Below are 72,089 nucleotides of genomic sequence, written 5' to 3' on the forward strand. Positions count from 1 at the left end.
AGAAGTTCTTGGGCTTCGCTAACTTCTACCGCCGTTTTATTGCTAATTTTTCTAGCATTGTGAAACCTTTGACGGATATGACCAAGAAGGGCTCCGATGTAGCTAACTGGGCTCCTGCTGCCGTGGAGGCTTTCCAGGAGTTGAAACGCCGGTTTACTTCGGCGCCTGTTTTGTGCCAGCCTGACGTCTCACTTCCCTTTCAGGTTGAGGTGGATGCTTCGGAGATTGGGGCAGGGGCCGTTTTGTCGCAGAGAGGCCCTGGTTGCTCTGTTATGAAACCTTGTGCCTTTTTCTCTAGGAAGTTTTCGCCTGCCGAGCGAAATTATGATGTGGGCAATCGGGAGTTGTTGGCCATGAAATGGGCATTTGAGGAGTGGCGTCATTGGCTCGAGGGTGCTAAGCATCGTGTGGTGGTCTTGACTGATCACAAAAATCTGATGTATCTCGAGTCTGCTAAACGCCTTAATCCGAGACAGGCCCGCTGGTCATTGTTTTTCTCCCGCTTTGATTTTGTTGTCTCGTATTTACCAGGTTCAAAGAATGTGAAGGCCGATGCTCTTTCTAGGAGCTTTGTGCCTGATGCTCCTGGAGTCGCTGATCCTGTTGGTATTCTTAAAGATGGAGTTATCTTGTCAGCTATTTCTCTGGATCTGCGACGTGTGTTGCAGAGATTTCAGGCTGATAGGCCTGAGTCTTGTCCACCTGACAGACTGTTTGTCCCGGATAAGTGGACCAGCAGAGTCATTTCCGAGGTTCATTCCTCGGTGTTGGCAGGTCACCCGGGAATTTTTGGCACCAGAGATCTGGTGGCCAGGTCCTTTTGGTGGCCTTCCTTGTCAAGGGATGTGCAGTCATTTGTGCAGTCCTGTGGGACTTGTGCTCGAGCTAAGCCTTGCTGTTCTCGTGCCAGCGGTTTGCTCTTGCCCTTGCCTGTCCCGAAGAGACCTTGGACACATATCTCCATGGATTTCATTTCTGATCTTCCGCTATCTCAGGGCATGTCCGTTATCTGGGTGATATGTGATCGCTTCTCCAAGATGGTCCATTTGGTTCCTTTGCCTAAGCTGCCTTCCTCTTCCGATCTGGTTCCTGTGTTTTTCCAGAACGTGGTTCGTTTGCACGGCATCCCTGAGAATATTGTGTCAGACAGAGGATCCCAGTTCGTTTCCAGGTTCTGGCGATCCTTTTGTAGTAGGATGGGCATTGATTTGTCGTTTTCGTCTGCTTTCCATCCTCAGACTAATGGACAGACGGAGCGAACCAATCAGACTTTGGAGGCTTATTTGAGGTGTTTTGTCTCTGCTGATCAGGACGATTGGGTGACATTTTTGCCGTTGGCTGAGTTTGCCCTTAATAATCGGGCTAGTTCCGCCACCTTGGTTTCGCCTTTTTTCTGCAACTCTGGTTTCCATCCTCGCTTTTCTTCGGGTCATGTGGAGCCTTCTGACTGTCCTGGGGTGGATTCTGTGGTGGATAGGTTGCAGCAGATCTGGAATCATGTGGTGGACAACTTGAAGTTGTCACAGGAGAAGGCTCAGCGCTTTGCCAACCGCCGCCGCGGTGTGGGTCCCCGACTACGCGTTGGGGATTTGGTATGGCTTTCTTCCCGCTTTGTTCCTATGAAGGTCTCCTCTCCCAAATTTAAACCTCGTTTTATTGGGCCTTACAAGATATTGGAAATCCTTAATCCTGTATCTTTTCGTCTGGATCTTCCTGTGTCGTTTGCTATTCACAATGTATTTCATAGGTCCTTGTTGCGGCGGTACATTGTGCCTGTAGTTCCTTCTGCTGAGCCTCCTGCTCCGGTGTTGGTTGAGGGCGAGTTGGAGTACGTGGTGGAGAAGATCTTGGATTCTCGCCTCTCCAGGCGGAGGCTTCAGTACCTGGTCAAGTGGAAGGGCTATGGTCAGGAGGATAATTCCTGGGTGGTCGCCTCTGATGTTCATGCGGCCGATTTAGTTCGTGCCTTTCATGCCGCTCATCCTGATCGCCCTGGTGGTCGTGGTGAGGGTTCGGTGACCCCTCACTAAGGGGGGGGGTACTGTTGTGAATTTGCTTTTTGCTCCCTCTAGTGGTTACTAGTTTTTTGACTCTGGTTTTTCTGTCATTCCTTTTATCCGCACCTGGGTCGTTAGTTAGGGGTGTTGCTATATAAGCTCCCTGGACCTTCAGTTCAATGCCTGGCAACGTAGTTATCAGAGCTAGTCTTCTGTGCTCTTGTCTACTGATCCTGGTTCCAGTTATATCAGCTAAGTCTGCCTTTTGCTTTTTGCTATTTGTTTTGGTTTTTGTATTTTTGTCCAGCTTGTTCCAAATCTATATCCTGACCTTTGCTGGAAGCTCTAGGGGGCTGGTGTTCTCCCCCCGGACCGTTAGACGGTTCGGGGGTTCTTGAATTTCCAGTGTGGATTTTGATAGGGTTTTTGTTGACCATATAAGTTACCTTTCTTTATTCTGCTATCAGTAAGCGGGCCTCTCTGTGCTAAACCTGATTCATTTCTGTGTTTGTCATTTCCTCTTACCTCACCGTCATTATTTGTGGGGGGCTTCTATCCAGCTTTGGGGTCCCCTTCTCTGGAGGCAAGAAAGGTCTTTGTTTTCCTCTACTAGGGGTAGCTAGATTCTCCGGCTGGCGCGTGTCATCTAGAATCAACGTAGGAATGATCCCCGGCTACTTCTAGTGTTGGAGTTAGGAGTAGATATATGGTCAACCCAGTTACCACTGCCCTATGAGCTGGATTTTTGTATTCTGCAGACTTCCACGTTCCTCTGAGACCCTCGCCATTGGGGTCATAACAGAATAGCAAACGATGCTAGGAGATCCAAACGAAAAGACACCGGGTTAAGGATTTCCAAGATCTTATAAGGACCGATGAAGTGAGGCTTGAATTTAGGAGAGGAGACCTTCATAGGAACATACCGAGAAGACAGCCACACCAAATCCCCAACACGAAGTCGGGGACCCACACTGCAGCGGCTTTTAGCAAAGCGCTGAGCCTTCTCCTGTGACAACCTCAAATTGTCCACCACATGGTTCCAAATCTGCTGCAACCTATCCACCACAGAATCCACCCCAGGACAGTCAGACGGCTCAACCTGACCCGAGGAAAAATGAAGATGGAAACCAGAATTGCAGAAAAAAGGCGAAACCAAAGTAGCAGATTTTTAGCCCGATTATTAAGGGCAAACTCGGCCAAAGGCAAAAAAGTCACCCAATCATCCTGATCAGCAGAAACAAAACATCTCAAATAAGTTTCCAACGTCTGATTAGTTCGCTCGGTTTGGCCATTAGTCTGAGGATGGAAGGCCGACGAAAAAGACAAATCAATGCCCATCTTAGCACAAAAAGTCCGCCAAAACCTGGACACAAACTGGGATCCTCTATCAGACACAATATTTTCAGGAATGCCGTGCAAGCGAACCACATTCTGAAAAAACAGAGGAACCAAATCAGAGGAAGAAGGCAACTTAGGCAAGGGCACCAAATGGACCATCTTGGAAAAACGATCACACACCACCCAGATGACAGACATTTTCTGAGACACTGGAAGATCTGAAATAAAATCCATGGAAATGTGCGTCCAAGGCCTTTTCGGAACAGGCAAAGGCAAAAGCAAACCGCTGGCACGAGAACAGCAAGGCTTAGCCCGAGCACAAATCCCACAAGACCGCACAAAGGAACGCACATCCCGCGACAAGGAAGGCCACCAGAAGGACCTAGCCACCAAATCTCTGGTACCAAAAATCCCAGGATGACCCGCCAACACCGAAGAATGAACCTCGGAAATAACTCTGCTGGTCCATCTATCCGGGACAATCAGTCTCTCTGGTGGACAACGGTCAGGTCTATCCGCCTGAAATTTCTGCAGCACTCGTTGCAAATCTGGGGAAATGGCAGACAAAATCACTCCCTCTCTGAGAATACCAGCCGGCTCAGAAACTCCCGGAAAGTCAGGCACAAAACTCCTAGAAAGTGCATCAGCTTTAACGTTCTTCGAACCAGGCAGGTATGAGACCACGAAGTTGAAACGGGAGAAAAACAACGACCAACGAGCCTGTCTAGGATTCAGGCGCTTGGCAGATTCAAGGTAAATCAGATTTTTGTGATCAGTCAAGACCACCACACGATGTTTAGCTCCTTCGAGCCAATGTCGCCACTCCTCAAATGCCCACTTCATAGCCAACAACTCCCGATTACCAACATCATAATTCCGCTCGGCAGGCGAAAACTTTCTTGAAAAGAAAGCACATGGCTTCATCACAGAGCCCTCAGAGCTTCTCTGCGACAAAACAGCCCCTGCTCCAATCTCAGAAGCATCAACCTCGACCTGGAAGGGGAGAGAGACATCTGGCTGACATAAGACTGGAGCTGAAGAAAACCGGTGCTTCAGCTCCTGAAAGGCCTCCACGGCCGCAGGAGACCAATTAGTCACATCAGAACCCTTCTTGGTCAAATCCGTCAAAGGTTTAACCACGCTAGAAAAATTAGCGATGAAACGACGGTAAAAATTAGCAAAACCCAAGAACTTCTGAAGACTCTTAACAGACGTGGGCTGAGTCCAGTCATGAATAGCCTGGACCTTGACTGGGTCCATCTCCACAGTAGAAGGAGAAAAAATAAAACCCAAAAAGGAGACCTTCTGTACTCCGAAGAGGCATTTTGAGCCCTTCACAAATAAAGCATTAGCACGCAGGACCTGAAACACCATCCTGACCTGCTTCACATGGGACTCCCAATCATCAGAAAAGACCAAAATGTCATCCAGATAAACAATCATAAATTTATCCAGATATTCTCGGAAGATGTCATGCATGAAGGACTGAAACACAGAAGGAGCATTAGAGAGTCCAAAAGGCATCACTAAGTACTCAAAATGGCCTTCGGGCGTATTAAATGCTGTTTTCCATTCATCTCCCTGCTTAATGCGCACAAGGTTATACGCACCACGGAGATCTATCTTGGTGAACCAACTGGCACCCTTAATCCGAGCAAACAAATCAGACAATAGTGGCAAAGGATACTGAAATTTGACTGTGATTTTATTCAGAAGACGATAATCTATACAAGGTCTCAAAGAACCGTCCTTCTTGGCCACAAAAAAAAAATCCTGCACCAAGAGGGGACGAGGATGGGCGAATATGTCCCTTCTCCAAAGACTCCTTTATATAACTCCGCATCGCGGCATGCTCTGGTATAGACAAATTAAAAAGTCGTCCCTTAGGGAATTTACTACCAGGAATTAAATTTATAGCACAGTCACAATCCCTATGAGGGGGCAGGGCACTGGACCTGGGCTCATCAAATACATCCTGGTAGTCAGACAAAAACTCAGGGACCTCAGAAGGAGTGGAAGAAGCAATAGACACCAACGGAGCATCGCCATGAATTCCCTGACAACCCCAACTTGACACAGACATAGCTTTCCAATCCAAAACTGGATTATGAGCTTGCAGCCATGGCAGACCCAAAACGACAACATCATGTAAATTATGCAGAACAAGAAAGCGAATCACCTCCTGATGTACGGGAGTCATGCACATGGTCATTTGCGTCCAATACTGAGGCTTATTCTCAGCCAATGGCGTAGCATCAATTCCCCTCAGAGGAATAGGAAATTCCAAAGGCTCCAGGACAAAACCACAGCGCCTGGCAAACGACAAATCCATCAGATTCAGGGCAGCACCCGAATCCACAAAAGCCATAACCGGGTAGGACGACAAAGAACAAATCAAAGTAACAGACAAAATAAATTTAGGCTGTATAGTACCAATGGTGACAGGTTTAGCGATTTTTTTTAAGCGTTTAGAGCATGCTGAGATAACATGAGTAGAATCACCACAGTAAAAGCACAACCCATTTTGACGTCTATGACTTTGTCGCTCAATTCTGGTCAGAGTTCGGTCACATGGCATAGACTCAGGTCTCTGTCCAGAAAATACCGCCAAAGGATGAGCAGATTTGCGCTCCCGCAAACGCCGATCAACCTGAATGGCTAAAGCCATAGAATCACTCAGACTTGTAGGGGTGGGAAACCCCACCATAACATTCTTAATGGCCTCAGAAAGACCTTCTCTGAAATTTGCAGCCAGGGCACACTCATTCCATTGAGTAAGCACCGACCATTTCCGAAATTTTTGACAATACATCTCTGCTTCATCCTGACCTTGAGAGATAGCCAGCAATGCTTTTTCTGCCTGATTCTCAAGATTAGGCTCCTCATAAAGCAGTCCAAGAGCCAGAAAAAATGCATCTACATTAAGCAATGCAGGATCTCCTGGTGCCAGAGAGAAAGCCCAATCTTGAGGGTCGCCGCGCAACAAGGAGATAACAATTTTAACTTGCTGAGCGGAATCGCCAGAGGAACGAGGTCTCAGAGATGGAAATAACTTACAATTATTCTTAAAATTTAGAAACCTAGATCTATCTCCAGAAAACAACTCAGGAATGGGTATCTTTGGTTCTGACATAGGGCTATGAATAACAAAATCCTGAATACTTTGCACCCGTGCAGTAAGATGATCCACACTAGAAGTCAGAGTCTGAACATTCATGTCTGCAGCTGAGCTCAAAACCACCCAGAGTTCAAGGGGATGAAAGAAGCTAAACAGACTGCAGCAAAGGAAAAGCGGGAGGGAAAAAAAAAAAAATGTACTCAGGTCTTCTTTTTATCCCACTTCTGCGATGCATTAAACACTTTTTGGCCTGCTATACTGTTATGATCCTTAGTGGTTGAGGATCACAAATTACTCCAGCTAAGTAACAAACATAGGACAAGCTCTAGGGAGGTGGCAAACTGGACTGACCGCAAATCTGAACCTATCCAAACACACTAGAAGTAGCCGGTGAACGTGCCTAAAAATCCTAGACGTCTCGAGCCAGCCTGAGGAACTAACTACCCCTAGAGAGAAAGAAAGACCTCTCTTGCCTCCAGAGAAATAATCCCCAAAGATATATAAGAGAGACTGGGAGCAAGGTAGACACAAGGAATCTGAAGAGCACTGAATACATTGATAGCAGGAAAGGAACTGAGTATCCAGGTGAGCTAAATAGGAAACCAACCAGGATAACGAACCAGCTGATGCTGCAACCTGCAGAAAGACAACACTACACAGTACCGCTTGTGACCACTAGAGGGAGCCCAAAAATAGAGTTCACAACAGGAAGCTCTGTTAAAAAGTTGACTTGTACTTGCATTTTCAAAATTGTATGTCTTTTTGCTGACATGTATTGTTGTTTTCTTCCCAGTCCAGGAGTACTGGATTTAACCGGGGGGGAGTGCAGCGCCCCAGAGTCCTGGTCGTTGCAGTACTGTGGCTCCGCCGCTAAGGGGGGCTATGGTACGTCTGATGGCACTGAAGGAGTTCATCTGACCAGGTATCACATACACCAATACATTTCACAGTCTGGCCTCCTGGGGGAGCTAAGGGTACTATTCATTAGGCCACTCCTCACAGTCTGGTAAAACTGGGGGTTAGGCAGGAAGTTAGAAAGAAAGCTGACTGGGTTGGAACCAGGCAACACCTTGTGGCAGAGGGTGTTGTAGGGGAAGATTCGGTAGGGTCCCTGTCAGGGGTGGGATCCTGACAGAGGCCTGGCAATCAGAGAGAAAGCTACGGGACCGCGCCTGCACTTCATAGCGGCGGTGCCCTAAGAAAGGACAAGAAGCGAGATTTATTGTGCTGAGTGAGAAACGAGATCAACGCAACAGGGAGAAATACCAGTAGGAGTCGTGCTGTTTGACCGAGGCAACATCCTACTGAGGCGTAAATAACCGGTGGCCGGAACGCCGAGGAAGTATAGAGCTCTAAGCATTACTTCAAACCAATGGCAGGGCAGAGAGCTATAGGCTGGCTGCCTCACCTACATCACCTACGCAGACATAGGGGGCAACCTTTGGAGAGGGGCGACTCTAGGGTCCCGGAAGAGCTCCGAGCCTTCCCGTCATACGGGTGCGTCCTACCATAAGATCTGGGGGACGAGAATAAGAAGAACATCAGAATCGAGTTGTTGTGAGGGAACACGAGGAACAGACACAACAGTTGTGGGGACAATCCCGTAAGCACAGCAGGGGAGGACCACAACACACAAGCGCTAGAAGGAAGGCACAGATTTCCACCTGCAACGGGAACTCTGAAGGTGCCATCGGACCGGCCGGACTTGCGCAGCCCGGTTAACCGTATTCCGGACTGAGGACCCAGAAGCCTTCAGTAAAGAGGTAAAGAGACTGCAACCTGGTGTCCTTGTTATTTACTGCACCGCACCACTACCACCACTACCACCATCCACTCCTATTATTTGGGGCGCCCCTCAGCAGGGTCACGGACCGGACCTAGCCACCATGACAACCCCAGAGCAGAGACTAAGAGGCCCGGTACCGGGTACCCCTCGGCCCTGCGGCAGTGGGGGCGCTGCATTAACGATATCTATAACCCTATATGTAACCTGTCATGGTTCTCAATGGCAAGAGACCGTAGTAAAGCATACAAAAGGACTAGCTCTTGGAAGATGGGAACTCGAGCTGACTGTGAGCTAAACCTACCGCACAACTAACAGTGGCCGGGTAGCGTGCCTACGTTTTATCCCTAGACGCCCAGCGCCAGCCGGAGAACTGACTGACCCTAGCAGAGGAAAATACAGACCTGGCTTACCTCTAGAGAAATTTTCCCCAAAAGGCAGACAGTAGCCCCCACATATAATGTCGGTGATTTTAGAGGAAATTGACATACGAAGTATGAAGAAAGGTTTAGCAAATTGAGGTCCGCTTACTAGATAGTAGGAAGACAGAAAAGGGAACTACACAGTCAGCTGAAAACCCTTTCAAAACACCATCCTGAAATTACTTTAAGACTCTAATATCAACTCATGACACCAGAGTGGCAATTTCAGCTCACAAGAGCTTCCAGCCTCAGAAATATTCAAACACAGAGAACTGGAACAAAAATGCAAAACAAACTTAGGACTACAAGTCCAACTTAGCTGATAGTAATCTAGGAGCAGGAACATGCAACAGAAAGGCTTCTGGTAACATTGTTGGCCGGCATAGAAATGACTGAGGAGCAAGGCTAAATAGACAACTCCCACATCCTGATGGAAACAGGTGAACAGAGGCGATGAAGCACACAAGTTCAGTACCACCAGTGACCACCGGGGGAGCCCAGAAACCAAATTCACAACAGTACCCCCCCCTCAAGGAGGGGGCACCGAACCCTCATCAGAACCACCAGGGCGATCAGGATGAGCCCTATGAAAGGCACGGACCAAATCGGAGGCATGAACATCAGAGGCTGTCACCCAAGAATTATCCTCCTGACCGTAGCCCTTCCACTTGACCAGATACTGAAGTCTCCGTCTGGAAACACGGGAGTCCAAGATCTTCTCGACAACGTACTCCAACTCACCCTCAACCAACACCGGAGCAGGAGGCTCAACGGAAGGCACAACCGGTACCTCATACCTGCGCAACAATGACCGATGGAAGACATTATGAATAGAAAAAGATGCAGGGAGGTCCAAACGAAAGGACACAGGGTTAAGAATCTCCAATATCTTGTACGGGCCGATGAACCGAGGCTTAAACTTAGGAGAAGAAACCTTCATAGGGACAAAACGAGAAGATAACCACACCAAGTCCCCAACACAAAGACGAGGACCAACACGACGACGGCGGTTGGCAAAATGCTGAGTCTTCTCCTGGGACAACTTCAAATTGTCCACCACATGCCCCCAAATCTGATGCAACCTCTCCACCACAGCATCCACTCCAGGACAATCCGAAGACTCCACCTGACCGGAAGAGAAACGAGGATGAAACCCCGAATTACAGAAGAAAGGAGAAACCAAGGTGGCAGAACTAGCCCGATTATTGAGGGCAAACTCCGCCAAGGGCAAAAAGGCAACCCAATCATCCTGATCCGCAGACACAAAACACCTCAAATAAGTCTCCAAGGTCTGATTAGTTCGCTCGGTCTGGCCATTAGTCTGAGGATGGAAAGCAGACGAAAAAGACAAATCAATGCCCATCCTAGCACAGAACGCTCGCCAAAATCTAGACACGAATTGGGTTCCCCTGTCAGACACGATATTCTCCGGAGTACCATGCAAACGAACCACATTTTGGAAAAACAGAGGAACCAGCTCGGATGAGGAAGGCAATTTAGGCAAGGGGACCAAATGGACCATCTTAGAAAAACGGTCACACACCACCCAGATGACAGACATCTTCTGAGAAACAGGGAGATCAGAAATAAAATCCATGGAGATGTGAGTCCAAGGCCTCTTCGGAATAGGCAAAGATAACAATCCACTAGCCCGAGAACAACAAGGCTTGGCCCGAGCACAAACATCACAAGACTGCACAAAACCTCGCACATCTCGCGACAGGGAAGGCCACCAGAAGGACCTAGCCACCAAATCCCTGGTACCAAAGATTCCAGGATGACCAGCTAACGCAGAAGAATGGACCTCCGAGATGACTCTACTGGTCCAATCATCAGGAACAAACATTCTACCAGGCGGGCAACGATCAGGTCTATCCGCCTGAAACTCCTGCAAGACCCGTCGCAAGTCTGGGGAAACAGCAGATAATATCACTCCATCCTTAAGGATACCTGTCGGTTCAGAATTACCAGGGGAATCAGGCTCAAAACTCCTAGAAAGGGCATCCGCCTTCACATTTTTAGAACCCGGTAGGTAAGAAACCACAAAATTAAACCGAGAGAAAAATAACGACCAGCGCGCCTGTCTAGGATTCAGGCGCCTGGCAGACTCAAGATAAATCAAATTCTTGTGGTCGGTCAATACCACCACCTGATGTCTAGCCCCCTCAAGCCAATGACGCCACTCCTCAAAAGCCCACTTCATAGCCAAGAGCTCCCGATTACCAATATCATAATTTCGCTCAGCGGGCGAAAATTTACGAGAAAAGAACGCGCAAGGTCTCATCACGGAGCAGTCGGAACTTTTCTGCGACAAAACCGCCCCAGCTCCGATTTCTGAAGCGTCGACCTCAACCTGAAAAGGAAGAGTAACATCAGGCTGACGCAATATAGGGGCGGAAGAAAAGCGGCGCTTAAGCTCCCGAAAGGCCTCCACAGCAGCAGGGGACCAATCAGCAACATCAGCACCCTTCTTAGTCAAATCAGTCAACGGTTTAGCAACATCAGAAAAACCAGTTATAAATCGACGATAAAAATTAGCAAAGCCCAAAAACTTCTGAAGGCTCTTAAGAGAAGAGGGTTGCGTCCAATCACAAATAGCCTGAACCTTGACAGGGTCCATCTCAATGGAAGAGGGGGAAAAAATGTACCCCAAAAACGAAATTTTTTGAACCCCAAAAACGCACTTAGAACCCTTTACACACAAGGAATTAGAGCGCAAAACCTGAAAAACCCTCCTGACCTGTTGGACATGAGAGTCCCAGTCGTCCGAAAAAAATCAAAATATCATCCAGATACACAATCATAAATTTATCCAAATATTCACGAAAAATGTCATGCATAAAAGACTGAAAGACTGAAGGGGCATTTGAAAGACCAAAAGGCATTACTAAATACTCAAAATGGCCCTCAGGCGTATTAAATGCGGTTTTCCACTCATCCCCCTGCTTAATTCGCACTAAATTATACGCCCCATGAAGATCAATCTTAGAGAACCACTTGGCCCCCTTTATTCGAGCAAACAAATCAGTAAGCAGTGGCAAAGGATACTGATATTTAACCGTGATTTTATTCAAAAGCCGATAATCAATACACGGCCTCAAAGAGCCATCTTTTTTAGATACAAAGAAAAAACCGGCTCCTAAGGGAGATGATGAAGGACAAATATGTCCCTTTTCCAAGGACTCCTTAATATATTCCCGCATAGCAGCATGTTCAGGCACAGATAGATTAAATAAACGACCCTTTGGAAACTTACTGCCCGGAATCAGATCTATTGTACAATCGCAATCTCTGTGCGGAGGTAGTGAACTGTTGTGAAATTGGATTTTGGGCTCCCCCGGTGGCCACTGGTGGAATTGAACTGGTGTGCATCATCCCCTCTGTTCACCTGTTTCCATCAGGATGTGGGAGTCGCTATTTAGCCTTGCTCCTCTGTCACTTCCATGCCGGTCAACATTGTAATCAGAAGCCTTTCTGTGCATGTTCCTGCTGCTAGACAACTCCCAGCTAAGTTGGACTTTAGTCCTCGTTTGTTTTTGCATTTTGTTCCAGTTCACAGCTGTAGTTTCGTTTCTGTGTCTGGAAAGCTCTTGTGATCTGAAATTGCCACTCTGATGTTATGAGTTAATACTAGAGTCTTAAAGTAATTTCAGGATGGTGTTTTGATAGGGTTTTCAGCTGACCATGAAAGTGCCCTTTCTGTCTTCCTGCTATCTAGTAAGCGGACCTCAATTTTGCTAAACCTATTTTCATACTACGTTTGTCATTTTCATCTAAAATCACCGCCAATATATGTGGGGGCCTCTGTCTGCCTTTCGGGGAAATTTCTCTAGAGGTGAGCCAGGACTATATTTTCCTCTGCCAGGATTAGTTAGTCCTCCGGCCGGCGCTGGGCGTCTAGGGATAAAACGCAGGCAACGCTACCCGGCTACTGTTAGTTGTGCGGCAGGTTTAGTTCATGGTCAGTTTAGTTTCCATCCTTCCAAGAGCTAGTTCTTATGTTTGCTGGGCTATGTTCTCTTGCCATTGAGAACCATAACAGTTTGACCGGCCCCAAAAGGGTTAAATTAATTGACAGAGAAAGGAGAGAAAAGAGAAGTCTGCTGAAGATTTTTTTTTTTTTTTCCCTTCAGTTCTGAGTGTGCTTGTAATTGAATCTCTTGCAAGTCTGCCTATATTGCAGCCTTTCTCTCTCTCTCCTTCTAATCCTGGAATGGCTCTGTGTTCACCTGTTTAAAATGGATATTCAGAGTTTAGCTGCAGGTTTGAATAATCTCACCACGAAAGTTCAAAATTTACAAGATTTTGTTGTTCATGTTCCTATATCTGAACCTAGAGTTCCTTTGCCTGAATTTTTCTCGGGGAATAGATCTTGCTTTCAAAATTTCAAAAATAATTGCAAGTTGTTTTTGTCCCTGAAATCTCGCTCTGCTGGAGATCCTGCTCAGCAGGTCAGGATTGTGATTTCCTTGCTCCGGAGCGACCCTCAGGATTGGGCTTTTGCATTGGCTCCAGGGGATCCTGCGTTGCTCAATGTGGATGCGTTTTTTCTGGCCTTGGGGTTGCTTTATGAGGAACCTCAGTTAGAGCTTCAGGCGGAAAAGGCCTTGATGTCCCTATCTCAGGGGCAAGACGAAGCTGAAATATACTGCCAGAAATTCCGTAAATGGGCTGTGCTTACTCAGTGGAATGAGTGCGCCCTGGCGGCGAATTTCAGAGAGGGTCTCTCTGATGCCATTAAGGATGTTATGGTGGGGTTCCCTGTGCCTGCGGGTCTGAATGAGTCCATGACAATGGCTATCCAGATCGATAGGCGTCTGCGGGAGCGCAAACCTGTGCACCATTTGGCGGTGTCTACTGAGAAGACGCCAGAGAATATGCAATGTGATAGAATTCTGTCCAGAAGTGAACGGCAGAATTTCAGACGAAAAAATGGGTTGTGCTTCTATTGCGGTGATTCAACTCATGTTATATCAGCATGCTCTAAGCGTACTAAGAAGCTTGATAAGTCTGTTTCAATTGGCACTTTACAGTCTAAGTTTATTCTATCTGTGACCCTGATTTGTTCCTTATCATCTATTACCGCGGATGCCTATGTCGACTCTGGCGCCGCTTTGAGTCTTATGGATTGGTCCTTTGCCAAACGCTGTGGGTATGATTTGGAGCCTCTTGAAACTCCTATACCCCTGAAGGGGATTGACTCCACCCCATTGGCTAGCAATAAACCACAATACTGGACACAAGTAACTATGCGGAGTAATCCGGATCACCAGGAGATTATTCGCTTTCTTGTGCTGTATAACCTACATGATGTGTTGGTGCTTGGATTGCCATGGCTGCAATCTCATAACCCAGTCCTTGACTGGAAAGCTATGTCTGCGTTAAGCTGGGGATGTAAGGGGACGCATGGGGACGTACCTGTGGTTTCCATTTCATCATCTATTCCCTCTGAGATTCCTGAATTCTTGACTGAATATCGTGACGTTTTTGAAGAACCTAAGCTTGGTTCATTACCTCCGCACCGGGAGTGCGATTGTGCCATAGATTTGATTCCGGGTAGTAAATACCCTAAGGGTCGTTTATTTAATCTGTCTGTGCCTGAACATGCTGCTATGCGAGAATATATAAAGGAGTCCTTGGAAAAGGGACATATTCGTCCTTCGTCATCTCCCTTAGGAGCCGGTTTTTTCTTTGTGGCTAAGAAAGATGGCTCTTTGAGGCCGTGTATTGATTATCGGCTTTTGAATAAAATCACGGTTAAATATCAATATCCGTTGCCACTGCTGACTGATTTGTTTGCTCGCATAAAGGGGGCCAAGTGGTTCTCTAAGATAGATCTCCGTGGGGCGTATAATTTGGTGCGAATTAAGCAGGGGGATGAGTGGAAAACCGCATTTAATACGCCCGAGGGCCACTTTGAGTATTTGGTGATGCCTTTTGGTCTTTCAAATGCCCCTTCAGTCTTTCAGTCCTTTATGCATGACATTTTCCGTGATTATTTGGATAAATTTATGATTGTGTATCTGGATGATATTTTGATTTTTTCGGATGACTGGGACTCTCATGTCCAGCAGGTCAGGAGGGTTTTTCAGGTTTTGCGGTCTAATTCCTTGTGTGTGAAGGGTTCTAAGTGCGTTTTTGGGGTTCAAAAGATTTCCTTTTTGGGATATATTTTTTCCCCCTCTTCCATCGAGATGGATCCTGTCAAGGTTCAGGCTATTTGTGATTGGACGCAACCCTCTTCTCTTAAGAGTCTTCAGAAATTTTTGGGCTTTGCTAACTTTTATCGTCGATTTATTGCTGGTTTTTCTGATGTTGTTAAACCATTGACTGATTTGACTAAGAAGGGTGCTGATGTTGCTGATTGGTCCCCTGCTGCTGTGGAGGCCTTTCGGGAGCTTAAGCGCCGCTTTTCTTCCGCCCCTGTGTTGCGTCAGCCTGATGTTGCTCTTCCTTTTCAGGTTGAGGTCGACGCTTCTGAAATCGGAGCTGGGGCGGTTTTGTCGCAGAGAAGTTCCGATTGCTCCGTGATGAGACCTTGTGCTTTTTTCTCGCGTAAATTTTCGCCCGCCGAGCGGAATTATGATGTTGGGAATCGGGAGCTTTTGGCCATGAAGTGGGCTTTTGAGGAGTGGCGCCATTGGCTTGAGGGGGCTAGACATCAGGTGGTGGTATTGACTGACCACAAAAATCTAATTTATCTTGAGTCCGCCAGACGCCTGAATCCTAGACAGGCGCGCTGGTCGTTGTTTTTCTCTCGGTTTAATTTTGTGGTGTCCTACCTGCCGGGTTCTAAGAATGTTAAGGCGGATGCCCTTTCTAGGAGTTTTGAGCCTGACTCCCCTGGTAATTCTGAACCTACAGGTATCCTTAAGGATGGAGTGATATTGTCTGCCGTTTCTCCAGACCTGCGGCGGGCCTTGCAGGAGTTTCAGGCGGATAGACCTGATCGTTGCCCACCTGGTAGACTGTTTGTTCCTGATGATTGGACCAGTAAAGTCATTTCTGAGGTTCATTCTTCTGCGTTGGCAGGTCATCCTGGAATCTTTGGTACCAGGGATTTGGTGGCAAGGTCCTTCTGGTGGCCTTCCCTGTCTCGAGATGTGCGAGGCTTCGTGCAGTCTTGTGACGTTTGTGCTCGGGCCAAGCCTTGTTGTTCTCGGGCTAGTGGATTGTTGTTGCCCTTGCCTATCCCGAAGAGGCCCTGGACGCACATCTCGATGGATTTTATTTCGGATCTTCCTGTTTCTCAGAAGATGTCTGTCATCTGGGTGGTGTGTGACCGTTTCTCTAAGATGGTCCATTTGGTTCCCCTGCCTAAGTTGCCTTCTTCTTCTTCCGAGTTGGTTCCTCTGTTTTTTCAAAATGTGGTCCGTTTGCATGGTATTCCGGAGAATATCGTTTCTGACAGAGGAACCCAATTCGTGTCTAGATTTTGGCGAGCATTCTGTGCTAGGATGGGCATAGATTTGTCTTTCTCGTCTGCTTTCCATCCTCAGACTAATGGCCAGACCGAGCGGACGAATCAGACCTTGGAGACATATTTAAGGTGTTTTGTGTCTGCAGATCAGGATGACTGGGTTGCTTTTTTGCCTTTAGCGGAGTTTGCCCTCAATAATCGGGCCAGCTCTGCCACCTTGGTGTCTCCTTTTTTCTGTAATTCGGGGTTTCATCCTCGATTTTCTTCTGGTCAGGTGGAATCTTCGGATTGTCCTGGAGTGGATGCTGTGGTGGAGAGGTTGCATCAGATTTGGGGGCAGGTGGTGGACAATTTGAAGTTGTCCCAGGAGAAGACTCAGCTTTTTGCCAACCGCCGGCGTCGGGTTGGTCCTCGGCTTTGTGTTGGGGACTTGGTGTGGTTGTCTTCTCGTTTTGTCCCTATGAGGGTTTCTTCTCCTAAGTTTAAGCCTCGGTTCATCGGCCCGTACAAGATATTGGAGATTCTTAACCCTGTGTCCTTCCGTTTGGACCTCCCTGCATCTTTTTCTATTCATAATGTTTTTCATCGGTCATTATTGCGCAGGTATGAGGTACCGGTTATGCCTTCCGTTGAGCCTCCTGCTCCGGTGTTGGTTGAGGGCGAGTTGGAGTACGTTGTGGAAAAAATCTTGGACTCCCGTGTTTCCAGACGGAAACTCCAGTATCTGGTCAAATGGAAGGGATACGGTCAGGAGGATAATTCTTGGGTGACTGCCTCTGATGTTCATGCCTCCGATCTGGTCCGTGCCTTTCATAGGGCTCATCCTGATCGCCCTGGTGGTTCTGGTGAGGGTTCGGTGCCCCCTCCTTGAGGGGGGGGGCACTGTTGTGAAATTGGATTTTGGGCTCCCCCGGTGGCCACTGGTGGAATTGAACTGGTGTGCATCATCCCCTCTGTTCACCTGTTTCCATCAGGATGTGGGAGTCGCTATTTAGCCTTGCTCCTCTGTCACTTCCATGCCGGTCAACATTGTAATCAGAAGCCTTTCTGTGCATGTTCCTGCTGCTAGACAACTCCCAGCTAAGTTGGACTTTAGTCCTCGTTTGTTTTTGCATTTTGTTCCAGTTCACAGCTGTAGTTTCGTTTCTGTGTCTGGAAAGCTCTTGTGATCTGAAATTGCCACTCTGATGTTATGAGTTAATACTAGAGTCTTAAAGTAATTTCAGGATGGTGTTTTGATAGGGTTTTCAGCTGACCATGAAAGTGCCCTTTCTGTCTTCCTGCTATCTAGTAAGCGGACCTCAATTTTGCTAAACCTATTTTCATACTACGTTTGTCATTTTCATCTAAAATCACCGCCAATATATGTGGGGGCCTCTGTCTGCCTTTCGGGGAAATTTCTCTAGAGGTGAGCCAGGACTATATTTTCCTCTGCCAGGATTAGTTAGTCCTCCGGCCGGCGCTGGGCGTCTAGGGATAAAACGCAGGCAACGCTACCCGGCTACTGTTAGTTGTGCGGCAGGTTTAGTTCATGGTCAGTTTAGTTTCCATCCTTCCAAGAGCTAGTTCTTATGTTTGCTGGGCTATGTTCTCTTGCCATTGAGAACCATAACAGTGAACCAAGTTTAGGCTCCTCAAAAACGTCACGATAATCAGATAAAAATTCCGGAATCTCAGAGGGTATAGATGACGAAATGGAAACCAAAGGTACGTCCCCATGAGTCCCCTGACATCCCCAGCTTAACACAGACATTGCTTTCCAGTCGAGGACTGGGTTATGAGATTGCAGCCATGGCAATCCAAGCACCAACACATCATGCAGATTATACAACACAAGGAAGCGAATAATCTCCTGGTGATCCGGATTAATACGCATAGTTACTTGTGTCCAGTATTGTGGTTTATTACTAGCCAATGGTGTGGAGTCAATACCCTTCAGAGGTATAGGAACTTCCAGAGGCTCTAAATTAAACCCACAGCGTTTGGCAAAGGACCAATCCATAAGACTCAAAGCGGCGCCAGAGTCGACATAGGCATCCGCGGTGATAGACGATAAAGAGCAAATCAGGGTCACAGATAGAATAAACTTGGACTGTAAAGTACCAATTGAAACAGACTTATCAACCTTCTTAGTACGTTTAGAGCATGCTGATATAACATGAGTTGAATCGCCACAATAGAAGCATAACCCATTTTTTCGCCTAAAATTCTGTCGTTCGCTTCTGGACAGAATTCTATCACATTGCATAATCTCTGGCGCCTTCTCAGTAGACACCGCCAAATGGTGCACAGGTTTGCGCTCCCGCAAACGCCGATCAATCTGAATAGCCATTGTCATGGACTCATTCAGACCTGCAGGCACAGGGAACCCCACCATAACATCTTTAATGGCATCAGAGAGACCCTCTCTGAAATTCGCTGCCAGGGCGCACTCATTCCACTGAGTAAGCACAGACCACTTACGAAATTTTTGGCAGTATATTTCAGCCTCATCTTGCCCTTGAGACAGGGCCATCAAGGCTTTTTCAGCCTGAATCTCTAAATGAGGTTCCTCATAAAGCAACCCCAAAGCCAGGAAAAACGCATCCACATTGAGCAACGTAGGATCCCCTGGTGCCAAAGCAAATGCCCAATCCTGAGGGTCGCCCCGGAGCAAGGAAATTACAATCCTGACCTGCTGTGCAGGATCTCCAGCGGAGCAAGATCTCAGAGACAAAAATAATTTACAATTATGTTTGAAATTCTGGAAGCGAGATCTATCCCCGGAGAAAAATTCAGGCAAAGGTACTCTAGGTTCAGATATAGGAACATGAATTACAAAATCCTGTAAACTTTGAACCTTCATAGCGAAATTATTCAAACCTGTAGCTAAACTCTGAGGATCCATTTTCATCAGGTGAAATCAGAACCATTCAAGGATTAGAAGGAGAGAGAGACGAAGGCTGCAGTAAGCAGAGATGCTAGTGAATCAACTAATGAGCAAACTCAGGAAAAAAAAAAAAAAAATTCTCTGCAGACTTCTTTTCTCTCCTTTCTTCTGCCAATTATTTTAACCCTTGGCCGGCCAAACTGTCATGGTTCTCAATGGCAAGAGACCGTAGTAAAGCATACAAAAGGACTAGCTCTTGGAAGATGGGAACTCGAGCTGACTGTGAGCTAAACCTACCGCACAACTAACAGTGGCCGGGTAGCGTGCCTACGTTTTATCCCTAGACGCCCAGCGCCAGCCGGAGAACTGACTGACCCTAGCAGAGGAAAATACAGACCTGGCTTACCTCTAGAGAAATTTTCCCCAAAAGGCAGACAGTAGCCCCCACATATAATGTCGGTGATTTTAGAGGAAATTGACATACGAAGTATGAAGATAGGTTTAGCAAATTGAGGTCCGCTTACTAGATAGTAGGAAGACAGAAAAGGGAACTACACAGTCAGCTGAAAACTCTTTCAAAACACCATCCTGAAATTACTTTAAGACTCTAATATCAACTCATGACACCAGAGTGGCAATTTCAGCTCACAAGAGCTTCCAGCCTCAGAAATATTCAAACACAGAGAACTGGAACAAAAATGCAAAACAAACTTAGGACTACAAGTCCAACTTAGCTGATAGTAATCTAGGAGCAGGAACATGCAACAGAAAGGCTTCTGGTAACATTGTTGGCCGGCATAGAAATGACTGAGGAGCAAGGCTAAATAGACAACTCCCACATCCTGATGGAAACAGGTGAACAGAGGCGATGAAGCACACAATTCAGTACCACCAGTGACCACCGGGGGAGCCCAGAAACCAAATTCACAACAGTAACCCCTTTTTACATGTACAGCACCATGGAATTAATGGTGCTATATAAATAAATAATAATAAATAATAATTTCAGTCAAGCTACAACTGCAAAAGTTGTGCAACCCTCCAAGGATATACCTTCCCAGACGACAACTAACCCACTGCCAAACTAGTCTTGTTGGACGATGATGCAGACAAAATAATGTTCAACAAGGTATCGCCAGACTTTTTCATATGTCACATGTACTAGGTGTGAACCTGCTTTTATTTGTGAGGAGAATGGGGAGATTATGGTGGACCTGCCACTTTACAGAATGCCAGTTGAGCGACATGGTACTCGGCTGTGAGCAGATATCCTACTACAGGACATTGGGGCCTGGTGCCACCTTATTGGCTTATTGTTGCTGATGCCTTGGTTACAAATATGCACACCAGTAGCCCACTAGAGGTCATTTTCTAGGGAAGTGGAAGTGCTCTTGTCCCTTCTAATTTAAAGATGATGATACTGGTCCTGTTGCTGAGTTGATGTTCTTCTAAGGTCCTACCTCACCTTTCGTAACCGCCTGTGTCATGGCATTTACTCCATACTTGAGACTTCTGGCAGACACCACAAACTTTGGGACAGTACACATGGATGTGCCATCCTGGATGAGCTGGACTCGCTGTGCAACCAGAATGGGCTGCAGGTACTGCCTCAAGCTACAGTAGTGACATGAACTTCTGATGACCTATATTTTGGAAGTCCTGGGCAACCCCTAGAAATGCATGAACAGAATATGAGAAGATACCAAGAATTGCACCTCGCACAGAGGAGAAGAGGTCAAACTGGAGGGTCACTTTTAAATTTTGTTTTTGAGAACTAAAAGCCAGTCGTCCATACATAAATTTTCTTATATATTTTGAATAGTGATGAGCGAATATACTAATTACTCGAGATTTCCCGAGGATGCTCGGGTGACCTCCGAGTATTTTTTAGTGCTCGGAGATTTAGTTTTCCTCACCGCAGCTAAATTATTAACATCTGTTAGCCAGCTTGATTACATGTGGGGATGCCCTAGCAACCAGGCAACCCCCACTTATACTTATGTAATTTTGAACGATAACCACATCCTTCCTTCCTTGTAGCAAAGAAAATAATCTGTTCAGCCTGCAGGGTTTCTCAAAGTTTGGTGATTTTGATTAATGTCTAGGGTCGATCGAATAGTTTCGGATAAGAGCTTATCCGAATAGCTATAGCGCTTCCCGAATAGCTGCATCAGGAACCCGGATGCCTGGCGCGCTCCGATAATCAGGTGTCCGGCTCCGCAGCTGCATGTGTAGCGGCTGCGTGACACTCACAACACATCCATGGAGAGCCTGTGTTGTGATTGTCACACAGCTGCTACACATGCAGCTGCGGAGCCGGACACCGGATTATCGGAGCGCGCCAGGTATCCAGTTCCCGATGCAGCTATTTGGTAAGCGTTATAGCTATTCGGATAAGCTCTTATCCGAAGCCATGTGATCAAGCCTAGTCTTGACCCTTTCATCTGGATGTAAGGGTAGCAGCAGGGTCTCAGTTTCCCCTGCTTTCCATCACACAACTATTGCCTTAGATCAGGGGTGCACAACTCCAGTTCTCATGGCCGACCAAGAGATGATGATTTCCTTAGTAGTGCACAGGTGAGAGAGTTATCACCTGTAAAATACTAATGAAATACTGAAAATATGATCTGGGGCCTCGAGGACTGGAGTTGGGTAACACTGACTTAGATAAAATACAATGAAGATTAAAATCAGTAAATGCTGTATAAATATACAAGTAGTCTGCTCTCCGCAGTGGCAACGGCAGTCTGAGGAGTTCTTCCTCACACCATCTTGTGACCCCTTAACTATGTATCTTGTACAGGCACATATAATGGTTACAGGACCTAGAAGACCGGAATGACGTACAGATTTTACGTATAAATGGTAACTTGGGTGTTCTGCAAGGTTAAAGAGTTTGTCATATTTTTACATTGATGGCCTACATATAGCGGTGTGTCCAGCACTGTGTGTATAGGGTACAGTCACATATAGCTGTGTCCAGCACTGTATGTATAGGGTACAGTCACATATAGCTGTGTGCCCAGCACTGTATGTATAGGGTACAGTCACATATAGCTGTGTGCCCAGCACTGTATGTATAGGGTACAGTCACATATAGCTGTGTGCCCAGCATTGTATGTATAGAGTAAAGTCACATTTAGCTGTGTGTCCAGCACTGTATGTATAGAGTACAGTCACATATAGCTGTGTGCCCAGCACTGTATGTATAGAGCACAGTCACATATAGCGGTGTGCCCAGCACTGTATGTATAGGGTACAGTCACATATAGCTGTGTGCCCAGCACTATATGTTTAGGGTACAGTCACATATAGCTGTGTGCCCAGCACTGTATGTATAGGATAGTCACATATAGCTGTGTGTCCAGCACTATATGTATAGGATACAGTCACATATAGTTGTGTGCCCAGCACTGTATGTATAGGCTAGTCACATATAGCTGTGTGCCCAGCACTGTATGTATAGAGTACAGTCACATATAGCTGTGTGCCCAGCACTGTATGTATAGGATAGTCACATATAGCATGTGCCCAGCACTATATGTGTAGGATACAGTCACATATAGCTGTGTGCCCAGCACTGTATGTATAGGCTAGTCACATATAGCTGTGTGCCTAGCACTGTATGTATAGGGTACAGTCACATATAGCTGTGTGCCCAGCACTGTATGTATAGGCTAGTCACATATAGCTGTGTGCCTAGCACTGTATGTATAGGGTACAGTCACATATAGCTGTGTGCCCAGCACTGTATGTATAGGATACAGTCACATATAGCTGTGTGCCCAGCACTGTATGTATAGGGTACAGTCACATATAGCTGTGTGCCCAGCACTGTATGTATAGGATACAGTCACATATAGCTGTGTGCCCAGCACTGTATGTATAGGGTACAGTCACATATAGCTGTGTGCCCAGCACTGTATGTATAGGGTACAGTCACATATAGCTGTGTGCCCAGCACTCTCTGCTGTGGCTCCTGTCTGTAGTCTCATAGGGGACACCGTGACCCCACACCAATGAGGACAGAAAGCTGTAGATGAGCAGCAGCTCCTTGGTGTAGCATCGGTGACTGGTCGGCAGGAGGCGACACTGGAGAGAAGCGCGGTGTGATGTGACTGGCATGTGTGCTGCTGCCTGGAGGAAGTGACCCGGCAGAGGGCGGAGTCGTGTAGCTGGCGGGAATGTGCAGTGTAACTTGGCAGCCGGGCAGTCACTGGCCGGGGAGTGGTACACGGTGCGGCGGAGAGCTGGGCCCTGTCTGTACAGGACGCAGGTATACACTACAGCTGTACACACGTGACGTCCATGTATCACTATACACTGCCTGCGTACAGTGCCGCATAGCGGCCAGCACAGGAGCTGCACCTGGTCAGGACGTCAGCACTGGTTGCTGTATCCTATGTATATGGTCTATAGACAGAATAATGTATGTATGTACGGTACATACATGGCCGGCACTGGGTGTGTATGTGTATATATATATATATGTGTATATATATATATATATATATATATATATATATATATATATATACCTGTATACTGTATAATATACGTGTATAGGTGGTATAATATAGGCTCTACAGATACTGTAAATATATTTCTGTACACGGTATAATATAGGCTGTATACTGTACAATATAGCTGTATACTGTAAACGTACGTCTATGCACTGTACACGGGATACTATATGCAGAAACCACTAAAGTGCCCAGAAAACCAGTGCAAACCATGTCTGACACAAACCAGTAGCAGCGGTCAGTGTGTGCGAGCAGTTTGTGGGCACAGACTGAATGTACAGGTTACAGACCACGGCCGTCACTGATGGTAATGGCCGACACAGAGGATCCATATGTGGCCGCAGTTTCTGGGTTTCCTTGCCACTTTAATGAATAGGTTCTTGTTCACATGAGACGTTTTCTCTGTTTTCTGTGCAGATTTTGCTCTTCTGGGTTTTGCCTGTATTCTATACGGTGAGTTTTTTGTACAATATGTATCTATAGCCTGTATATAATGTATGTATAACTCACAGATATAAAGAGAAGGGTACACAGTCTGTACCATGGTTGCGCCTTTCCTCTGGTGTCACCCTTAGGGCTCGCTCATACAACCATATTTTCGGTCCGAGTTCCATCTGTGAAAACGATGGACAGCAGTCAGACTGATGTTATTCTGTGGGTCAGAGCTGATGAATATTTTTTTTCCCTGACTGAATCTGCTTGTGAAATAAATCGCAGCCGCATTAGTTTCTTCTATAAATCTAATCAGACTTGCCCATTCAAGTCTATGGATATACAAAACAATCTTTAGCCCCAGTCCAGCATTCATATTATACAGATACACTGCCGACCTGTAAGGTAAGAAACTGTAGGAGGTCTTGTGAATGATTAATAGCCGCTGCTGTGAAAAAAAACAACGGATTTAATACAGATTAAACATTCGGAGTGAACCTCTGACCGATTACTTTATACTCGTAATTTTCACATGACCGTGTGTCACAAATCAGAATCCCTCCTACAAGGGTCCGTGAAAATCGCTGCCCGCTCACATTGCCATCCGTTCTCAGTCCAGTTATAACATTACTATGGGCCAAAGAAGCTTTGCAGTTTATTTATTTTTATTTTTTTGCATACTAGAAAATAATTGCTGGTTAAAACTGACACTGAGTAAAAGCACTGGTGGAAATCGGTCCCTTATTTTAGTGGAAGAAAAATCAGTGAGATCTGAATGAGGCCTTTGTTGTGTAGCTGTCACGAGATTTTCTGCCATGTCGATTTATCTGTCTGCTGGACTGAGCATCTCCCTCTTGGGCTGTTTAATGGGGTTGTCTGGTCATATGATACTGACCCCCTATGTTTTCATCAGTAGGGGCTTCTCTGCAGTACCCAGCAGCGGCTGCTACATATTGAACAGAGCTAGGCCGTTCAGGTGTTAAAACCGTCCGACACAGATAATAACTGTGAATGGATGCAGGTCTGTGTTGTCGGAGCCCACCTGATTGTAAGGGTTTATCTGGGACTATTTTATTGTTTTTACTATGGGCCTAAAACTAACAGGAAGGTAGTAGCTAACTGCCTGCTTGTTCTACATGACGTCTGCACTCAGCCATCATTGACTGCTCTTACCAGCGATTCAGCTGCTCCACGTCAACAGAGAAGCTCTTCCTATTCCAGGCTGCTATGTCAACGGGACATGCCTGTTGATGTCCTGTTGATTGACAGCTGGCTCCCCGCAGTTTGACAGCAGGAAGCTGGCGGTCAATTAGCTTGACGTCGGCAGTCACGCACAGTCAACAGAGTAGAAGAGAAGCCGTTGCTTTGCCGACATGATGTCAGCGGAAGCCGCCTTACTCACTGGCAGGAGTGTTCTGTGTTGGCAGAGATCGCCCCAAGCCGATAGGTAGGCAGATAGTCCCAGATAACCCCTCTAATATTGATGACCCCTTCCGAAGGGTATTCTTTCTTGTAAGCCCGTCGTGCTCAGGAGCTAAATACCAAGGTGGATCAGATTAGCCCAAAAGTGTATTGGGGGGATAGAGATGCACTTGGAGTACATCCGCACGCCCCCAATACACTTCCAGGCCTATTTGTAGGTAGCGTCATCACTTGATCTCTCAGTGCTGGCGCTTCAGACTCCTACAAGACAGGTGCCACTTTTGTTGTTCTAGGCCCTATACAGCCCTATGACGAGCTTGATTAGTCCAGGCATCCTGACTCTGTTTCTTTAATGTCAGAACTGTATTATGTTCATTTGCAGTTATTATGTTGAGGTGAAACATGAGTGAAGTAGTCCTCGCTCCATATCCAGAAGGGAAGCTTCACAGCCTGGAGAAGCTGGCTCCGTGCCGAGAATCACAGCTATCTACGCTGCTTGCAATCTTCGGGGAGGTAGTACTAGTTCTTTATTTATACTTTTAGCTATAATACACTCCTCAACATTGAAATTACAGCACCATGAATGAAAATTGTGGCATTATGGAAATCACAGGATGGATAGACATTAGTGATGAGCGAATATACTCGTTACTGGAGATTTCCCGAGCACTCTCGGGTGTCCTCCGAGTATTTTTTAGTGCTCGGAGATTGTTTTCATTGCCGCCGCTGAATGATTTCCATCTGTTAGCCAGCATAAGTACATGTGGGGGTTGCCTGGTTGCTAGGGAATCCCCACATGTACTCAAGCTGGCTAACAGATGTAAATCAATCATCTGAGGTGAGGAAAACTAAGTCTCCGAGCACTAAAAAATACTCGGAGGTCACACGAGAATGCTCGAGTAACGAGTATATTCGCTCATCACTAATAGACATGTTAATGATATGCAAATGATGAAAAAAGGGAAACAATGTTTTCAAAACATCTCGATGTATTGAGTGTGAGCACCACGCACAGAAATCCCTGCACTTTACAGCCTTGGTTTTTATCACTTAGGTTATTATTGGTTGTCTGAGGAAGGCTCTTCTACACTGAATGCACTTGGCCAAATCATCAAGATGCTCTGCTGGCAGATCCTTTGCAATTACCGAACAGTACCTTCCCAGATGTGGGAGTCAAGCCATGATAGCACACTTAAATCAAGTACACTGCTCACCATAACTTGAGCAACGTGGCATTGTCATGTTGAAAAACTACCCCTGAGACACCTCAGAGAAATGGCCATACTACTGGTTCCACGACCAAATCAATGTAACGCTGAGCTGTTAGTGAACCTGGAATGAATCATTGCGTCCAAGACACAAGCGGAACTTGTCGCTGAAGAGGACGGACCTCCACTTCATCCTCCATCCATCTTGCTCTGCACCATGATTGCCTTTGAGAGCGGTGGTGTGAGATCAGAGGAACACGTAGCTGATGCCTGTCTAGTAGTCATACCTCCTCTGATGGTTTGTATACACAATTTGACCCCTTCGACTTGTTGTTTGATGTCTAATTTCATGTGCAGTACGGAATCGATAAGTCATGGAACCAGTGGTACCACCATTTCTCCAATGTTTCCCAGGAGTCGTATTTCAACACGACAACATCAGGCTGCATGTTGCTCTTGGTTTGGTGACAAGTCTGGGTGACCTAAACGTGCTACCATGGCCTGTAGCGTCTCCAGGCTTGTCTCCTATCAACCACATCCCGGATGTCATTGGTCGGCAATTGCAAAGAGAGCCGCCAGCTGAGGATCCTGATGATGATTTGCCCATGTGCATCCGGTAAGGCAGAACCAGCAGGTGCTGGTGGGAAATGTAGTTTGCAGTGGTCACATAGACAGCACTGATTAGAAGGATGGAGGTTCTGGAACCAGAAATAGCAGTAAGAATGTAGCCAAGGAGGATCTGACCGATTTCTGGAGGTTGGTTATTCATCTACAGGAAGTCTGAAAAAAAATAGTAGATTGTGGGATAACCCCTTTAACCTTCGATTGCCTGAAATATCCTCTTGTAGAAGCTTCCACCACAGCTTCCATTACAGCCTCTTACAATGATATTTAATTGATTTTTTTTTTTTTTTCTTCAGCGTTCACATTTAAGCTTTCCTTCCATTTTTATTTATGGGCACACCGGCACTGGAAAGACGTACATCCTGCAGACAGTGCTGGGCACACTGGAGGTGAGGCTAAATCTGCGCACTATTTATGAGTGTCGTTAGTTAAGGGTTAAGCTAGAGGGAGCCTAGGTTTTCCCTATTAAGTAATACCTCTCAGTATCCTACTTCTGTGTATAGGAGCTGTTGGGCAGCGTATAATTATGCACATATACTCAGTGGCATACGCCAGGCAATACCCCCAACGGATTCTGTGGCCACGGGAATACATGTGACTGCCAGTGTTTCCCACCATTTATAGGGAGAAGAGGGTAGGGGGTCTTAGATTACAGACTGCAGCTGCTGCAGAGCTTCACAAAACCCAGGAGCTACAAGGTTACATATTCTGTGGTTCTTCATTAGTGAGGGTTACTTAGAATAGATAGATTATGTGTATATTAATGGATGTGCTCCATTGTGCTACTTATCACGTACGGTTTACACTCAGAAGTTTCATTACTGGTGATTATGGTGCATTAGCAGTGTATACATCAGTATAACTTTTTTTTTTTTTCCTATAAAGAATAGCATAGTCTACTATCATTTTCTATACAGGGGCATCCAGTTATAAAAAGTATAAGTTCTTTAATATAGGAAACAATGAGTGCCCTGTGCCACTATATACCAATATTCCTCCCCATGTCCACCACTGACGCGCATAAGCTTTGTGCTAATAATGACCACATGCCCAATGACTTATAGGCCTCTGTTGCACATAATATGTAAAGAATATACAAGGGAACAAGGCAAGGAACAAAAGTGTACAACCATGGGAATTATTAGTGTAAGCCCCCTTACACTGTGGCTATCTGACAGCCTTCTTGGTGGCCACCAGACTCCTTTTCTCTTAGAGAACAAGAGAATCTGCATTCTGAAATGGAACATGGTGGATCCTTCTCTCCTCTGACATCATCTGTCAGGGAGGCCCCCAAAAATTGACTGTCGGCCCAACTTGTCGATATCAGTGGGTTCGAACGACAAAAGTCTAATGTGTATGGGGGGCTATACACAAGCCCGAAATTTGCCGATAGATATGCATTACCTATAAAGGCTGTAGTTCGCGCATGTACTGTATGTTGTTTTTGTTTTGCTTTTCAGCTTCCTTCTGCCTTCGTGAATTGTGTGGAGTGTTTTACAGCCAGACTTCTCTTTGAGCAAATCCTGAACCAGCTTTACAAACACTGCCCCGGGCCTGAAAATGAGTTTTCTTCCTACAAGAAATGTGATACATTTAATGAATTTGTCCGATTCTATAAGAGAGCGATTACAAGCCAAGGACTAGAAAATGAGACCGTTTACATTGTGAGTATTAGCTGAATATCCAAGTTTTTATTCTATTGCAATACTAAAAAGAAATCGGTGCCACGTGCTGCATATTATTAAATAGCTGCCCAGCACTTTATATGTCTTGGAGATACCAAACCACTGTTGGAACTGCTTCATTTAATAAAGAAAAGTCTTAACATTTATCAATGCACGTTACATATCTGGTGTACATTGATCCAGAGAAATATTTCCATGCTGGATTAGGCTATGTTTGCATCACACTCTTATACTTAGATAAAGGTATACGCTGACCATGCGGAGTGTATGCGAGTCCAGCTGGCCGAACATCCCACAATGTCCTAATGGTGTCTGTTACTGTAGCCTTGTGCCCACTGCACCTGTAATGAGATTGTCCTTATGTGTATGTCCTGATTGTCAATAATCCTTAGTGCTTGTTTTCACTCTTCATTTTTTTGGATTTCCCAACATTGATGAGCACATTTACTGCATTTCTAAGATGGATAAACTTTCTAATAACAGGTTCTTGATAAGGCAGATATACTGCGAGAAATGGATGCAAACCTTGTACCAGGATTCCTGAGGCTTCAGGAACTGGTAAGTGAACAGAACCTTTTGCATTGTTTAAGCATACATAGAATATCAATCTGGATTGGGGTCTGTTCACATCTGCGTTTGGTGCTATGCTTTACCGATGTGTGCGCTAAATCTATACATAGGCCCACATCGCCTTGGCCCCCGCCAGTAGTCATTCGGGTATACATGGGAATGGCATAGTAGACTATGGTGTTCCATTAAAAAAATAAATAAGTATGTGTGTGTATGTATGTATGTGTGTGTATATATATATATATATATATATATATATATATATATATATATATATATATATATATATATATATATATATATATATATATATATATATATATATATATATAATTATTTTTTTAAAGGCTAGAAGCCCACTTGCGACCGGTCTCGCTGTATGCCTACACGGCAGGCGATGTTGCGGCCTTCCCTCGGGGTCGTACATCAGAGGAACTTACTGACATATTAGGATTACCTGCAGGCTCCACATATGTGAACAGAGCATTCATGACTTTGTTTCTGCTGCTTTGTATGTATTTTATGATGTTTTTCCTTTTCATATTGCAGACCGGTAATAATGTAACGGTGATTTTTCTGACTGAAATAGCCTGGGAAACCTTCCGACCGAACACCGGCTGTCTGGAGCCTCTGACCATATATTTTGCGGACTACAGTAAAGGTATGTGTTTCCGCTATCTGACGTTGTCCCCTATTTGTATTAGAGAAAGGCTTTATTTCTTTTCTAGTCTTAGTTGAGCATCTAGTCCTGAGGTAGTTATTCATGGTCGTGTCTATGGACAGTTTTGCTTGCATGTGACATATGGGAAACACATGTGGAAAGACAAACCCGGGTACTGAGGAGTCGGAGATAGTAAGTTGTTCCCGTACAGTTTAGCCTTTTCTAGTGCTGTTCCCTGTATACATTTCATTGAATCCAAGCATTATTTATCAGTATTACACATAATTGTGAGATAAACGTGTCCCAGGAGGGGGGCACTATGGGGGTCCCCTTTCTACAACCCATCATTATATGTCCATAATGATCACAGTGGGGGGCGCATAAGGTGTGCCTGTGTGATCACATCCTGGACGGCGGCTATTATCAGAGCTGTTAATGACCGGGATCAGAGAAATCTTCTCCTTTTTTCACAGTCAATACTAAGTGCAGCACTGGACCTGGGGAGAGTGAGTGTAGCTCAGTTTGTAGCTTGTTTTTTATAACAAGCCGTGCTTGGGGACTGGGGTTTTCTGAAAGTTTTTTTTTTAATTTTTTTAATTTGATTTCATAGTATTCCTTAGGTGGGTATCTGTGGTATTTAGACCATTTGTGTGATGCCACAATTCTTCAAAGAATGTCTTTCGCCAAGCTTCATCTGTCCAGTGTAGGTGACTTTGGGGCCTTAGCTACCTGGGTGGCCGCCCTGCGCTCACAGTAGTGTACCTGGGTCTTCTGCTGCTGCGCTGCCCATCGGTCAGTGTCGCTGATGCCGGGCACACAGGGATGCACTTCTGTCTGTCACCATCGGAGCTGCGTGTCTCTTTTAGCTGTAGGTATGTTATAATACTCATCTTTTGGCCGATCTCTTAGCCGAACTGCAGAAGATTTTGTCCAGCGATCACCCTGAAGAATACGCGGCTGAATTCTACTCTTCGTACATCAATATTCTGCTGGGCGTTTTCTACACTGTCTGCAGGGACATAAAGGAGCTGAGGCATCTGGTGAGCCTTCTGATAAGTGCATGTGTCTGTCTGTGCTGGAAACATTCTGATGAGCCTTCTGATAAGTGCATGTGTGTGCTGGAAACATTCTGGTGAGCCTTCTGATAAGTGCATGTGTCTGTCTGTGCTGGAAACATTCTGATGAGCCTTCTGATAAGTGCATGTGTGTGCTGGAAACATTCTGGTGAGCCTTCTGATAAGTGCATGTGTCTGTCTGTGCTGGAAACATTAATGCTGTAATCAGCAGGTGATTAGTGACTATCTTATGGTAAGGAGGCATTCTGTGACTTGTTGTCCTGATGGATTCTGTATAAATGCAACAGAGATAATCCAAGATCTTTTCAGATCTCCAATTTTAAAGCTTCTTTCCCTTGCAGCAATGCTTCTATGGGGAGCATGTCATCATAGATCAGCAATGTGCGAGATGCCTATGCCTTATTAGCTCCAAGCACTTTCTGGACCGGCACTGTACAGAGTACTGACACTATCCCAAATTACGTCCTGTTCACACTTGCAGTTTGGTGTAGGTTGTTTAAAAACTTCTAGACCTCATTCATACTTCAGATGTATATGCACAGGGTGAAAGACAGAACAAAGCGTCCTGGGGGCTTCCTGCATGTCGCTTCTTGGGAAGAATAGCTCCTAATATATAATCTGATGCAACATGCCACAATTTTTTTCTTTTTTGGACAACAGAAAAATAACCTTTGTAGCCCCATGTGAAATCATGGCCGTATGGAGATAAAATGTAGTGCTCGTTTTTCGTGTATTTTCTAGTGTTTGTCTTTATTCCTCGTGTGTATCTGAAGTACAATTACTCTTCTTGTGTCTCACACAGGCCGCGTTAAACTTTGCAAAATTTAGTGAACCAGTGGTTAGAGGAGAAGGTGAGTCCGCCATCCAACACTAGATGTGTGTAAGGGAATTGTGGAAGAGTTTGGGAAGATGGCAATGTATGATCTGTGGTCTGTTGTAGATTGGTCTCAACCACTCTGCTACTGACTGTATTATTCTGGAGAACGCCATCATCTCCATTCACACTATCAGTATTTGGTCAGTAATTTTTACATCAGTGTTTGTAAGCCTAAACCAGGAGTGGGTGATAAATCCAGAAGTGGTGACGTGTTTCTATTATACTTTTCCTCTGACTGTCCCACTCCTGGTTTTGGCTTACAAATACTGAGGGAAAATACTGACCAAATGCTGAACATGTGAACATGGCCTTACACTGACAGTCAAATAGTAAAGTAAGTATCTAAGCATACTGTACAGGATATGCCATAAATGTAAGCTAGGTGGGCAATAAGATCCCATGCCCCCGAATCTGGCAGCATTTATGTGCTTCAGCCTCTGAGTATGTGCACATGTTGAGTATTTTGCAGTTGATTTTTCTGCAGCAAAAAAGGGTGTTGGTAATACAACCCCTGGCAAAAATTATGGAATCACCGGCCTTGGAGGAAGTTCATTCAGTTGTTTAATTTTGTAGAAAAAAAAAGCGGATTACAGACATGGCACAAAACTAAAGTAATTTCAAATGGCAACTTTCTGGCTTTAAGAAACACTAAAAGAAATCAAGAACAAAAAATGTGGTAGTCAGTAATGGTTACTTTTTTTAACCAAGCATAGGGGAAAAATTGTGGAATCACTCAATTCTGAGGAAAAAATTATGGAATCCTGAAAAACAAACAAAAAAACACTCCAACACATCACTAGTATTTTGTTGCACCACTTCTGGCTTTTATAACAGCCTGCAGTCTCTAAGGCATGGACTTAATGAGTGTCAAACAGTACTCTTCATCAATCTGGCTCCAACTTTCTCTGATTGCTGTTGCCAGATCAGCTTTGCAGGTTGGAGCCTTGTCATGGACCATTTTCTTCAACTTCCACCAAAGATTTTCAATTGGATTGAGATCCGGACTATTTGCAGGCCATGACATTGACCTTATGTGTTTTTTTTCAAGGAATGTTTGCACAGTTTTTGCTCTATGGCAGGATGCAGTATCCTCTTGAAAAATGATTTCATCATCCCCAAACATCCTTTCAATTGATGGGATAAAAAAAGTGTCCAAAATATCAACATAAACTTGTGCATTTATTGAAGATGTAATGACAGCCATCTCCCCAGTGCCTTTACTTGACATGCAGCCCCATATCATCAATGACTGTGGAAATTTGCATGTTCTCTTCAGGCAGTCATCTTTATAAATCTCATTGGAACGGCACCAAACAAAACTTCCAGCATCATCACCTTGCCCAATGCCGATTCACGATTTATCACTGAATATAAGTCATCCACAGTCCACGATTGCTTTTCCTTAGCCCATTGTAACCTTGTTTTTTTCTGTTTAGGTGTTAATGATGGCTTTCATTTAGCTTTTCTGTATGTAAATCCCATTTCCTTTAGGCGTTTTCTTACAGTTCGGTCACAGACGTTGACTCCAGTTTCCACCCATACGTTCCTCATTTGATTTGTTGTGCATTTCCTGTTTTGGAGACATTGCTTTAAGTTTCTGGTCTTGATGCTTTGATGTCTTCCTTGGTGTACCAGTATGTTTGCCTTTAACAACCTTCCCATGTTGTTTGTACTTGGTCACAGCTGACTGTGAACAATCAACATCTTTTGCAACATTGCGTGATGATTTACCCTCTTTTAAGAGTTTGATGATCCTCTCCTTTGTTTCAGTTGACATCTCTTCTGTTGGAGCCATGATTCATGTCAGTCCACTTGGTGCAACAGCTCTCCAAGATGTGATCACTCCTTTTTAGATGCAGATCTAATTTGATGCAGGTGTTGGTTTTGGGTATGAAAATTTACAGGGTGATTAAATAATTTTTTCCTCAGAATTGAGTGACTCCATAATTACTCTGTCGCCTCATTGGGGGACACAGGACCATGGACACAGGACCATGGGTGTTATGCTGCTGTCCACTAGGAGGCGACACTATGCATGATCTGAAAAATATTAACCGTGGCTCCTCCTCTGCAGTGTACACCCCTGGACGGCGTCAGCCTTTTCCAGTTTTTGCTTAGTGCTCCATTTTTTCCGACGGATTACAGATGAAGAAAAGTGGGTCTCTTGTGAGACTCCAGGCATGGCTCCTTCCTCGGCCCACTATTATGGGGTGCCCGGTTGAAGTCGAGATGGCTATTCCACATGTCGCTCCTTCCCCAGTCCCTCGGGTGCTGGTTCGAAGTCGAGACCCCTCCCTCCTTCCCCAATTCCTTTTGGTTTCTGGGTCGAGCTCGAGGCGAGGATAAAGCCCCCTGAAGGTGACAACAGCACCCTCCCTCATCCCCCTCAGGGGGCATTAGGTTGAGACGACTCAGGTAGGGCCTGTAAGTAAAATTTAGAAGACACCGCACACTCTTAGTAGATATTTATGCAAATTGTGCAAAATTTATTCAATATAACACTACACGTTAGTGACACATGGGAGCAATGTACAATTATAGGGTAAGCGACCACTTGTAGTAACAATTGACGTTTCGGCTCTCCTGAGCCTTACTCATAATATCGCTTAGTGAAGCAATGGTAGGTACACATAGCGAATTACTTGCTTACAGGTATAAGTGGTGCTATTAGCAGATAAGGCGGTGTGTGACCAGTCGTGGTATGCTGCCCTGTGTGCTGAACCTGGGGTGGATATCTTGTAAAGCGGCGCTCCCGCGTAGGTAGGGCCTGTACAGGCAGCATTCTACAGCTCCCAGCAATGGGCCAGCACACTGCGCCTGTATCCAGGGACCCCAGCCAAGCTGCGGGCTCCTGTCGGGGCCGGGGGGAGTGCAGGCAGGCATGGCACAATAGAGACACAGGGCTCCCTGTGCCCCTGTCTCTGCGGCAGCACCAGCTCTATACTGCCTTAGGGGGACTCCTCACAGGGCCCCCCCTTCCGCTTACAGCCCCACCGCTATCCTGCTTTTAAATCCGGGGGGGGGGGGTCTGGTTCAGATCCGACCCCCCTCCCGGACTTTAACGCCAGCCTGGAGCCTTTCTGGGCATCAGGCATCTAATTTAGGCCGCGGCTTCGGCCTAGCTGAAGCCGCCTCCTCTCCACCCCCCCGGCCCGCCCCCCCGGATGACAAATATGACACTCTACAGTGTCATAGAGAGGGCGGATCGAGACAAAGGGCGCGTTTTTTACACAGCTTTTTTCTCAGCTCTCCGCTCCCTTCTCCCCCTTCCTCTTCTCCTCGGCGGCTATTTCTACTGCAGCAAGAATTAACCCTGCATCTCCCGGTCTGCAGGACCAGGATCAGGCCAGCCAGTCTCCGGGGGGCACAGGATTGTGGATCTTCGGCGCTGGACCTAGGGGCAAACTGGTGGGGTAAGATCACAGCTGGTTTTTTACTCGGCTGTGAATCCATATTCCTTATAAGGCTTCTCTATAGGTTCCTCTGCATAGCTACCCCTGTAAGGTCCTCTGCATAGCCAGCCCTTGTGCACTATGCCAGGCTCAGGGTCCAAGAGAACCAGGCAGGACTGCTATTATGCATTCTGCACAGCCTGCAGGACCGCTCTCCCCAGTGGCAACACATACCCACACTGCCAGGACTGCACTCAGACTTATGTGTCAGAGCCCCAAGAAGCCCCTGCCAATGCTTCGGTGTCTAATACCACGCCGGAATGGGTCACTCAGATGTCGCAATCTACGACGCAGTCTATAGATACCTAACCTCCACATTGCTTCAGGCTCTGCAGAGTCATGCCTCGGCTATGACCATTACCCAGCAAAGGGACTCAGGGACAGGATGAACCTGGCACATCCACGTCTAGGTCAGGACGCAAGCGGACCCATAGGTCAAGTCCATCTGCATCATCCCATAGCACACGGTCATTCCCTTATAGGGAGAGACACCGTAGTTCCCGGGCATCTAGACCATCCACTTCCAAGGGCAGACAATGCAGATCTCCGCAATCCCCGACCAGAGAAGGCCTCCGCCCCAGCTCACCCAGCAGGGGACGCCTCAGTGATAAACAGGATTCGGAAGGCATCTATGACTCTGACTCAGACAAGGAAACGGAGGGGTCCCTGACCCCAATCCCCCCTAGCAATACAGCGCTAGTTGAGGACTTAATCTCTTCCATCCATCGGGTGCTGGACATTTCTGATCCGCCACCAGAGGCCCCAGAACACAAGATTTCCTTTGTAGGACCTCTGAAGCCGCCTAAGGTTTTCTCTAACCACCCAGAGTTTAAGGCGATCCTTAAAAAGCAGCTCTCACAGCCTGAGAAAAAATTTGCTAATCGCAAATATCTGGAGGCGAGGTACCCCTTCCCGCAGAAGGATACCAAGGAATGCACAGACCCACCCGAAGTGGACCCCCCATTCTCTAGACTAGCAGCACAGACCCTCCTTTCACTGCCAGATAGCTCAACCCTCAGGGATGCAGCAGACCGGCAGGTAGAACGCATGGCTCGTTCAATTTTCGGGCTGCAGGGGCATCCCTGGCTCCCGCGTTCGCTTCAGTTTGGGCTGCCAAGGCCATTCTGGCCTGGGCCAAAAACTTACAAGCTGGCCTCCAAGCATCCGCTCCTGAGTGGTCGGACCAAGCGATTCAAATAGCAGTCGTGGCAAATTACATGCTTCATGCAGCTCTGGATTCAGCAAGGGGTGTAGCAGGGATAGCATCAAACGCCATCACAATTCGGCGTATCCTATGGCTGCGGGAATGGAAAGCGGACGCAGCCTCAGTCGTCCCTCACGCACCTCCCCTACCTCAGTGGGCGACTTTTCGGTGAACAGTTGGACACGATGATATCCAACGCCACCGGGGATAAGAGTACTTCTCTTCCCCAACTGAAACCTAAACGCACTTACAAGAAGCATAACCAAACTCGATTCCAATCCTTTCGGAACTCCTCGGGCTGGTCCGTCTCGTGTGCAGCACAAAATCGTAACCGTTCCCCACACAGGGACAACTCACGATCGATGCAAAGGTCGGACAAGACCTGGCAGTCAAAAGCAAGCCAGTCAAAACCCAGAGGAGGAAAATCTCAGACTTTCTCCTCACCATGACTCACGGACTCCGGAAGACACCGCACCCGTAGGTGGCCGACTTTTGCTCTTTCATCAAGTCTGGCTGCCTATTACAGAAGAGAGGTGGGTCAGGGAACTAGTGTCTCCCGGATACAAGATAGAGCTCACCTCCAACCCACTGGACAGATTCTTCCTCTCTGTCCCCCCAAAACCACCAGCCAAGGCTCGTGCCTTCCGAGCAGTCTCCTCGCTTTTTCAAGCAGGAGTCATAGTACCGGTCCCCGCGGCCGAGCGCTTCCGAGGGTTCTACTCCAATCTATTCGTAGTCCCCAAGAAAGGAGGCAGCGTGCGGCCCATACTGGACCTAAAACAACTCAATAAATATGTACGGGTCCGTCACTTCCGCATGGAGTCCCTTCGGTCCATCATTGCGTCCATGAAGAAAGGAGAATATCTCGCCTCCATAGACATACAAGACGCATACCTGCATATACCGATTGCACCTGTCCATCAGAGATTTCTCTGGTTCGCAATCGACCAGGACCACTACCAGTTCGTGGCTCTCCCGTTTGGATGCGCCACGGCTCCCAGAGTGTTTACCAAAGTCATGGCAGCCACCATGAACGTCCTGCACTCCAGAGGCATAGTACTCGTTCCATACCTGGACGATCTACTCATCAAGGCTCCCACCTCCAAGGACTGCGAGCTCAGCGTCTCAATCACAACCAATACTCTCAGTCACATGGGCTGGTTAATCAACCTACAAAAGTCATCACCAACCCCGAGTCAGTCTCTGACCTTCCTGGGAATGCTATTCAACACCTCCAGGGGTCTAGTGCTCCTTCCCAAGGACAAGGCACTGGCTCTCCGCCTAGGAGTTCGCACCCTCCTCCGCAAACCCCCTCGATCTCTCTTGTTTGCCATGAGATTCCTCGGCAGGATGGGGGCAGCAATAGAAGCAGTCCCATTTGCCCAGTTTCACCTCAGGCCTCTCCAACTAGCCATCCTCAAGTCCTGGGACGAGAACCCTTTCTCTCTCGACAGGGAGTTCCGGCTAACGTCGCCAACCAGGAGGTCCCTGCACTGGTGGCTCAAGCCAACCTCGCTAGCAAAGGGGAAATCCTTTCTCACAGGTCAATGGAAGGTTCTGACCACCGATGCGAGCCTGACGGGTTGGGGTGCAGTATGCCTACACCACAGGGCAAGTGGTCCCCAGTGGAAGCGACCATGCCCATCAACATCCTGGAAATTTGTGCCATCCTCCTGGCATTGAGGGCCTTCCATCACTTTCTGGAAGCCTCTCACATCAGAAACCAGTCAGACAATGCCACGGCTGTGGCATATGTGAATCACCAAGGGGGGACCCGCAGTACCCAGACGATGCGAGAAGTGTCAACATCCTCCACTGGGCGGAGGACACAGGGTCGGTTCTCTCAGCGATCTACATTCCGGGTGTGGACAACTGGGAAGCAGACTTCCTCAGCTGACAAGGAATAGACTTGGGAGAGTGGTCTCTCCATCCCGAAATTTTTCGCCAGATCTGCCATCGCTGGGGGACCCCTGATGTGGCCTAATGGCATCCCACTTCAATGCCAAGGTCTCCAACTTCATGGCCAGAACACACGATCCGCGGTCGCTCGGAGCAGACGCTCTGGTTCAGGACTGGACCCAGTTCCAGCTTCTGTACATTTTTCCACCTCTCCCCCTGATATCCAGAGTGGTGAGGAAGATCAAGCAAGAGGGAGTTCCAACCATCCTAATCGCACCGGACTGGCCCAGACGTACATGGTACGCCGACATCGTACAACTTACAGCAGATGCCCCCTGGCGCCTCACCGACCGCCCGGATCTTCTATCACAAGGCCCGTTCTACCACCAGAACTCAGGGGCCCTCAATTTGACGGCGTGACCCTTGAAACCTGGATTCTAACCCAGGCAGGGATCTCGCTGGACGTCATTAGGACCATAAGGGCACGGAAGCCAGCCTCTGCCAAGATTTATTACCGTACCTGGAAAGCTTTCTTTACCTGGTGCGAATCTCGTGGCCAGACCCCATTCCCTTATTCCCTCCCCAAACTACTTGGTTTTCTCCAATCAGGTCTGGAGGCCAGGCTGTCCCTGGGCTCGCTTAAGAGCCAGGTGTCAGCCCTCTCAGTTCTTTTTCAAAGGCGCATTGCTACCAAGCCGCAAGTAAGGACTTTTCTTCAGGGGGTTTACCGATTTGGTTCCCCCCTACAGACGAACACTAGAAACGTGGGACCTCAACCTGGTCCTGACAGCATTGCAGGAACCACCCTTCGAACCCCTTAAGGAGGTCCCGCTCCGCCTTCTCTCCCAGAAGGTGGTTTTCCTGGTGGCAATGTCTGAACTGACAGCACTCTCCTGCAGACTGCCCTTCCTGGCTTTTCACCAGGACAAGGTAGTTCTCCGTACGGTCCCATCCTTCCTTCCGAAGGTTGTGTCCAACTTCCACCTCAATGAGGAAATTTCACTGCCATCCCTTTGTTCGGTCCCGGTTAATAGAGTGGAGAAGGCTCTGCATACGATTGACCTCGTCAGGGCATTGCGTATATATGTGTCTAGGACTGCGCCCTTCCGGAGGTCTGATTCGCTTTTCCTTCTTCCGGAAGGTGACCGCAAGGGTCTGCCAGCTTCCAAAGCTATCCTTGCCAGGTGGATCAAATCACCATACAAGAGGCCTACCGCCTTAAGAATTCTCCTCTTCCAGCCGGTATTACAGCACACTCTACACAGGCGGTAGGGGCCTCCTGGGCCATTCGGCACAACAAGTGTGTAAGGCGGCCACTTGGACTAGCCTACGCACGTTTACTAAACACTACAGGTTTCATACCCAGTCCTCAGCGGACGCGAGCCTGGGTAGATGTGTCCTGCAGGCGGCAGTGCCCTAAGTATAGGGGCCTGTCTGCACAATATTCGTCCATTGCTTCCCACCCAGGGACTGCTTTAGGATGTCCCATGGTCCTGTGTCCCCCAATGAGGCGACAGAGTAAAGGAGATTTTTGTGTACTCACCGTAAAATCTCTTTCTCTTAGCCTCTAATTGGGGGACACAGCTCCCACCCTGTTGCCCTTTCCGGGCCGTTGTTAATGTTGAGTTCTCATATTGCTTTCTTGAGCTCGAACATAGTTGCCTTCTTATAGGCATAATTATGTTATTCATGTTACATTCCTCCTACTGCTTTTGCACAAAACTGGAGAAGGCTGACGCCGTCCAGGGGTGTATACTGCAGAGGAGGAGCCACGATTAATCTTTTTCAGATTATGCATAGTGTCGCCTCCTAGTGGACAGCAGCATATCACCCATGGTCCTGTGTCCCCCAATTAGAGGCTAAGAGAAAGAGATTTTACGGTGAGTACACAAAAATCTCCTTTTTTTCCCCTATGCTTGGTTAAAAAAAAGTAACCATTACCGTTTCTTAAAGCCAGAAAGTTTCCATTTGAAATGACTTTAGTTTTGTGCCCTGTCTTTGTGCCCTGTCTGTGATCTGCTTTTTTTCTACAAAATTAAACAATTGAATGAACATCCTCCAAGGCCGGTGATTCCATAATTTTGGCCAGGGCTTGTAATAATGCTGTGTAAAATATGGGAGTTATTGCTTACATTTTTTGTGCATTTTTACATATATTTTTTCCCTTTTGCTAAAAAAAATGCTGCAAAAGCGCTAAAAGAAATGACATGCTGCAGATTTGCAAAAACACACAGAAAAAAATGCAGTGTGTGAGCGATCCCTTAGAGTTTTACTGCGAGTCATGGAAATGCCACCACCTTTCACAGAACGCCTTGGTTATAACATCCGTTACCAACTCTCTGCCAGGAGATTATTCTGACCGCTTTATTTTTGTTTCTAGTAAAGGAAACGGAGACACACAAACTATGGAGGAATATTGAGCCACATTTGAAGAAGGCGATGCAGACTGTTTATCTCCGAGAGATCTCAAGGTATTCACCCTGTTATTAATGCGTCAGAGTAAGTCCTTGGATTGTGTTGAACAAGAATTTTAAGACCTAAAGTGGGTCACAGCAGTGGACCCCCAAATAATGGCAGTTGGACCCCAAATAATGTTGAGGATAATTGGCTTTTTGTTTTTTTTCTCTCGCTATATGCTTTGGTAAATCCCATAAATGAATATTCCCATTTTAGGCACTTAAAGCTATGCCATAAATTCTTAATATTTGTAAGTTTCTCCTCTGGGACCTTGTCTAACTGGACATTATGCCAGGTATTTGTGGCATTTTCTGTGGATCTGACAAAGATCCCTAAGACCCCGATTCATTCATCATCCAGTAAGAGAGAAGCCGGCACTTCATCCTTCTTGAGAAAACTCCGTGTTTTATTGTAACTTTTTTCCTTACTCATTAAAACCACCGAGCACAGATCATCACATATCTGATGCCTTTGGGAACAGGTCAGATGTTTGATCACCCGTGTTCAGTACTTTTAGAACTTATGGAATAAAGTTACAATAAAATACAGAGTTTTTTCAAGGAGGACGGAGTGCCGGCTTTCCTCTTACTAGATTATATTGACAGCTCAAGCTGCCGAGCGCCCCGGATGACCCCAGTACAGTGTGGTGAGCTGTTGGTTTGCTTATGTTTGATACATTTTCTGGAGCAAACTTTTTAGTGAATCTTAATTTTGGTGTTTTTATTAGAGTTGAGCAAAAAAGATTAGCATGACGTTGCACTGGGTATACGAATCAGAAGAGGCGCTGAGGATGCCGGCAAGTAGTTGGAAGTTCTCAGAGCGCTGGTCTGGCGGCCACATAGATATCTATGTGGGGTTGTGAAAATCTTCTTGCTCAATTGTAGTTCTTACTCCAACTCCTTCAACTTTTCGAAAAGTGGTGGACAAATGTATTACAATTTACATGCCTCTTAATGAACTGTGGCACATCTTCCTCCAGTGCATATTCCATTCAAAACTTCATTCTCCATTAATCTCCCCCCAAAGTCTTTGAAAATGACGCCATCGCTGCCCTTGTCCTAAAGAGATGTTTGTAGAGAAATACTTTTTTATATTTCATGTTATCCTGAATCAGAATATTCTTCCCTGTGCTCCATCTGACAGTGGCTCTGTGGGGGTGGGATTGTGAATAGACCCCTCTGGTAGTAGATAACTTCTCATCTGTTAGTGGGGGAAAGACGCGTTTCTTTTATCAGAAATAACGTGTTAGGAATTCTTTTACAGCTCCGTTATCATTTGATATTGTTTTTCCTCAGCTCTCAGTGGGAAAAAATGCAGCAAGAAGACCGAGAGGCCTCACAGCTGAAAGGTGACTTGTGCGCAATGCATTTCCTCCAGATCCGCCCTGACGTTGGTGACTTGTACCTTTATGCTGCGTCCTGTCTTCCCAGGGCTGTCGGCACATGCACATGTAGAGCTGCCTTATTACTCCAAGTTTCTGCTCATAGCTGGATATTTGGCTTCTTATAATCCGGCGAGGACAGATAAAAGATTTTTTCTAAAGGTACTTTGCTGTTTTTTCGTTTTCCATTTGATGTTGGTGCTCGCAGGATTACTTAATCTATAGTATCGATTTGATTTTCTGCAGTCACTACTTTGGCAGCCTGTTGTTTTTGTATGACATGCCAATTTACAAAAACAAAAAAAGCCGAAGTACTTTATGTGTGTGCTGTAATATAGACATCAGATAGCACAAACTGTTATGGGGTCTACACATGGCAATATCGGGCCACCTGTCAGCTTGTGGTTGTGCTTAGGTTGGCATTTGTGTTTCTGATCCCTATATATTATTCAGGTCTAAGGAGGTAACATTTCTCCTTGTGGAGAGTGACATGCCAGGGTAACAACACTTATAGGCCATGCAAAGCATTGCATAGCCTATAAATCTCCTTACCCTGGCTGCACAAGGAGAAATATTACCCCTTAGATCCCAGCCTTAAGCTTCTCACCTAGTCAAATTAGATCTCATACTTTGCACTGACGAGGGGCAATATCCCGAAACACTGTCTGCAAATTGAGATTCTGGTTTGGCTTTTATCCTAAGTTATATGGCAAGGCTCATTAAAGGGTCGTTATTGACTTGTATGATTGCTATTTCCAATAGGTGGCACTAGACTTCAAGTCCTCTTCCTCTCTGAAGAGACAATTTGCATACTATATTTTATTTAAACGCCTGAAAGATGTTTGTTGTGTCCTTTGATTTACATAGCACAATGTTTTAAATGGGAATTGTCACCAAGGTAGACCTGTATCATGTAGGCCTTAAAGCTTAACTGTCGATTTCTGAAATTAAAAATGCAACCTATTATTGGAAAAACAAAAAAAAAAACAACAGTAAAACAGTTACTTTCAAAGGAACATCAGTGTTTATTTGATTTTCCCATCTATTAGCAAAAAGTATTGTGTGTGCAGATACTGTAAAATAATACTCGCCCATCATCATTTTATGCCGTTTTCAGCAGGGCTCCGGGCCACTCTAGCACCACATAACCGAATTTGTGACCTTCCGAATCACCGCGTCTTTTTTGTGAAGCAGCAGTTACTTTCTCAGTTCGGGTCTTTGAGAATCATAACAAGACTCCCTAGGCTCATTCTGACTCTCAAAGACCTGAACTGAGAAAGTAACAACCTGTCACAGGGATACCGCAACAGAGAGTGGTCTCCTTTATTTCAGGGGTCAGAAGATCACAGTGTTTGGCTACACGCGTGCCTGCACTGGCTGGATCTACTCCGCTTTCCTGTTGAAGAGAACGTGTCAGCTGGATTGAACCGTATAAACTCTCCATGGAGACTCTCCTTGGAGCCAGGCGACCAGCTGGTCCCAATCCTGGCTTTCAACAAACGTATCCATGGTCCAGCGATGGTCAATGGAGCAGATCTGTATTCTTCCAACCGGAGCCGAAAACCCCTAGGTTGTTTCCTGTAGAATGATAGGTCCGTGTGTGTCCCTCGTGATGGTGCCATGATATTGGCTGCTGTTCTGTATCTGATCCTTCGGATGTATATGTCTTGGCAGGATCTCTGGCTGTCTCTCCCCTTGTCTCTCTGTGTCTGAGTCTCTTCATACAAAGCCATGTAACCTATTTTTAGATTTACCCAGTGTCCTTCAGACCAGTATCAAGATAAAAGGAACAATGGTAATGAGATCAAGTAGCATTACTTGATTATTTAATCTATTTGCATAGGTTTTCCCTCCCTGTTTTCGAAGTCAACAAACTGGCTCCATAGTACAATTCATAATTAGCATATTAGCAAACATCACTAGTTAACAAAGATAAGCGCACAATTTGTTATATGTAATATCAGCTTACAAGTCACTATTACAGGCTTGCACAAGCAAAAGTATAGATAACAGCGTATTCTTTTTGGTTTGCTAAAAATAGTTGTCTGGGTGATTAAGATATAATCCGGTTTCTTCACACGTCATTTTCATCGGACATTGTTAATGGGAATCTGCAGTTTCAGATAGCTAAGATTGACACTCGCTTTGTATGCCGGTCACTTCAGTATTTGTGCATTGGAAGGTCCTGAGGAGAGAATGTGGGTAACAGCATCTAATGTTCATGCGATCAAATTGGGTTCGGTCCTTTCATGTCTCACATTCAGATAAACCTGGTCCTGAGGGTCTGGAGTACACTGTTAGGAGGATCGCAGTGTTTGGCTACCATCACTTCTGCACTGGCTGGATCTAATTTGTTTCTCAGTTAGCTGCTCTGATTTCTCCACTCTCCTCTGTTATAAGCACTCACCTCTTAGTTTGGGTAGTTGCCAGTGATCACTTGCTATACCTTGGTTTCGGTTTGGGGTTGGATGCTGTGCGCCGTCTGGCTTCTGGGTGGATCGGAGAATCCAGAGACTGCCCCGGAGTGGTGCTTGGTGTCTGCTAGCAGTCAAGCCCAACCTTACCATCAGAAGGTTGGTGTATGTCCATAGGCCCTAAGCCCTACCTCTCCGCATGACGGCAGAAGATGGCCGTCAGTGAATATTGTAATACGCTCTCTGCATGCACATTACTGTTCATAAATAAATGGGAACATTTTAAAGTATTCCTGGAGTTCTCCTTTAAATGTAGTAAGGAAGAAAATTAGCACATGGTCCAAGGCACAGGGGCTTCAGGCTAAACTTTCAAAATCGCGTTGGCACAGGTCTGCTGGATTTTGGTCACAGAGGCTGCAGACTGTTCAGTTCATAGAAATGGCACCGCTCTGCTGTCACTGTGTCTGGTACCCTGACCACCCGTAATTACAGGATACAGCCTACATAAAGTCCACAGAGAAATAAATTGAAAGGAAATATTCTAACAATTATAGATTATATGGCTCACATAGTACAGGCGGACTATCACCGGGGTATGATTGGAGCAGCTCTAGAAATGTGCTGTGCTGCTTTGTCGCTTTCTGGCTCAGTGCTGCAGCGCTCAGAGATTCATGACTCCGGACCAGACACTGTTGGCATATCTGAGCCTATGCTATCAACGTCAACACAAGTCCTTGAAATGCCCACCCACTACCTCTATACATATAAGTTATGGCTATGCTTTACTGAAATGTACAGTGAAATTATTTGAGTTGATTAAGAAGATCGTGGACCTGATGAGAATGGCGTACTTACTTTGAAAACCCATGTCATGATGGTTGTATAATTCTTTCTGAAAATGTAATGTGTCTCTGCCCAGGTAGCCTGACTGACAGCTCCTCAGTGCCCCTTTTCCCTGCTGAAATCTCCCACTGCTCAGTAAAAGCTGCAGCTGTCAGTCAGGCACGACAGAGTGAATATACTCATGAGACCTCTCATTCTTTACTTGGACTCAGGATTATACATCCATTTTCTGACAGGTTTTCAATTTCAGGTGTCAGCCTCCTCAGGTCTAAGAGATCTGTCTTATATCTTACACTGTATTGTGCAATCTGGTGGCAGATCCGCCTTCGCTGCACATCCACTTGTGTGTGTCCATGTCAGTTTTATCCTCACTAGATAATTATTACTCACTTTTCCATTGCAGCTTTTGTATTGCAGTCGGACGTTTAGTTGTGAATCTTCTGGCTTATTTTTTTTCTGCTAAAGCTAAATAAAGATTTTTTTTTTTATGTTATAGCATCATGGGAAGATTAGGAAAACTGATTTCCTGAAGAAACATGAAAAGGTAAAAAGGATACTTAATATATTAATAGGAAACTGTAAAATATCATGTGAACATATAAAAGCTATTGCCTTATTATATGGAGGCATGACTTGGTGGCCAGTGATCCTGCACAGGTCACGTAATATAGATTAGGTCGGCATCTTTGTGGCAGAGAGGATTTATCCCACCAGAGACTAATTTTTGCCAACTTAATTGCATTCAGAATTTCTATTATCGAAAATGTCCACATTAAATTATGTTTAAAGGGAATCTGTCAGCATAAAATGACCGTGCAAACCAAGCACAGGTGCTCAGTTCACCTTTAATGTGTCCAAACATTTCAGTGCCCCTTCCCGCCTTCCTCAGGAAATATAGTAGGTGCAGAGTTGCTTGACCATCCCTGAGCCCCCTTACTTCTGCCATCTGCCTTTGGTAAGGCCACACACATTTAAAGAAGCCTCATGTGTATTGTAAATTATTGGGGAAAGGGAATCTGTCAGCATGTGTTTGCTATATAATCTGAGAGGAGAAGGATGTCAGAGCAGAGACCTTGATTCCACAGATGTCACTTCCTAGGCTGTATGTTGCGGTTTTAATTAAATTAATGTTTTATCAGCAGGAGATTATCACTACAGGACTAGGTGTCTCGTATCTCCTAGTCAACTGCTCTTTTTAACCCTGCCCCCCATAATGATTGGCAGCTTTCTGCCTATGCACATTGTACACAGAAAACTGCCAATCAGTGGTGTGAGCGGAAGCTACAGGACTCAGCATTTAGAGAACTGCTAGGTATGCAGCAGAGAAAACAGTGATTGTAAAAAAAAAAAAAAAATGAAGGCAAGCATGCCAGAAAGTGACACACCGCTGGAATCAGGGTCTCAGCCTCTACATCATGCTGCTCTCATATTACATATAAAACCTGCTGACAGATTCCCTGTAACATAGAACCTATTTGTGCAGATGGACCTATTGGTGTGCTATTAATGTAGATGCTCTGTGTATGTGGTCAATCATTTTTATTATGGTCAGTGTCCCATATAGATCTTCATTTTCCCCTTCATGTTACATTTAGATTTTCTTTCTTTATCCTTCACGTGTGGTTGTGGGTTATTGTTGGATGATGTTGGATAGGCTTAACCCCGATTAGGAATTACTAGCCATGATTTCTCCTACGCCTCATTGGGGGACACAGACCGTGGGGTGTTATGCTGCTTGCCACTAGGAGGACACTAAGTGATACAAAGAAAGTTAGCTCCTCCCCTGCAGTATACACTCTCCTGCTGGCCCTCAGCTAACCAGTTCTTGCTTAGTGTCTGTAGGAGGCACTTGGGTCTGTTTTCAGACCCCAACTTTCTTATTTTAATTTTAATTTTTATTTTTCTGTAAATTTTTATTTTTTATTCAACGGAGTGAAGGGGGCGACGGATCCTTTTTTATGGGACCCGCTCTCCCCCGAACCAGCAACAGGCGAGCACAGCGAGTATACCTCCCCGTCCCTCTCCTGCGACGTTTGGAGCACGCCGATTTTGGGGCGACGGTTCCCTCCTTGGTTCCGATCTCCCTTCCCCCTGCAAAACGGCGAGCACATAGAGCCTGCGCATCTGGAGGCTGTGAGTACATACTCCCCCCCCCCCCCCCCCCCCCCTCCTCCTCCCTTTCCTCCACGCTCCGGAGCTCTTCAGGAGGATGTTCTGGCGGCATGAGGTACGGTCCGGGTCCCTGGGGAGAGGCGCCGCCAGCAGGGATCAGCGGCGGTTAGCGGCGCTCCATCGCGGCCGACACCGCGCATCGCCGGGCAGGCCCTCAAAATTTAGTCCCCGGCTTTCCAGCCGGACTAGGCCGCAGTGATTAGATCCGCCCACGGCCGTAACTCCGCCCCCTATATCGGCGCTTCTCGTCTGGGACGAGAGGCGCCCTGCAGATCTCGGGGGCCATGCTTCCTCACGCTGCCTGCCTGGAAGATGCGGTCCTGGGGGTGCCACTGGCCGGTACGCCAGCGGCAATCATTCGGCGCGCGGCCCGCCGACGCGCTCCACCGGCAGGCTCCATAAATTTAGTCCCCGGCTTTTGCAGCCGGACTAGGCCGCAGTGAAATCCCTTTCAGGAGCGGAGGTGCTTTCATGGTCCCGATGGGCTGAACTTCGTGGATGTACAGAAGCCCCTCTCCATGGTCCGGGCAGCCTCCACCACTGTGAAAGCGGACAAGGAGGCGGACGGTTCCTCTCCACCTCCCTAACAAAGGGATGATGGTTTGAGGTTTATCTCTCTACCCCTGCACCGTCCACGCTGCAATACCCGACATCCGCGGCGGCTCCATGCCGGGACGCGCACCGTTGGTAAGTGGATCCTGCCAGCAATGGGCTTCTGCAGCGGGATATTGACAGGCAGTCTCAGACTTCCCTGTGACCACCTCCCTGAGGTAACGCTCCAGCCGGCTAACAAATTTAGCTCCCGGCTTCGGCCGATGTGTAGTCCGCACCTCCAGAAGCGCACTGTGTCGCCTCAAGGCGGCTTAGCCTTTTTTCCCGGCGCTTAGCGCCTGACGCGGAAGCGCTCAATTTTCTCGAGCAACGGGTGACCACCCCTAACTCTTACGCTGACGCCGGCTGCAGAAATTTACGCCCCGGCTGGGGCCTATCATGGAAGTTTCGAGGCTCCGACCACATCGTGCCTGTAGCTCCGCCCCCTAAATTGGCGCTTCTCGCTCGCTGCGAGATTTTACCTAAACCCGCATGACCAGTATTCCCGGTCTTAAAGTCACACGACCAGTATTCTCTGGTCTTAAAGGCACGTGACCAGTATTCCCTGGTCTTAAAGGCACGTGACCAGTATTTCCTGGTCTTAAAGGCTCGTGACCAGTATTCCCTGGTCTTAAGGGTACGTGACCAGTATCCCCTGGTCTTAAGGGTACGTGACCAGTATCCCCTGGTCTTAAAGGCACGTGACCAGTATTCCCTGGTCTTAAAGGCACGTGACCAGTATTCCCTGGTCTTAAAGGCGCGTGACCAGTATTCCCTGGTCTTAAAGGCACGTGACCAGTATTCTCTGGTCTTAAAGGCGCGTGACCAGTATTCCCTGGTCTTAAGGGCGCGTGACCAGAATTCCCGGGGTTTTAAAGGCACACATCCAGTTTTCCCTGGTCTTAAAGGCACGCGACCAGTATTCACTGGTCTTAAAGGCACACGACCAGTAATCCCTGGTCTTAAAGGCACACGACCAGTATTCCCTGGTCTTAAAGGCACACGACCAGTATTCCCTGGTCTTAAAGGCACACGACCAGTTTTCCCTGGTCTTAAAGGCACACGACCAGTTTTCCCTGGTCTTAAAGGCACAAGACCAGTTTTCCCTGGTCTTAAAGGCACACGACCAGTTTTCCCTGGTCTTGAGGGCACCATGACCAATCCGAAACTGGTCATAGATGAGGAGCCCTCTGCCGCCGATCCCAGTTTATCCCAGTGTAACTAGTTCCCTCAGCCTATACTCCCTCGTAGAGCTTTTGCCATCCAGTCCGGATATGCGATTCACTGGACAGAAGCCTCTACGCGGGACGCTATGCCTGGTCTGATTTTTAAGGGCGACAGGCACTTTAAAGGGCGCCGGTCTCCCCACACCATCAACAGACGGGCACTCGAAGGCCCAGGCCTAACGCCAGACAGCCTGTCCTGTCCACCCGGAGACCTGTACTCTGTGGATGTACAGAGGCATCCGCTTTTTCGGGCGTCTGAGCACCCCTCTCTGCATCACCACTATTTAACAGAAGATGCAAGTAGGCGAATTTCCCTCTCCACTTCCTTGTTAAGAGGATGGTGGATCGAGGCTCCACTCTTGAGCGGGGGACTAACGAACAATCGTACGTTTCCGCAGCCCCGACCAACAGTGAAAGGGTTGTCCAGGACAGTCTAGATCTAAGGGATCTTGGTTACTAAAAGGTGGAACGATAAGTAGGACCGATTCCGGACCTCAAACTTCTAACAATCTTTTCACAAGGTTCTTCTTCTTCTTCGAATGGAGTCTCATCCGCTCAGCCATTACTTCAACAAAAAAGGTGCAGTTTCGGGCATCCATTGACATTCGGGATGCCTAACCTCTTCAAAAATTCCTTTGCTTTTCCATTCGTGAATAGCATTTAAGTCACGACATTGTTCTTCGGCCTTGCTACCGCATCCAGGGTGTTCGCAAGGGTCATGGTGGCTGTCATCTTGCACCTAGAGGCGTGGTCGTCCTATCCTGTTTGACCGACTGTTTACCCACCCTTGCAGGACTACGCTAAGTCGTCTATATCTCTTGCGATACCCTCTCACCTGGGCTGGTGGCTAGACTTAGACAACTTCTCATTTCCAGCCCAGCAGATATCCTTTTTGAGGATGATCCAATATTCTTCCAGAAGGGTGGTAAATCTCCCTCCGGACAAGGTCATGGTTTTTCAACAGGGAGCTCGCGCTCTTGCTCACTCATCCCCTCATTTCATTCGATTTGCTGGGAGGGTTCAAAAAAAAAAAAAAACGGAGACGACAATGGAAACAGTTTCCTTTGCTCCGTTAGTTTTCAGCAAGTCAAGCAGCCTTTCAGACGATAGTCTCTGAGCTCCTTCTTCATCCGGAGTTTTTTCTCCCAGTTCCATGGTTACTAGTAACTTCCAATGCCAGTCCTCTTCTCCCGATCATTGCTCTGGAGATCTCAAGGGTAGTCCTATAGTAGGTCCACTCCTTATGGCGGGTCAACCCATCCGAATTCAATTGGACAACGCCACGGCTGTGTCATACGTCAATCATCTAGCGAGTACCCACGTTCAAGCACCATGGCCAAAGTACCTCACATGGGCCGAGATCTATCACTCGGTGATCTTGGCAGTACATATCCCAGGAGTAGAACTCTGGGCTGCGAACATATTTAGCCGTCAGGGTTTCACCTCAAGTGAGTGGGAACTTCACCGGAAGTATTCCATCAGACCCGCCTTCACTGGAGCTCTACAGTTGTAGCTCGGATGGCGTCCTGACTGATCGCCTGTGTACTGGAGTTTGTTGTTCGGCCTCGAGATCCAGGAGCCTTCGCACTGCATGCTCCGGTTATTCCGTGGTACCAGTTTCCACTTCCGAAAGCTTTTCAGAAGCAGAAAGGGCCCCAGTGATCCTCGGACATCCGCACTGACCACGTCAGTTCGCTTGCGGAGCTGGTAGCTTTCTGTCTTTCTGCAACAAAACTGCAAGTAGGGACCACCTCGCAGGATGTTTTTCACATGTAGTTCTTCCCTATTGCATACCGTTAGATCATTGGGATCTATTCTATTAGGGAAGGTTGCCCCCTTTTCTCTCGGCGATATCCTCATCCTGACGAGTCTTCGGTGCTAACGGGTCTTTTCAGACTTTTTTCTCTTATTTCCTTCAAGGCAAGGTTGTCCTCAAGCCTTCCCTGTCCCTAGTTACCAAGGTGGTATTGTATTACTACTGTCATGAGGGCATAGTTCTTCCCTCATCTCTTTTGGCACCACTCCACAAAATGGAATGAGGTCCCCATATTCCGGACAGAGCAAGTGCTCTGAGTAGGTATGTCTTGAGGACGGCGTCCTTCCGAAGGTTGGACACTGTATCTTGGGTTTCCTACCGGTAAGAGGAAGGTTTCCTGACTTTTACAGGAAGGGTTTGGCCGTCTCCATCGGCCATTTAGCCTGGTGTATTCTTTCACCATCCAGTAGTCCTTCCGTGTTAGATGACAGCCTATCTCCCCGTCTATCGTGGGTTCCAGGCACCAGGCGTCAACAAGACACGCCTGCATGTTTGCGGATTTGTCCAGTCCGCATGCATTCTTGAAGCATTATAATTCCCAGACTTCCACAGATGTGACCCTGGGCAGGCGGACTCTGCAGGCCGCGGTGGCGCACTTGTAAGTAGCGGTTACACAGAGCCTGATCTGATGTTGTCCCCACCCAGGGACTGCTTTGGTACGTCCCACGGTCTGTGTCCCCCAATGAGGCGTAGGAGAAAAGGAGATTTTTGTTTACTTACCGTAAAATCTTTTTCTCCGAGCCAATCATTGGGGGACACAGCTCCCACCCTAGTATTGGCTTATGCTTGTTTTTACAATCCGATATGCTATACTCTCATATATAATATGACATGCTGTAAGCTAATATGTTGTTACTGATCTCCTACTGCTTTTTGCACCGAACTGGTTAGCTGAGGGCCAGCAGGAGGGTGTATACTGCAGGGGAGGAGCTAACTTTGTTTGTATCACTTAGTGTCCTCCTAGTGGCAAGCAGCATAACACCCACGGTCTGTGTCCCCCAATGATTGGCTCGGAGAAAAAGATTTTACGGTAAGTAAACAAAAATCTCCTTTTTTGTATTTTATTTTCAGACTAGCAATCATCTTCTGGGCCCCAAGCCTTTCCCTCTGGACCGACTGCTGGCCATACTGTACAGCATTGTGGACAGCAGAGTGGCCCCCACTGCAAACATTTTTTCTCAGGTAAATAGAAAATGCCGGCACGAAACCTGCGAGTCCTGACGGTTGTTTCACCATGTTGGTTGCCACAGTCAGGAAACCGTCGGCAGTCCAAACACAATGGCTAGCATAGAAGAACAGTCTCCACGAATGACACGTTGCTGGAGTTGCTGCTCCTCATACATCGCTCTTTTTTGCAGATTATTTTATTTTTTACTCTTTTGGTTGTAAATAACCATTTCTTCTTTTTCTTTTATAGATCTCTTCCCTTGTGACTCTTCAGCTTTTAACTCTGGTGGGCCATGACGATCAGCTTGATGGACCCAAGTACAAATGTACCGTGTCGCTGGATTTTATCCGAGCTGTAGCAAGGTACTTTATTTATTTTTTACAATTTCAGAATTTCTTTTAGTACGTGTACAACCAAGCAGTAATTCTCTGATATAGTTGTGTGTGATAGTGAATTTATGTTAGTATGTTCAGCTTGGTAAGGTCAGGATAATTTACCAAAATGAATTTAAAGGAAACATGGAGAAGTATCCATAGAATCTAGGCAGACGATGATTTGGTTTGGCGCAGGCAATGTTTATGCTGTTTTTTGTACTCTTTTATATATTTTTTTTACACAATATGTCTTTTAATGGTTCATATAAGGTCTTCCATGCCAAGGTAATGCAACCAAACCCCCCATAATCATTTTGTCCAATAGATGAGGCTGATAGGTGGGCTCCCAACCTCCTCCTGCTATAAACTTTACAGCTGATCTGTCACCAAATCTCAAAATACAAACTTCATAGAGTATTAAAGGGAACCTGTCACCCCCAAAATGGATGGTGAGCTAAGCCCACCGGCATCAGGGGGCTTATCTACAGCATTCTGTAATGCTGTAGATAAGCCCCCGATGTATCCTGAAAGATGAGAAAAAGAGGTTAGATTATACTCACCCAGGGGCGGTCCCGGTCCGGTTCTGGTCCGATGGGTGTCACGGTCCGGACCGCCCCTGGGTGAGTATAATCTAACCTCTTTTGCTGTAGATAAGCCCGTGATGCCGGTGGGCTTAGCTCACCTTCCATTTTGGGGGTGACAGGTTCCCTTTAAAGAGAATCTGTCCTCACAATCAAGCCCCCATCATACATATCAAACTGCTTGCATGATCATGTCGCTCTTTGAAACATAAGACAATCCAAACCTTTATTTATAAAAGCTGCTTCAGAACATCGGTGTGATGGGAGCACTTCCCGAGCCCAGAGAGGTGAGCGGACAGGTGACTTCCCATGTACTGATACGTGCTGGGACGGTGCGTGATCAGCGACTATTGTGAACCTGTTCCATTAATTTAGAGACATGGCATGTATCGGTAGACGTGATGTCACCGGCCCGCGCTCTCCCCTCGATGCAGAAGTGAGCAAACCAGTACTAACTCTTTAAACAATGTAATTACATTTTAACTTGTTCCTTTTTTTTTTCTTTGTGCAGGACTGTGAATTTTGATATTGTCAGATATTTGTATGATTTTCTCTGAAATACCTTTTTGGCTCCAACTGAAATTGAAGACCTCATACAGTATTTGGGAAAACGTTTTCAACCATGCTTAATATTTTTGTTATTCTAATACAAATTTGTAATAAAATAAATCTAAAACAGAACCATGGTCTTTATGAAAATATTTTTTTACAATGTTTATCGCAAAAAATGGTGGTAAAGTACACCAAGACAAGCAGAACAGGTTAGAAAAAATAAATTTGTTTTCTCTGGTTTCAATTATGACATGATTTAAGTGATATTCTATCAATTAAAAAAAATCCATATTATTATTTATTTTATTTTTAATTCCGATCACGAAAAATGTGCCTTCTGATATCCACCATAAATGTATTGCATATCTTTGGTGCAGGTGCAGGTGTATGGTGCAGGCTTAGAAGCTGAGCCCGTTCCATCCATAGTAGGTCCAAGCTGCGTTATGCAGGTAGCATCTGCCTCTAACAGCAGTGGTCGGAGATAGCTCGGATTGCTGCTATTTAACCACTTAAAGGGAACCTGTTACCCCAAAATGGAAGGTGAGCTAAGCCCACCAACATCAGGGGCTTATCTGCAGCATTCTGGAATTCTGTAGATAAGCCCCCGATGTAACCTGAAAGATGAGAAAAAGAGGTTAGATTATACTCACCTGGGCGGGCGGTCCGATCCGATGGGCAGAGCAAAGTACTGCAGTGCGTAGGTGCTGGGCCTCTCTGACCTTTCCCTGCGCACTGCAGTACTTTGCTCTGCCCTTAACAGGGCAGATAAAGTACGCTTGCGCCGGAGCAGCAGCGTGAAGACAAGAAGGGAGCTGAAAGTCAATGTTGCCCAGCGATAGCCCCGAAATCATATGATCTGTATGGAGGAGTGGGACAAAATCCCTGCTGCACTGTGGGCAAACTTGGTCAACAACCACAGGAAACATCTGACCTCTGTATTTGCAAACAAAGGTTTCTGTACCAAATATTCAGTTCGGTTTTTCTATTGTATCAAATACTTATTTAACCCCTTAACGACGGCCGCTAAGGGTACTTAATCCACAGCGCCGTTAATTAACGGCGCTGTGGAAAAAGTGAATAGTGCCCCCCAGAGTCGGATTTTCTCTGGGGTCTCGGTTGCCGAGGGTAGCCGAGACCCCAGAGAACATGATTCGGGGGGTTATTACCGACCCCCGAGTTGCGATCGCCGGTAATTAACCGTTTACCGGCGGTCGCAACAAAACAAAACGCGATTTGCCGTTTAATTTCTCTGTCCTCCGATGTGATCGCACATCGGAGGACAGAGAAATGTGGTCCCCGATGGCCCCCAATAGCCCCCCAATACTTACCTACCTCCCCCGGTGCTCCTCGTGTCTCCCCATGGGCGCCGCCATCTTTTTTCCGGGAAAAAATGGCGGGCGCACGCGCAGTACGCCCGCCGCCCGGCACCCGGATGTTCTTTGGGGTCTCGGCTGCCGGGGGTAGCCGAGACCCCAAAGAACATGATCGGGGTCGGTTTGCACCGACCCCTGCTTTGCGATCGCCGGTAATTAACAGTTTACCGGCGACCGCAAAAAAAAAAAAAAAAGATCAGTTATTTCTCTGTCCTCTGATGTGATCGCACATCAGAGGACAGAGAAATAGGGGGATTCGGGGACCCTATCATACTCACCCGGGGTCCCTGGGTCCTCTTCTGTCTTCTCCTGCCAGCCGGCTTTTTCATCATGGCGGGCGCATGCGCAGTGCGCCCGCCATCTGCTGCCATCTGCCGGCCGGCAGGAGAAGACAAGTTGGGGCTAAAATTAGGGTTAGGGTTAGAGTTAGGGTTGGGGCTAAATTTAGGGTTAGGGTTAGGGCTAGGGTTAGGGTTAGGCTACTTTCACACTAGCGTTTTTTGGCTTCCGTCGCAATGCGTCGTTGGAGAAAAAACGCATCCTGCAAAAGTGCTTGCAGGATGCGTTCTTTCTCCATTGGCTTGCATTAGCGACGCATTGCGACGGATTGCCACATGTCGCATCCGTCGTGCGACGGATGCGTCGTGCTTCGGCGGACCGTCGACACAAAAAAAACTACATGTAACTTTTTTGTGCGACGTGTCCGCCATTTCCGACCGCGCATGCGTGGCCGGAACTCCGCCCCCGCCTCCCCGCACCTCACAATGGGGCAGCGGATGCGTTGAAAAAACAGCATCCGCTGCACCCGTTGTGCGGTGCTTACAACGCTAGCGTCGGTACGTCGGCCCGACACACTGCGATGGGCCGAGTACGACGCTAGTGTGAAAGTAGCCTTAGGCTTCTTTCACACTTGCGTCGGTACGGGGCGGTCGCAATGCGTCGGCCCGATGTACCGACGCACGTTGTGAAAATTGTGCACAACGTGGGCAGCGGATGCAGTTTTTCAACGCATCCGCTGCCCAGTCTATGTCCTGGGGAGGAGGGGGCAGAGTTACAGCCACGCATCCGCGGAAATGGCGGACGCGACGTACAAAAAAAAGGTTACATTGAACTTTTTTTGTGACGACGGGGGCTAAAGTTATGGTTAGGGTTGGGGCTAAAGTTAGGGTTGGGGCTAAAGTTAGGGTTAGAGTTGGGATTAGGGTTAGGGTTTGGATTAGGGTTGGGATTAGTGTTACGTTTGGGATTAGGGTTGGGGTTAGGGTTGGGATTAGGGTTAGGGGTGTGTTGGATTTAGGGTTTTGATTAGGGTTATGGTTAGGGTTGAGATTAGGGCTGTTTTGGGGTTAGGGTTGTGATTATCGTTAGGGTTGTGATTAGGATTATGGATCGGGTTGAGATTAGGGTTAGGGGTGTGTTGGGGTTAGGGTTGGAGTTAGAATTGGGGGGTTTCCACTGTTTAGGTACATCAGGGGGTCTCCAAACACGACCGCCAATTTTGCGCTAAAAAAGTCAAATGGTACTCCCTCCCTTCTGAGCTCTGCCGTGCGCCCAAACAGTGGTTTACCCCCACATATGGGGCATCAGCGTACTCGGGATAAATTGGACAACAACTTTTGGGGTCCAATTTCTCCTGTTACCCTTGTGAAAATAAAAACTTGGGGGCTAAAAATCTTTTTTGTTGGAAAAAAATATATTTTTTTATTTTCACTACTCTGCATTATAAATTTCTGTGAAGCACTTGAGCTTTCAAAGTTCTCACCACATATCTAGATAAGTTCCTTAGGGGGTCTAGTTTCCAAAATTTGGTCACTTGTGGGGGTTTCTACTGTTTAGGTACATTAGGGGTCTGCAAACGCAACATAACGCCCGCAGACAATTCTATCAAAGTCTGCATTCCAAAATGGCGCTCCTTCCCTTCCGAGCTCTGCCGTGCGCCCAAACAGTGGTTTACCCCCACATATGGGGTACCAGTATACTCAGGACAAATTGGACAACAACTTTTGGGGTCCAATTTCTCTTGTTACCCTTGTGAAAATAAAAATTTGGGGGCTAAAAAAAATCTTTTTTGTGGGAAAAAAAATATTTTTTATTTTCACTACTCTGCATTATAAACTTCTGTGAAGCACTTGGGCATTCAAAGTTCTCACCACATATCTAGATAAGTTCCTTGGGGGGTCTATTTTCCAAAATGGGGTCACTTGTTGGGGGTTTCTACTGTTTAGGTACATTAGGGGTCTGCAAAGGCAACATAACGCCCGCAGACAATTCTATCAAAGTCTGCATTCCAAAATGGCACTCCTTCCCTTCCGAGCTCTGCCGTGCGCCCAAACAGTGGTTTACCCCCACATATGGGGTACCAGCATACTCAGGACAAATTGGACAACAACTTTTGGGGTCCAATTTCTCTTGTTACCCTTGTGAAAAATAAAAACTTGGGGGCTAAAAAATCTTTATTGTTAAAAAATATATATTTTTTATTTTCACGACTCTGCATTATAAACTTCTGTGATGCACTTGGGCATTCAAAGTTCTCACTACACATCTAGATAAGGCTACGTTCACATTTGCGGTCAGCGCCGCAGCGTCGGGCGCCGCAGCGGCGCCGCATGCGTCATGCGCCCCTATATTTAACATGGGGACGCATGGACATGCGTTGTGCTGCGTTTTGCGCCGCATGGCTTCAAGCGTTGGACGCAAGAAACGCTTCAAGTTGCATTTTTTTTGCGTCCAACTTTCGGCCAAAAAGGACGCATGCGGCGCAAAACGCAGCGTTTTAGCGTGCGTTTTGCCGCGTTTTTGTTTGCGTTGTGCGCTGCGGCGCCGACGCTGCGGCGCACAACGCAAATGTGAACGTAGCCTAAGTTCCATGGGGGGTCTAGTTTCCAAAATGGGGTCACTTTTGGGGGGTTTCTGCTGTTTAGGCACATCAGGGGCTCTCCAAACGCGACATGGCGTCCGATCTCAATTCCAGTCAATTTTGCATTGAAAAGTCAAATGGCGCTCCTTTGCTTCCGAGCTCAGCCATGCGCCCAAACAGTGGTTTACCCCCACATATGGGGTGTCGGCGTACTCAAGACAAATTGTACAACAGCTTCTGGGGTCCATTTTCTCCTGTCACCCTTGGTAAAATAAAAATTTGGAGGCAAAAAGATCATTTTTGTAGAAAAAATGCGATTTTTTTTATTTTCACGGCTCTACGTTATAAACTTCTGTGAAGCACCTGGGGGTTTAAAGTGCTCACCACACATCTAGATAAGTTCCTTAAGGGGTCTAGTTTCCAAAATGGTGTCATATGTGGGGGGTCTCTACTGTTTAGGCACATCAGCGGCTCTCCAAACGTGACATGGCGTCCGATCTCAATTCCAGCCAATTCTACATTGAAAAAGTAAAACGACACTCCTTCTCTTCCAAGCTCTGCGGTGCGCCCAAACAGTGGTTTACCCCCATATATGGGGTATCGACGTACTCAGGAGAAATTGCACAACAACTTTTGTGGTCTAATTTCTCCTGTTACCCTTGTGAAAATAAAAATTTGGGGGCAAAAAGATCATTTTTGTAGAAAAAATGAGATTTTTTATTTTCACGGCTCTACGTTATAAACTTCTGTGAAGCACTTGGGGGTTCAAAGTGCTCACCACACATCTAGATAAGTTCCTTAAGGGGTCTAGTTTCCAAAATGGGGTCACTTGTGGGGGGTTTCCACTGTTTAGGCACATCAGGGACTCTCCAAACGCGACATGGCATCCGATCTCAATTCCAGCCAATTCTGCATTGAAAAAGTCAAACGGTGCTCCTTCACTTCCAAGCTCTGCGGTGCGCCCAAACAGTGGTTTACCTCCACATATGGGGTATCGACGTACTCAGGAGAAATTGCACAACAACTTTTGTGGTCTAATTTCTCCTGTTACCCTTGTGAAAATAAGAATTTGTGGGCGAAAAAATCATTTTTGTGAAAACAAATGCGATTTTTTATTTTCACGGCTCTACGTTATAAACTTCTGTGAAGCACTTGGGGGTTCAAAGTGCTCACCACACATCTAGATAAGTTCCTTGGGGGGTCTAGTTTCCAAAATGGTGTCACTTGTGGGGGGTTTCCACTGTTTAGGCACATTAGGGGCTCTCCAAACGCGACATGGCGTCCGATCTCAATTCCAGCCAATTCTGCATTGAAACAGTCAAACGGTGCTCCTTCACTTCCAAGCTCTGCGGTGCGCCCAAACAGTGGTTTACCTCCACATATGGGGTATCGGCGTACTCAGGAAAAATTGCACAACAAAATTTGTGGTTAAATTTCTGTTTTTACACTTGTGAAAATTAAAAAAAATGGTTCTGAAGTAAAATGTTTGCAAAAAAAAGTAAAATGTTCATTTTTTTCTTCCACATTGTTTTAGTTCCTGTGAAGTACGTAAACTTCTTGAATGTGGTTTTGAGCAGCTTGAGGGGTGCAGTTTTTAGAATGGTGTCACACTTGGTTATTTTCTATCATATAGACCCCTCAAAATCACTTCAAAGGTGATGTGGTCCCTAAAAAAAACATGGTGTTGTAAAAATGAGAAATTGCTGGTCAACTTTTAACCCTTATAACTCCCTAACAAAAAAAAAAATTGTTTCCAAAATTGTGCTGATGTAAAGTAGACATGTGGGAAATGTTATTTATTAACTATTTTTTGTGACATATCTCTCTGATTTAAGGGCATAAAAATACAAAGTTTGAAAATTGCAAAATTTTAAAAATTTTCGCCATATTTCCATTTTTTTCATAAATAATCGCAAGTAATATCGAAGAAATGTTACCACTAACTTGAAGTACAACATGTCACGAAAAAACAATCTCAGAATCAGCGGGATCCGATAAAGCGTTCCAGAGTTATAACCTCATAAAGTGACACTGGTCAGAATTGTAAAAATTGGCTCGGTCATTAAGTACCAAATTGGCTCTGTCACTAAGGGGTTAATGCAGTACAATGCAAATTAATTATGTAAAAATCATGCAATGTGATTTTTTTTTTTTTAGATTCCGTCTCTCACAGTTGAAGTGTATCTACAATAATAATTACAGACCTCTCCATTCTTTGTGGGTGGGAAAACATGTAAAATCAGCAGTGTATCAAATACTTATCTTCACCACTGTATGTCTTCCATCATGGTATATGTCCCTTATTCTGGGTCCCATCCTGATATCTATCTATCTATCTATCTATCTATCTATCTATCTATCTATCTATCTATCTATCTATCTATCTACTATGTGTATATATATATATATATCTATATAGATAGATAGACATAGATAGATATATATCCCCATATAGTATAATGCACCCCATATTCCTCCATATAATATAATGCACTCTCCATAGTCCTGCATATACAGCTCTGGCAAAAATTAGGAGACCACTGCAACATTTTCAGTTTGTTTGATTCTTCTCTTTATAGGTAGATTTTTGCGTAAAATGTAAATTGTTCTTTAATTCTATCAACTACTGACAACATGCCTCCGAAGTTCCAAGCAATAAATTTTGTATTTATTTTCTGATATTGAGAAATGGTCAAAATAACAAAAAAATGCAGTGCTTGCAAACCTCAAATAATGCAAAAAACAAATTCATAATCATTTGGAAACAACAATATTAATGTTTTAACTCAGGAACAGTTCAGAAATCAATATTTTGTGCAATAACCATGATTTTTAATCATAGCTTTCATGCGTCTTGGCATGCTTTCCCCCAGTCTTTCACACTGCTTCTGGCGCAAAAATGTAAGCAGTTCTTCTTTGTTTGATGGTTTGTGACTATCCATCATCCTCTTGATTACATTCCAGAGGTTTTCAATGGGGTTCAGGTCTGGAGATTGGGCTGGCCATGACCGGGATTTGATGTGGCGGTCCTTCATCCACGCATTGATTAACCTAGCTGTGTGGCATGGCGCATTGTCCTACTGGAAAAACCAGTTCTCAGAGTTGGGGAACATTGCCTGAGCAGAAGGAATCAACTGTTTTTGCAGGATAACCTTGTATGAGGCTTGATTCCTACGTCCTTCACAAAGATTAACCTGCCCAATTCCAGCCTTGCTGAAGCATCCCCAGATCATCACCGATCCTCCACCAAATTTCACAGTGGGTGCAAGACACTGTGGCTTGTACACCTGTCCAGGTCTCCGTCTAACCAATAGACGACCAGGTGTTGGGCAAAGCTGAAAATTAGACTCAGAAGATTACCTTACTCCAGTCCTCTATGGTCCAATCCTTATGGTCTTTGGCAAACTTCAGCCTGGCTCTCCCTTGCTTCTCATTGATGAAAGGTTTTTTCTAGCTTTAAATGACTTGAGCCCTACCTCTAGTAGCCTGTTACGAACTGTTCTTGCCGTGCACTTCACCCCAGCTGCCATTTGCCATTCCTTTTTCAGGTCACTTGATGTCATCCTGCGGTTGCTGATTGACATTCGAATAAGATGACGGTCATCCCGATCATTGGAGAGTCGATTTCGCCCTCTGCCGTTCTGTAGCTTTGTTGTCCCCAATGTGTGCTGCTTGACCTTGTTGTAATGGACACAAGGATGGAGGCAACATGACGCTCACTGTGTCCCTCTACTAGTAAAGCTGGAATTGAACCCTTCTTTTCCTCACTTGAGACTTTTCTTTTCAACTCCTTTGGCATGGGTAAAAGTTATTTTTTCATTCCTATTACTTTTGGGATATTACTAGCACTCGTTTTGCCATCCAGCTTGTCCTATTGCAAGAGGATTGTGAACACCACAGCAGGGCTTTTTATGCTTCCCTTCGTTAAATAAGATTTGGTTCAGGTGATCACCTTATCAGAAGCACATTAAGTAGAATGAGGTGTACTCTGGTCGGAATTCAACTGACACTGGAATGGCTGTCAGACATGTAGAGAAGCTGATTTTTATAAAACTGTGCAGTGGTCTCTTAATTTTTGCCAGAGCTGTATACTGCATAGCCCATAGTTTTCCATTTAGTATAATGCACAGCCCATAGTCTGTGATATAGTATAATACAACACATAGTCCTCCATATAATATAATGCACAACCCATAGTCCTCCATATTAGTATAATACACAGCCCATATCCTTATAATGCACAGCCCATAGTCCTCCGTATGGTATAATGCACCCCTTAGTCCTACATAAAATATAATGCACTCTCCATAGTCCTCCATGTTAGTGTAATAAACAGCCCATATCCTTCTTATAATATAATGCACAGCCCATAGTACTCCATATAATATAATGCACTCTCCATAGTCCATATAGTTTAATGCACCTGATTGTCCTCCATAAAATATAATGCACTCTCCATAGTCCTCCATGTTAGTGTAATACACAGCCCATACCCTTCATATAATACCATGCACAGCCCATAGTCATCCAGGTTATATAATGCACAGCCCATAGTCATCCATGTAGTAGTATGGCCAGTGTGTATTACTGATTTAAAAAAAGAAACCTTTCCCCCGCTGCACGGTGTCCTCTCCTGAAGCCGGCAACTGACTTCAGTGTGCAAGCGTCAGGAGCGCATGACGTCACTACCATGCACCCCAAGTCAAGTGCGTGCTGACGTTAACTGCTGGCCTCTGATTGGCCGGTATAGGTCTGTGCTCTGCAATACACTTCATCTGAATGTGTGACCAAGGATGCACATCCAGCTGAAGTATTTGCTGATGTCCTGTTTCAGCGGCGACCACTGCGACAGCGATAGTTATGCCCCTGGTGACGTCCATGGCTTTCAGACTTCAGGCAGTCATTGCCTGCAAAGGATTCGCTACAAGGTACAGTAATAAAAATGAACATTCTATTTATGGTAAAGTTAATTTATCCAATTACTTTGGAGCCCCTGAAATGAGGAGGCTTTTTAAAAAAATGCTTGCAATTTCTAAATGTTTCACAGGATATTTTTCTTCAACCCCTTTAATTATTCTACACTTCAATGTTACCTCAGTTGTTTCATTATAAATCCAAAATAGTGGCCTGCAGAGCCGAAATCACAAGGATTCTGTCACCGTCCAAACGTTTCTGGACCTAACTGTATGTGTAAATTAGTGTATTATATAATAATGTTTAGTTATGCTTTATGGTTGTTTGAGATTTAACAAATATTTTTTTTCTCTAGAAACAGCGCCACTTCTGAGCACAGGTTGTGTCTGGTACTGCAACTGAGCTCTATTCACTTGGGTGGAGCTAAGCCCAAATATCATTCCATATCACCCGTTGATAGCAATAGCACTATTTCTGAGAAGAAAAGCCATTTTCACTCCCCTTTAATGTATAATGTGTAAAGGAAAAATGATATTTTGTATATTTGTTCTCTCAAGTTGTGTATAATTATTGTACTTCTGCTCTCCTTAAAGAGATTAGAGAGAAGCATATGCAGCGTTAGTTTAGCATTGGCAATTAGTGTCACTTGTAATGATTATATGTATAATACGAAGTGCTGCAGTTTACACCCAAGAAATGATGTTTGCCGAGCTTAAAAGAGGAAAGAAAGCGGCTGATTATGCTTGAGTATGGCTATCATCTTCCCGAGGTGTATATTACAGAACGATTGTGAGTAAATGATAATATCGTTATCCTCCAGACACTGATGACTGTAATTTTCATGTGTAATGTGTATGCTTGTGTGCTTGGCAGATTCCTCAGACCTTGTCTGTAGTGTAATTGTTCACATTTACACAAACTAAATATGTTTGTTACTACACCTATAGTTCAGCTAAACCGTTCTAACAAGTTTGTCTTGGGGTAAGGCTACATGTAGTGGCTGCTAAACACGGTGCCGGCGTGCGATTAACCGCAAATTGCCGTGGTTTTCAGACTGATAGTGAATGTGTTAATTTGTGAGCAGACCTGTTTTATACTATCAGAGTTAAGTGGCCATTAACAATATGAAAACTGTGCTGACTTACAGTAACAATGCACGTTGGCATAGTGTTTGGCCACATCATAGCAATGCCAGTGGCCACATTGTAGCGGCATTCTGGTGGCCATATCGTAGCGGGATGTTGGTGACCACGTTGTAGCGGGATGTTGGTGACCACATCGTAGCGGCATGTCGGTGGCCACGTCGTAGCGGCATGTCGGTGGCCACGTCGTAGCGGCATGTCGGTGGCTACATTGGCTTCATCTCTATATCATTTAGAAGGTCACTGGTCTAGAAATTGAAACAGAAGTGTGGTATAAAGCACTGCTAATAAGAGATACAATGGAGATAAATAAGATGTTTGCCACGGGATACAGCACTTTGCGTCTTGTTTTTTAGTTTAGCCTTCACACAAATATTTTTGATTTATTGTAATGTGCAATTGTTGGAACCCACCGAAAAATGGAAGATAATAGATAATATAAAATTAATTATTTCTCGGTTGCTTCATTGGGGACACGGGAACCATGGTTTAATCTGATGTCAGCTGGAGGCTGACCTTCAGGTTACATCTTAGAAAAACCAGCTGATACACCTGGGCGGCCGACACCCAGATATTCAGCTTCATGTCCTTCTAGGTAGACATGGGTCTGAGCAGCAGAACTGTCTAAGCTTTGATTAGGCTAACCTTGTTCCCTTCCTGTTTGTTTTTCAGAAGACGTGGGCCGTGGCCTAAATTTTTCATTGGATGGGTGACTGAATGAATGAGCCACTATGTTTCCCTTCATTGTTTGGGGGAGTCTCCTAGATTTTCTGCCCTTGTGAAGGCATTGTCCCTGATGAGGCTCCACTTCAAGATACATTGAGTGGCTATTAAAGACTCCCTTTGAAGAAAAATCGTTGTGCACTCAGAACTGTTGGGAGGTAATGGTCCCAAAACAGAAGAAAACAACCAAACCATCCTGTTTTCCCAAGGGCATTAAATTAAGGAATATTTATACATGTAAGGCTGGTTTCACACTTGCGTTTAAAAACGCAGCGGTTTTACCGCAAACGCATTTGGTGCAAAAACGCATGTAAATGCGTTTAAACGCTGCGTTTTTTTAGACGCATGCGTTTTTGCATGTGGTAAAAAAAACGCGGCGTTTTGACGCATTTACAAGCGTTTTTTCCTGCGTTTGCATTTTTGAAATGCATGATGAGAAGTGTGTGACAGCTGCCAATCATCAAAATCAACTAGAAAACCCACTATAAACAGAAATAGCTAGGGTTAGGATCCCTAGTAACCCTAGGGATCCTAACCCTAACCCTAGGGATCCTAACCCTAACCCTAAGGGTTAGGATCCTAACCCTAAGGGTTAGGGTTAGGATCCCTAGGGTTAGGATCCCTAGGGTTACTAGGGATCCTAACCTTAGGGTTAGGGTTAGGATCCCTAGTAACCCAAGGGTTAGGGTTTTCTTGTTTTTTCTTGTGTTTTTCTATAGAAACGCATGCTTTTAAAAACGCATGCAAACGCATGTGCTTAAAAACGCATGCGTTTACATAGACAGCAATACATTTTTTTGCCGCGAATAAACGCATGCGTTTACATAGACAGCAATACATTTTTTTGCGGCAAAAAAACGCCGCTAGAAATTACTACAGGTTGCATTTCTGCAACAAAACGCACGCATAAAAAAACGCATGCGTTGCCAAAAACGCGTCAAAACGCATGCAAAAAAAGCATGCGTTTTTAATGTTAAGTATAGAAAAAAAACCGCATGCGTTTTTAGCGCCAAAACGCAGCGGCAAAAAACGCAAGTGTGAAACCAGCCTTACAGGCACAAAACATGTGGTGTGGGGTATAGAGACATAGGCTACAAAGTAAGAGACATTTCGACCCTTACCAGGTCTTTTTTCACATACAGGTGCATCTCACAAAATTAGAATATCATCAAAAAGATAATTTATTTCAGTTCTTTAATACAAAAAGTGAAAATCATCTATTAGATAGTCATTACAAACAGAGTGATCTATTTCAAGTGTTGCTGTTCTGTTAATGTTGATGATTATGGCTTACAGCCAGGGTCGAACTGTCCCACCAGAGAACCGGAGGATTCTCCTGTGGGCCCAGGCACTGACACCTGCTGGCATACTGGCCAGCTGCTGCCTAGGGCCCCCACTGCTCCAGGACCCCCACTGCTCCAGGACCCCCAGCCAGTGGGCAGCTGCTATGGGGGCCCCAGTGCCAGCGGAGCAGCAGCGGGTGACAGGAAGCAGAAGCCCCTGACCCTGCTGCTAAAGGGAAATGAATATTCACTGCTCCCCACGCCCCCATGCAGTGACATAAAAAGTCATCAGGACACAAGAGCGCTGTTACTTACTAATCCTGAGCCGCGGTCTGCAGCAGCCAAACATGTCAGATGTTATCAGTGACGCCCGCACTGCTCTCTGACTGTGGGAAGAGCCGCGAGCAGGACGTCCTCCCAGCGTGACGTCACCACTACTCCCGGCTCCGGCGCTCAGATCTACTCAGCAGTGCGGGCGTCACTGATTACAGCTGACATGTTGGGCTGCTGCACACTGCGGAGCACTATTTGTAAGTAACGAGCGCTCGTGTCCTGATGACTTTGTGTCACCGCTTTTCCCTTTGATGAACAAGCAGGGAGAGTGGAGCAGCTATTGATAAGGCTAACACTGATTGGCCCCAGCGCAGCCAGTCAGTGTTAGCGTTGTGTCCTCCTCTCCCCGGCCTTACAGCACAGCTCAGGTAATGAGCTGCTGTCATCTATAACGCGCTCCCCCACAGTGTAAGCAGCAGAGGGAGACAGAGGACTCCCCGCTACAGCTGCAATGGTAGGACAAGGGCCTCCCTGCCAGCCTAAAAGTAAGTGTAAATGGGGGGCCTTTACTCTGGGGTGATAGAGGGGGAGGGGCTAAGTCACTTAGGGATAAATGAGGGCCCCATTACCTTATCTCTCCTTTCACTCCTGACTGACTGCACCCCCTCCCTCTACATATATGACCCCTGACTGCACCCCCTCCCCTGTATCACCCCTGCGGAATCCCCTCGCCCCGGAATCACCCTCAATGAGTCCCTCTACCCCTGTATTGCCCCTGACTGCGCCACCTCCTCCTGTATCATCCTGATTGAGCCTCTTTCACCCTGTATTACCTCCGACTGCACCACCTCCCCTTGTATCACCCCTGACTGACTGTGTCCCCTCCCCCTATATCACCCTGACTAACTGTCCCCTACTCCTGTATCACCCATGACTGGCTTTGTTCCTTCCCCCTGTATGACCCTGACTGACTGTGTCCCCTCCTGTATCACCCTGACTACTCCACCTCCCTCTGTATCACCCCTGACTGAGCCCCTCTCCCCCTTTATCACCCCTGACTGACTGAGCCCCTCTCCCCCTGTATTACCCCTGACAGACTTGACTGCATCCCCTCCCCCTGTATCACCCCTGACTGAGCCCCTCTCCCCCTATATTACCCCTGACTGCGTCACCTCCCCCTGTATCACCCCTGACTGAGCCCCTCTCCCCCTGTATTACCCCTGACAGACTGACTGCATCCCCTCCCCCTGTATCACCCCTGACTGAGCCCCTCTCCCCCTGTATTACCCCTGACAGACTGACTGCATCCCCTCCCCCTGTATCACCCCTGACTGTGTCCCCTTCCCCTGTATCACCCCGATTGAGCCCCCTCGCCCTGTATCACCCCTGACTGACCCCTTCCCCTGTATCACCCCTGACTGCGCCACCTCCCCCTGTATCACCTTGACCGAGCCCCTCTCCCCCATGTATTATCCCTGACTGGATGTGACCCCTCCCCCTGTATCACCCCTGACTGAGCCCCTCTCCCCCTTATTACCCCTGACTGCGTCACCTCCCCCTGTATCACCCCTGACTGTGTCCCCTTCCCCTGTATCACCCCGATTGAGCCCCCTCGCCCTGTATCACCCCTGACTGACCCCTTCCCCTGTATCACCCCTGACTGTGTACCCTTCCCCTGTATCACCCCGATTGAGCCCCCTCGCCCTGTATCACCCCTGACTGACCCCTTCCCCTGTATCACCCCTGACTGCGCCACCTCCCCCTGTATCACCTTGACCGAGCCCCTCTCCCCCATGTATTATCCCTGACTGGATGTGACCCCTCCCCCTGTATCACCCCTGACTGAGCCCCTCTCCCCCTTATTACCCCTGACTGCGTCACCTCCCCCTGTATCACCCCTGACTGTGTCCCCTTCCCCTGTATCACCCCGATTGAGCCCCCTCGCCCTGTATCACCCCTGACTGACCCCTTCCCCTGTATCACCGCTGACTGCGCCACCTCCCCCTGTATCACCTTGACAGAGCCCCTCTCCCCCATGTATTATCCCTGACTGGATGTGACCCCTCCCCCTGTATCACCCCTGACTGAGCCCCTCTCCCCCTTATTACCCCTGACTGCATCACCTCCCCCTGTATCACCCTGATTGAGCCCCTCTCCCTTTTTATCACCCCTGACTGAAACTTTTGTTCCCCTACTACTAACAAAATGAGGCCCTTCATAAAACATTATGGCCTTATAGGAGCTAGAGAGATTTCTGTGAAAAGTATATGGAGGGATGTGAGGAAAAACTCTTTTCATATTACTCCAACGTCATACATAAGTGATTTAGGACCCCCACCACTATAAGAGGGGACATTCACATAATGTATTGCTGTAGAAATCAAACAAGAAATTAACAGCGGAAATATCCACCCAGATATTGTGCAGATATTGCTGCCTTTACTAATATGTAATGTTACACCTTTACCACTGACCTGATCCTTTATATTGCAAAGGATGAAAGCGGTAGTGAATGTGAAATCTGCATCGGTCAAATCCCGCCGTGGATTTTCTCACGAGTATAGATGAGATGTCATAAAATCCCCTCCACTACACTGGTGCTATAACACATTGGCCTAGTGGTTAATGAACACCAGGGGACATTTATCATTGAGTTTGAACCAAAATGTGGGCGCCAAACCCCACTATATCATTAAGACGTGTACTACCTTATGCCGATATTAGCGTGTTATATCGCACAATTGGTGGTCTTGTATTTATTTCTATGTAGCTACATAGTGGGCCCCAAGAATGATTTTCTCTGGTGGGCCCAAGGTGCTGCAGTCCGACGCTGCTTACAGCCAATGAAAACCCAAAAGTCATTATCTCAGTAAATTACAATCTAATATATAAAGCTGAATGTGTGTATGTATGTGTGTATGTGTGTATGTCCGGGATTGGCATCTGAACCGTCGCAGCTACAGCCACAAAATTTAGCACAGTCACACGTCTGGACCCCGAGAGCGTCATATGCTATGTTGTGAGGTGAAATTTTAACCCCGCGCTTTCCAATTCACCAAACAATTTTGCCCCTATCTACATAATGGGGAAAAAGTGAAAGGAAAAGTGTTGGAGGCGTCGCAGCTACAGGCACAAAATTTTGCACAGTCACACGTCTGGACCCCGAGAGCGTCATAGGCTATGTTGTGAGGTGAAATTTTAACCCCGCGCGTTCCAATTCACCAAACAATTTTGCCCCTATCTACATAATGGGGGAAAAAATGAAAGGAAAAGTGTTGGAGGCAAATTAACAGCTGCCAGATGTGAACAAGGGGGACTTAAAGAATGAGAGCGATGGCGCCAAAGAGTATATACTGTACAGTTGCTAAGGTGGGGCCCCGACATGGGATAATCACCACACCACCACGGGGATATGAACACACACACAAAATGCGCCACACACTACCACGTGCTCGAACACATATACCACCCTCAGCGCACATTTCACCACACATACAAAAGTCGCCGCTCAAAACTCGCCACACGCAAAACTCTCCACATGCAAAACTCGCCACATGTGCAAAACTCACCTCATGGAAAACTCGCCACACGCAAAACTTGCACACGCGGAAAAATTGCCACATGCACAAAAGTTGCAACACATGCAAAAGTTGCCTCACACAAAACTTGCACATACTCAAAAGGCACCACACATAAAACTCGCCACGCGCAAAACTTGCTGCACACAACTTGCTACACTAACCTGTCACATGCAACTCGACACACAAAAAGTTGCTACACGCATGTCGCCACACAAAACTCATCTCACAAAAGTCGCTACATGCATGTCGCCACACGCAACTCAACACACACAACTTGACACACGAAACTCGCCCTAAAACACACACAAGTCTGGTATTATCCTTCAAAAATAAAAATCTGATTAATAAGCTGAAAAACTACAAGAGCAACAAATGTACCATATAGGAATCCGGCAGCTGTCAGTCACATGACCAGTCTATTATGTGTATGTGTGAGCTTTTATATACTGCCAAGGGGTGGGCTTACTGTTGGCTGGGGATTTATCAGGCTGCCAATTTAGCTTACAAATACTGAGGTAAAAATACTGACCAAATAACGTGTGAACGAGGTCTAATACAGGAGGAGATGACATACAGATATATACTATATACAGGAGGAGATGACACACAGGTATATACTATTTACATGGGAGATGACACACAGGTATATACTATATGCAGGAGGAGATGACACACAGATACACTCACCGGCCACTTTATTAGGTACACCATGCTAGTAACGGGTTGGACCCCCTTTTGCCTTCAGAACTGCCTCAATTCTTCGTGGCATAGATTCAACAAGGTGCTGGAAGCATTCCTCAGAGATTTTGGTCCATATTGACATGATGGCATCACACAGTTGCCGCAGATTTGTCGGCTGCACATCCCAAAGATGCTCCATACAAGGCAGGATGGATCCATGCTTTCATGTTGTTTACGCCAAATTCTGACCCTACCATCCGAATGTCGCAGCAGAAATCGAGACTCATCAGACCAAGCAACGTTTTTCCAATCTTCTACTGTCCAATTTCGATGAGCTTGTACAAATTGTAGCCTCAGTTTCCTGTTCTTAGCTGAAAGGAGTGGTACCCGGTGTGGTCTTCTGCTGCTGTAGCCCATCTGCCTCAAAGTTCGACGCACTGTGCGTTCAGAGATGCTCTTAGGCCTACCTTGGTTGTAACGGGTGGCGATTTGAGTCACTGTTGCCTTTCTATCAGCTCGAACCAGTCTGCCCATTCTCCTCTGACCTCTGGCATCAACAAGGCATTTCCGCCCACAGAACTGCCGCTCACTGGATTTTTTTTCTTTTTCGGACCATTCTCTGTAAACCCTAGAGATGGTTGTGCGTGAAAATCCCAGTAGATCAGCAGTTTCTGAAATACTCAGACCAGCCCTTCTGGCACCAACAACCATGCCACATTCAAAGGCACTCAAATCACCTTTCTTCCCCATACTGATGCTAGGTTTGAACTGCAGGAGATTGTCTTGACCATGTCTACATGCCTAAATGCACTGAGTTGCCGCCATGTGATTGGCTGATTAGAAATTAAGTGTTAACAAGAAGTTGGACAGGTGTACCTAATAAAGTGGCCAGTGAGTGTATATACTATATACAGGAGAGATGACACAGGTATATACTATATAGAGGAGGAGATGACATACAGGTACATACTACATACAGCAGGACATGACATACAGGTATATACTATATACAGAAGGAGATGACACACAGGTATATACTATATACAGGAGCAGATTACCTACAGGTATATAGTATATGCAGGAGGAGATGACATACAGGTATAT

At 46.2% G+C, this 72,089-nt stretch overlaps 1 protein-coding gene across 2 annotated transcripts; it reads left to right on the forward strand.

The window, feature by feature from the left end:
• Nucleotides 1–22,919: 22,919 nt before the first annotated feature.
• On the forward strand, nucleotides 22,920–54,284 carry ORC5 (origin recognition complex subunit 5). 2 transcript variants are annotated; one of them, XM_077270623.1, is made up of 16 exons: nucleotides 23,004–23,223; nucleotides 23,888–23,923; nucleotides 25,707–25,837; nucleotides 27,453–27,545; nucleotides 28,617–28,820; nucleotides 29,325–29,399; nucleotides 29,961–30,072; nucleotides 30,982–31,112; nucleotides 31,951–31,999; nucleotides 40,961–41,051; nucleotides 42,333–42,385; nucleotides 42,468–42,580; nucleotides 46,172–46,219; nucleotides 52,552–52,662; nucleotides 52,898–53,010; nucleotides 54,115–54,284. In XM_077270623.1, exons 3-16 carry the CDS (start codon nucleotides 25,727–25,729, stop codon nucleotides 54,158–54,160), a joined length of 1,350 nt encoding a protein of 449 aa, XP_077126738.1. In that variant the 5' UTR covers nucleotides 23,004–23,223; nucleotides 23,888–23,923; nucleotides 25,707–25,726; the 3' UTR covers nucleotides 54,161–54,284. The 2 variants fall into 2 exon arrangements, with proteins under 2 accessions (XP_077126739.1, XP_077126738.1); XM_077270624.1 differs by lacking the exon at nucleotides 23,888–23,923 and having other exon boundaries at nucleotides 22,920–23,223.
• The last annotated feature ends 17,805 nt before the right edge of the window (nucleotides 54,285–72,089 follow it).

The sequence above is a fragment of the Ranitomeya variabilis genome, chromosome 6, assembly GCF_051348905.1.
Source record: "Ranitomeya variabilis isolate aRanVar5 chromosome 6, aRanVar5.hap1, whole genome shotgun sequence".
NCBI lineage: Eukaryota > Metazoa > Chordata > Amphibia > Anura > Dendrobatidae > Ranitomeya > Ranitomeya variabilis.

What these genes read in the sequence shown, in the direction of transcription:
- ORC5 (XM_077270624.1), top strand. Translation starts at nt 25,727, where the DNA reads ATGAGTGAAGTAGTCCTCGCTCCATATCCAGAAGGGAAGCTTCACAGC. An exon ending in TTTTGCGGACTACAGTAAAG is followed by an intron (nt 30,073 to 30,981) that starts GTATGTGTTTCC and finishes CCGATCTCTTAG; the next exon opens with CCGAACTGCAGAAGATTTTG. An exon ending in TATCTCCGAGAGATCTCAAG is followed by an intron (nt 41,052 to 42,332) that starts GTATTCACCCTG and finishes GTTTTTCCTCAG; the next exon opens with CTCTCAGTGGGAAAAAATGC.